General features: G+C 46.1%; 3 long non-coding RNA genes across 7 annotated transcripts; 2 read left to right on the top strand and 1 right to left on the bottom strand.

Moving 5' to 3' along the window:
• The first annotated feature begins 39,163 nt into the window (after window positions 1-39,163).
• LOC127000382 (uncharacterized) lies at window positions 39,164-47,983 on the top strand. Of its 2 annotated transcripts, none has more exons than XR_007753956.1 (4): window positions 39,164-40,288; window positions 46,919-47,047; window positions 47,559-47,610; window positions 47,824-47,983. It is a non-coding gene; the product is annotated as an uncharacterized LOC127000382 (long non-coding RNA). The 2 variants fall into 2 exon arrangements; XR_007753955.1 differs by having other exon boundaries at window positions 39,752-40,262.
• A 17-nt stretch (window positions 47,984-48,000) lies between these two features.
• On the top strand, window positions 48,001-51,150 carry LOC127000381 (uncharacterized). 3 transcript variants are annotated; one of them, XR_007753953.1, is made up of 4 exons: window positions 48,001-48,036; window positions 49,722-49,868; window positions 50,204-50,421; window positions 50,687-51,150. It is a non-coding gene; the product is annotated as an uncharacterized LOC127000381 (long non-coding RNA). The 3 variants fall into 3 exon arrangements; XR_007753954.1 differs by having other exon boundaries at window positions 50,551-51,150; XR_007753952.1 differs by having other exon boundaries at window positions 50,204-51,150.
• LOC127000380 (uncharacterized) lies at window positions 50,931-65,366 on the bottom strand. Of its 2 annotated transcripts, XR_007753950.1 has the most exons (6): window positions 65,220-65,366; window positions 63,028-63,961; window positions 57,319-57,494; window positions 56,557-56,648; window positions 52,979-53,123; window positions 50,931-51,124 (listed from the first exon to the last, which is right to left on the bottom strand). It is a non-coding gene; the product is annotated as an uncharacterized LOC127000380 (long non-coding RNA). The 2 variants fall into 2 exon arrangements; XR_007753951.1 differs by lacking the exon at window positions 63,028-63,961 and having other exon boundaries at window positions 65,220-65,234.
• Window positions 65,367-71,619: the final 6,253 nt, after the last annotated feature.

Here is a 71,619-nt window from a genome sequence, read left to right as displayed (position 1 = left end):
AAAGAAATTATATATAGAGAAAGTAGAAGAGGTGTAGGTGAAGAACTGAGAGGGAGGGAGAGGAGGTAGAGGTGGAGGGTGTGGAGAAAAGAGAGATTGAGGTAGAGACGTGGAGAAGAAAGAGGATGTGGAGAAGAAAGAAGTGGAGGGAGAGGATGAGGAAAAGAAAGAGGTGGAGGGAGAAGGTGTGGAAAAGAGAGATGAAAGAAAAGAAGTATAGGGTGAGAGGAAGAAGATGGGTGCATAGGAGGTGGAGGTGGAGGTGGAGCAAGGGGCCGTGGGTGGAGGTGGAGGGCCTCGCCGCCGCACCGCCGTCATTGGTATGTAGTTCGAGAGGTTAATTGACCAAAAAGAAGCGTGCAGGTGTGCCAATGGAGGAGGCAGGCAAATGAGCGCTGGCTGTGAATTCCAAGTTTTGCAATTATAGACATACGGCGTACACCTGACTCGCCTGCTAACACGTTCCTGAGAGGTGTGTTAACGCCTGCTGGAGATGGTGGTAGGGGGGGGGGGATACTAATGGGGATGGTGGTGTGGCTTTGAAGGTGGTGGTGATGATGGGGCTTTTAGTAGTACTGGTATCCGTGGTGGTGGTGGTTATGGTGATGTGGGTGGTGGGTGGTGGTGGTGGTTTGAATGGTGATGGGGATGGTGGTGATGATGTGGCTATTAGTAGTGGTGGTGATGCTAGTGGTGTAGTGATGATGATGGTAGTGGTAATGGTGATATACATGGTGGTGATCGTGGTAGTGGTGATGTACTTGTTAATAGTGTTTTTGATTGTATTGGCAGAGGTAATGGTGGTGGTGGTGGTGGTATTGTTGTTGTTGGTGGTGATAGTGGTGGTGGTGATGGGCTGGGCTATTTAAAGAAAGTGACCTCATCCTCAAACCTGCACCAAATAAATCCACTCATAATAAATTCAACAGGAGTAACTTTAGCTTCAAACGCTCCCTGCAATTTAATGTCCCTCATTTAAGAACCGTCATTTAAACTACAGCAGATGAATAGAAGAATAATGAGTCTCAAAGCGACTACACACCTGTCCTCGCCACAGGTGTGAGGGTGCCAATGTTGCCTCACGTGTGTGGTGCCTAGGTTAGGGGGTAAGGGACGGAGCTGGAGGGGAAGGGAAAACAGGGAGTGAGGGGTCAGGGAGAGGCAGGGGAGGACATGGTGGGGCGAAGTAAGAGTAGAGGAGAGGTGGAAGGGGAACAAGGAAGAGGCAAAAGTGAGGGGAAAGCGGCAGAGGGTGAAAGCGGAAAGGAAGACATGGGAAAAGGAGGACATGGGAAAAAAATGGGGAGGGATGGAGGCAGGGGGTAAGGAAAACATAACGGGCTGGAAAAGGGCAGAAAAGAGATAAGCAAGAAAAGTGCGTGCAAGGCAGAATAGGCATAACAGAGACGGAAGATTAATAAGAAAAAGGACAAGAGGGCAATAAGAGAGAAGTGGAGGGCAGGACCGCGGCCAAAAAAGGTCAAGAAATCAGGGAAAGGGGGAGAAAATGATATAGAAGACAGAAAAGGGCAGATAATTAATAGAAAGAGTAGCAAAGGACTTCAGTAAAGCACTAGGGAGCAGGGGTAAGGTAGAAGAGAAGGGGTAAGGAGATGAAGGTGATGGTGGGTGAAGAGAGGGTCCTGCAAGCTGGAGAAAGATAAAGCGAAGAAGCAGAAGTGAAAGAGGTAGAGGCAACAAGGGAGGGTAAGCTAAGGGAAGGGGATGAAAGGGGAGGCAACAGGGTCAGGAAGAGAAGGGGCGCTCTGCATTCAGTCAGGAGTCGAAGGTCGCTTGTTAATGCCCAAAGCCTGAGCCGTTGGCCATCCGTGTTAACTTTAGATTAACAGGATAATCCCAGTAATGATAATGACGCCGGGATTATGTGCAGACCCGACGCGACGATCCTGGCGGAGACGCGACGGCGGGGCTGAAGGGACGAAGGACGCGGCGGGAGATCCACTTCGTCAGGAGATTCAGGTGTGTTAATGCTTCGTCTGGAGGAGAATAGGGAGAGGATCGAACACTATAAAGAAGATTATGACGAAGAGGTTGATGGTTTTCTTTGACGGCGTGTAGCTACGAGAGACATGGCAGGAGGTTCACTTCGTCAGGAGATGAGTTAATGTTTTTATAAGGGGGGTGAAGGGCAGAGAGGTCGAGATATAAGGATTCTAATGATAAGCTAAATTTTGATGCTTTGGCTTATGTTTTGTGCTTATGTATTTACAATTTCATAACTAGAGAGAAACGCTCTGAATCATTATCTTTTTTTTTTAATATCGTTACATCTTCATAATCTTGTTTAATCCCATGGCGCATAAGTAAAACTCTCTCTCTCTCTCTCTCTCTCTCTCTCTCTCTCTCTCTCTCTCTCTCTCTCTCTCTCTCTCTCTCTCTCTCTCTCTCTCTCTCTCTCTCTCTCTCTCTCTCTCTCTCTCTCTCTCTCTCTCTCTCTCTCTCTCTCTCTCTCTCTCTCTTCTTCTTCTTCTTCTTCTTCTTTTCCTTCTTCTTTTTCTTCTACTTCTTCTTCTTCTTCTTCACCATTCATCTCATTTATACCCTTCATCCTCCTTCTCATCCATTTCCTTGCTTCGCCCCTCTTCCTCTTTCCTCCCTCTCTCTCATTTCTTTCCTCACGGCACTCTTCCTCTCCTCCTTCTCCCCCACCCCTCCTCCCTCCCTCCAACAAGTGCTGAGTATCGCATTAATGTAATTATTTTTAATAAGCCGAACATTACACGACGCGAGACAATACCTGAAATATTAATGAAGCTAATTGACTAATTCAGGATAATCCCGTGAGCATTAAGTAGTAATAAAATTAATCCTAATTGGGTATGATGTTGCACTTAATATTTCGCTCGTGTAACGTTCGTGCATTTGCCTTAATTACCAATGATTACCGGCCAGTTAATTACCAATGTGTCATAAGTTTGAGTAATTCGCGCCGTCACTCCGCTGCGTTAATTTGTGACAATATTAATTCAGCGCGAAGATTCGAGTCATCAAAACAGACATTATTTCACTCACTCCGGAACGCGACGGCTCAGCAAAATGGACTCAGCCTCGTTAATTTACTTCGCCGCGCTCAGCAGTTCACAGCAAGATTGTAATTCATCTCGCGTGGACTTTTAGCTCTTCTCCCTCCCTCTCCCTCTCTCTCTCTCACACCTTTTCGCTTTCTATTTTTTTCTCTCTAATTCTTTCTCTCCTAAGTTTCCCACCCATGATTAACGGTGTCCTAAATCCTAAGTTAGGTTAGAAAACGAAGCATATTTATTCCCCCTTAAAAGTAGGCATAATTGGACATGCCTAAGTGGTGTTCTGTAGTAGTAGTAGTAATAGTAGTAGTAATAGTAGTAGTAGTAGTAGTAGTAGTAGTAGTAGTAGTAGTAGTAGTAGTATGTTTAAATCCCTTATTTAGACAAGGAAAAACATATCCTTACTATCCTTTAAGAAATTCACAACTAGACAAGGTTCAGTGTTGTTCAAAGTTTAAATCACTATAAAAATAATAACTAGAGTAGGAAAAAAGTTTATTTCCACCCTCAAAAAAATCATGGCTAGAGTAGGTCCGTGGCACGCCAAGTTAAGTTTATATAGCAAAAAATATTAATGTTCCTCCTAGCCTTCAAAGTGCTCCGGCTCGCCAAGGTTCAATACGCTGACTTGATTAGCGAAGGTTCTCTGGACTTGCATTGTTCTGTTTGGGGGGAGGGAAAAAAGTGTTTGCTCTTTTACCTGTTCAAAAATCCTGTGCTTTTGATCGTGTTCCGCGCGGCCGGTCCATACCTGTGCAGGGAAAAAGGTGTATTAACGTGTATTTTGAGAGAGGGTATTGATATTGTTATTGTTATTATTATTATTATTATTATTATTATTATTATTATTATTATTATTATTATTATTATTATTATTATTATTATTATTATTATTATTATTATTATTATTATTATTATTATTATTATTATTATTATTATTATTATTATTATTATTATTATTATTATTATTATTATTATTATTATTATTATTATTATTATTATTATTATTATTATTATTATTATTATTATTATTATTATTATTATTATTATTATTATTATTATTATTATTATTATTATTATTATTATTATTATTATTATTATTATTATTATTATTATTATTATTATTATTATTATTATTATTATTATTATTATTATTATTATTATTATTATTATTATTATTATTATTATTATTGTTATTATTATTATATATTATTATTATTATTATTATTATTATTATTATTATTATTGTTATTATTATTATTATTATTACTGCTGCTTCTACTGTTACTACTACTACTACTACTACTACTGCTGGTTCTGCTACTGATGTTGCTACTACTATCATAAAGGTGACACGGGCAAGTTGGAGGAGACGTGTGTGTGTGTGTGTGTGTGTGTGTGTGTGTGTGTGTGTGTGTGTGTGTGTGTGTGTGTGTGTGTGTGTGTTCGTGTATGCGTATCCTCCTCACACCTGGTCTGCCAATGCGAGAAACCTGACTAGGTGAAAAATAATCATTAATTTGGATCCTGTGGCAGAAGGGAAGCCCGACCAGTTGTCCCTCGCTTTGAATGTGTGTGTGTGTGTGTGTGTGTGTGTGTGTGTGTGTGTGTGTGTGTGTGTGTGTGTGTGTGTGTGTGTGTGTGTGTGTGTGTGTGTGTGTGTGTGTGTGTTCGCGCGCGTGTGTGTGTGGCAATAAGTTGACCCCGAGTAATGAGAATCTAATGAAATCTTAAGTCTTATTAATGTTGCAGAGGTTTAATCTACTTATTCACTTATCGTCGTACCTACCTGAGTGTGTTGACAGGTGGGCCATGGCACTGGTTCATGGTGCGGTATGGTTATGTGGTAGTCAATGGTTTGTATTGGTATAATATTTCAGTAGGTTACGGTGCACCATGGTTCTTTTATGGTAGAAGTTTTAGGTGCATCAAGATTCTATAATGATAATGGTTTGCGTTTCTGTGTGGACTCATTTTACCGTTATATTGATCTGTTCAAGTAATGGATAACAGGGAGTCCGATATTGTGACTTTAAGGGAGACTATGATTGTATGCAGCACGTGTAACATTGACTGGAACTGTTTATCTACGTCGTTAGTGTTGTTCAGTTACTTTGGTTGTTCTGGGCTGGTCACTGATGGTACTAAACACACCCTGAAGAAGTGCTGCCGCTGGTCACTGATGGTACTAAACACACCCTGAAGAAGTGCTGCCGCTGGTCACTGATGGTACTAAACACACCCTGAAGAAGTACTGCCGCTGGTCGCTGATGGTACTAAACACACCCTGAAGAAGTACTGCCGCTGGTCGCTGATGGTACTAAACACACCCTGAAGAAGTACTGCCGCTGGTCACTGATGGTACTAAACACACCCTGAAGAAGTACTGCCGCTGGTCACTGATGGTACTAAACACACCCTGAAGAAGTACTGCCGCTGGTCGCTGATGGTACTAAACACACCCTGAAGAAGTACTGCCGCTGGTCACTGATGGTACTAAACACACCCTGAAGAAGTACTGCCGCTGGTCACTGATGTACTAAACACACCCTGAAGAAGTACTGCCGCTGGTCACTGATGGTACTAAACATCCTGAAGAAGTACTGCCGCTGGTCACTGATGGTACTAAACACACCCTGAAGAAGTACTGCCGCTGGTCACTGATGGTACTAAACACACCCTGAAGAAGTACTGCCGCTGGTCGCTGATGGTACTAAACACACCCTGAAGAAGTACTGCCGCTGGTCGCTGATGGTACTAAACACACCCTGAAGAAGTACTGCCGCTGGTCGCTGATGGTACTAAACACACCCTGAAGAAGTACTGCCGCTGGTCGCTGATGGTACTAAACACACCCTGAAGAAGTACTGCCGCTGGTCGCTGATGGTACTAAACACACCCTGAAGAAGTACTGCCGCTGGTCACTGATGGTACTAAACACACCCTGAAGAAGTACTGCCGCTGGTCACTGATGGTACTAAACACACCCTGAAGAAGTGCTGCCGCTGGTCACTGATGGTACTAAACACACCCTGAAGAAGTACTGCCGCTGGTCACTGATGGTACTAAACACACCCTGAAGAAGTGCTGCCGCTGGTCACTGATGTACTAAACACACCCTGAAGAAGTGCTGCCGCTGGTCACTGATGGTACTAAACACACCCTGAAGAAGTGCTGCCGCGGGTCACTGATGGTACTAAACGCACCCTGAAGAAGTGCGGCTGGTCACTGATGTACTAAACACACCCTGAAGAAGTGCTGCCGCTGGTCACTGATGGTACTAAACACACCCTGAAGAAGTGCTGCCGCTGGTCACTGATGGTACTAAACACACCCTGAAGAAGTGCTGCCGCTGGTCACTGATGGTACTAAACACACCCTGAAGAAGTGCTGCCGCTGGTCACTGATGGTACTAAACACACCCTGAAGAAGTGCTGCCGCTGGTCACTGATGGTACTAAACACACCCTGAAGAAGTGCTGCCGCTGGTCACTGATGGTACTAAACACACCCTGAAGAAGTGCTGCCGCTGGTCACTGATGGTACTAAACACACCCTGAAGAAGTGCTGCCGCTGGTCACTGATGTACTAAACACACCCTGAAGAAGTACTGCCGCTGGTCACTGATGGTACTAAACACACCCTGAAGAAGTACTGCCGCTGGTCACTGATGGTACTAAACACACCCTGAAGAAGTGCTGCCGCTGGTCACTGATGTACTAAACACACCCTGAAGAAGTGCTGCCGCTGGTCACTGATGGTACTAAACACACCCTGAAGAAGTGCTGCCGCTGGTCACTGATGGTACTAAACACACCCTGAAGAAGTGCTGCCGCTGGTCACTGATGGTACTAAACACACCCTGAAGAAGTACTGCCGCTGGTCGCTGATGGTACTAAACACACCCTGAAGAAGTGCTGCTGCTAGGAGAGGACGTGAAAATGAAGCACTGGTGTTCTTCCCGTGCTGTCGTTGATCCCATTCCTGGTACTGTGATTGCTGTCGTGTCTCTGTCGCGCTTCTCATGTGTACCCTTGTGTTGTCTTCAGGCTGTTTTCCGAACCTAATCATACTTCGGCAACCTCGGCGATGCTGCTTGTTATTGGAATCATGCTGCAATGCCGATTACTTTATTAACGGTGTGGAGGTATATATGCTGTTCCTTTTGATGATTACCTTGACAGTGCTGGATGGCCGCTGTTACAAGGCTGCGTTGCTGTTCTAACTCTGCTCTTGGCGCTGTGAAGGGTTGGAGGCTTTTCTCGTCCTATTTACCTTGACAGTGCTGTGAGGGTGCTGTTACAAGGCTGCGTTGCTGTTCTAACTCTGCTCTTGGCGCTGTGAAGGGTCGGAGGCTGTTCTCGTCCTATTTACCTTGATAGTGCTGTGATAGGTGTTGTTAAAGGCTGCATTGCTGTAATAACTCTCCTCTTAGTACTGTAAATTGTCCGACGCTGTTCTCGCGCTGTTCACCTGTAAAACTGCCGCTACATTGCCGCTGCATCGCCCGAGCCGCCGCCGTCTGGACAGGGATGCGCCTCGGCCGTCCGTCACCCGCCGTAGATTTATAGACACAGCCGATAAGGAGTTTGATAAGGCCGCCAAGAAAATTGCATTGCCGATTTATGAACGGTTGGCTGTTTTTAAGCCTCATTGGGGTCACTGCTCGTTCACCCTCCATCGCCGGGGACTTCATTTTTCTCCCTCCCTTTCTTTCTCACTTGCTCCTCCTTCTTCTCCTCCTCGTCCTCCTCGTCTTCACTCTTCACGCATCTTCCGTCCTCCTCCTCTTCCTCCTCTGGTTCTCCTTCTTCGGTTGCCCAACCACCACACATCCTTCTTTTCCTCCTCCTCCTCCACCTCCTCCTCCTCCTCCTCCTTCTCCTTCTCCTTCTCCTCTTCCTCCTCCTTCGCTATGGTCTTCAGCCCGCGTTTCAAAAGTCCGTGTGCTTCATTTTTAAGGTGCTTTTAGCGTGGTAATTCCTTTGACCAAATGATTATCTTGTTCTTAGAAATTTCTCTCTCTCTCTCTCTCTCTCTCTCTCTCTCTCTCTCTCTCTCTCTCTCTCTCTCTCTCTCTCTCTCTCTCTCTCTGTGTGTGTGTGTGTGTGTGTGTGTGTGTGTGTGTGTGTGTGTGTGTTTGTCAGGCTGTCGCTAATGGGAACACCAGAACTCTATCATAATAATTAATGAGGAGAAAGTTTCACACACACACACACACACACACACACACACACACACAGCACCCCTTCCCCCCACATACCCCCCCACGCGCACACACCACGACACATACTACAACACTAACCCTTACGACGAGAGGGATCCCAAACACACGAGATCCATTTATCATTTATCTCCTTTTTCATATTCCTTTGGGTTCATTTAGTTCGCTCCTCAGCATCCGCGTTCGTCTCGAGGGAAAGCTGCCTTGATGAAGAATAATCGATAGTGAAGCATCCTAATTGTACTTAATATCCTCGCATATCAGTAATTATCTCCATGAAACAGTCTTCTCCATCACTGATTTGATGAGGGTTTAAGGAGAGAGGGAGATTAAGAGGGAGGAAGAGGGTGGGATGGAGGCAACGTTGTCAGATTGTCGTACTGAGATTCTTATATTTACCAACTTCCAATCCCAAAACGGTCTCCTGGGCCCCAATTACTAGATTCATTTATATTTATCGTTAGAATAGCTAATTCCTGATGTTTCCTGGCAATAGGGAGGCGTTAAAAACCGGTAAATACGTGGCTCTGAGTACGATAATCTGACAACGGTGGATGGAGGGAGGAGGAGGGAGGAAGGAGGATCAGATTATGGAGGGAGGAAACGAGGTAGAGGAGGAGGACGAGGAGGAGGAGGAGGAGGAGTGTAAGTAAAGGGAGGAGAGGGTTATGTAAAAAGGTAGAGGACGAAGTGAAGAATTAATGAGTTAAAAGGTGCAGCGAAAGATGAGTGAAGGGAATACTGAGGTGAAAGAGATGGCTGACTGATAAAGAGGAGGAAGAAGAGGTAAAAAAATATGTGGGAGAATGTTAAAGAACGGAGAGGAAGATAAGACGGAGAAGCAGAAATAGCAGAAGCAGAAGGAGTGGGAGGAAGTGAAGGAGGGGAGGAAAAGTATAAAAAGACAGAGGAGGAGTAAAAGGAGGTAAAAGGAGTAAAAGGAGGAGGAGGAGTAAATGGGTTAAGGAGTAAATGGAGGAGAAGGAGGAGTAAATGGATTAAAAGGAGTAAAAGGAGGATAAGTATAGAGACAGAGGAGGAGATGGCGGAGGAGGAGTAAAAGGAGGAAGAGGAGTAAAAGGGGGAGGAGTAAAAGGAGTAGAAGGAGGAGGAGGAGGAGTAAAAGGAGGATAAGTATAAAGAGACAGAGGAGGAGATGGCGGAGTAGGAGTAAAGGATTTTCAAGAATGGATTAGAGAGAGAGAGAGAGAGAGAGAGAGAGAGAGAGAGAGAGAGAGAGAGAGAGAGAGAGAGAGAGAGAGAGAGAGAGAGAGAGAGAGAGAGAGAGAGAGAGAGAGAGAGAGAGAGAGAGAGAGAGAGAGAGAGAGAGAGAGAGAGAAACAAGGAATTAAGAGAGAAATGGAGGAATTGTAATTAATGAGGGCGCAACGGAAGCAATTTCGATGACCATTTAGAACAAAACCGAAAGAAAAATTCATTATAATATCTGTAAAAACAACGAAAAATGATAATACTAAGAATTCAAATAAAATAAAATGACATATATAATCCCGCCATTTCTTATAACATCACTGAAGGCAACGCACACAACCAGAAAATAGCACAAAAATAATATAAATAAACAAACCAGACAATGAAGTGAAATAAAACAAAATAAAAAAGCGTTCTCAGGATCCGATCATTTTAAAGAGTATTCGAATGCTTGACATAATTTTTTACGCCGTTGTTTTGTTACCCCGAAGAACCGCCAGACCGGGAGGCTTAACTTAAGACCTAAAGGAACAGTGATCGCCTGGGAAATCACCATTAAAAGGACTCAATTGCAAGGCTTTTTTTTTAATCTCTCTCTCTCTTCTATATTTCCAAGCATTAACGTTAAAATCCTTCACGTTCTCCGAAGTCGTATTCCTGGAACGACTCACCCACCAACGACTGTGATATATTTATTGTATCATAAAAACACACAAAAACAGAGATTCCGGATTGCTCTGACTCTGCATTTGTTTTGGTTTCATCGTACGTCCGTGGAAGAGGTATCGTACTACGGGATTCTTAGCGTAGTGGAAATGAATACGATACTTTTATTTTCAAGGGAAGAATGGGATGTTGAAGTAGTTTTTTGATGTAGAAAGAAACATGGACACAAGAGACGAGGACTTAATGGCATTTATATTAACACAGAAAACGTAATTGAAGACTCTCACGATACGGTTCAAGGCCATTAATACTGTGGGGAACGAACATACAGACAAACAAACACACATACATACATACATACACTTATACATATACATACACATACACTCTTCTCTCTCTCTCTCTCTCTCTCTCTCTCTCTCTCTCTCTCTCTCTCTCTCTCTCTCTCTCTCTCTCTCTCTCTCTCTCTCTCTCTCTCTCTCTCTCATCCACCGGTGAGGGCTCGGGCAGGTGTACACAGTTTACTGGATTACCTTCCGCCGCTCTTTGTCCCCCTCTTTGACACCTGACTCCAATATCGCCGTTCACAGGTGTATTGATTCACTTTAATTAGAGATATGAAGCTTAGTGAGGTGGAGGAGGACGGGGAATGAGCCTAAATGATTCACGTTCTCTATTTCTCTTCAACAGTTTTCTATACACAAATTCTCTTTCTCCTTCTCTCTATCTATTTATCTATCCATCTCCAACTTAATATAATACCTCTGTAAATTAAGAAGTGCTTGGGGGCAGGTGTCATGGAAGGGGATGAGGGAATAAGCGTGAAAGGGATGGAATGGGAGAAGAGGTTTAGCATGAGGTAGGGGAACATGAGAAGGGAAGGGAAGGGAGAGAGGTATAGAATAAGGGACGAACAGGAGGGAAGGGAGGATGTGTGAAAAGGAAGAGAAAATAAACAGAAAAGGGACTGAAGGGAACGAATAAGAATAAGGCGAAGGAAGGGAGTTAAGAGAACTAGAAAGAAGGAGGGAAGAGAAGAGGAGATATAAATCGAGGAGTGATGGGGAGCGGGAAGAAAGAAAAAAAAGAGAATAATGAAGATAGTGAAATTGAGATGCCTAGAGTAAAAAAAAACCATGGGAATAAAAGAGGAAGTGGATAAATTATGATAAAGGAAGGGAGGAGGAAGACTAGATAAAGGGAAGAGGAGCAAAATATGGAGAGAAAACGGAGAAAAGATGGAGAGAATTGGAGGTGTTTAAGAGGGACAGAGTTGGTGGATGAGAGAAAACAAAACCGGATGTAAAGAAGAAGGAAGAGGTCTAAAGGAAGAGGGGGAGGGAGAGGGAAGACGAAGGAGAGGAAGAGAGAGAGAGAGAGAGAGAGAGAGAGAGAGAGAGAGAGAGAGAGAGAGAGAGAGAGAGAGAGAGAGAGAGAGAGAGAGAGAGAGAGAGAGAGAGAGAGAGAGAGAAATGATACGGTTTAAACATGCAAATAATTACTCGTCTGTCTCATGTGTCGTTTTTCTTTTTTCTTTTTTTTTCTCTCTGACTTCTAATTAACTTTCCCTCCTTTTCTCTTCCGTGGATGTATCACTCGAGTGCTCCTCAGATTGGAAGTACAGAGTTTTCTCCTTCCCTTCGTATCTGTACCGTTTCTTGGAGTCTGTCTGTCTGTCTGTCTGTCTGTCATTCTCTCTGTCTGCCTATTTTTATTCCTGTCATTCTGATTGTATAGGCTTGTTTACGTGTCTGAATTGTCTGTTTTTTTATATATCTGTCTGTCTGTCTGCCTATCCTGTCTTCCATTTTGAGTGTATAATATGTCTATCTGTGTCTGATATGTCTGTCTATATGTTTGTCTGTCTGTCTGTCTGTCTTTCATTCTGAATGCATGTGTTTATCTTTGTACATATTCGTCTGTTTCTCTGTGTACGTCATTCTGTCTGTATTTAGTAGGTGTATCTATGCCTGTCTGTCTGTATGTAGGTCAGTCACTTGATTATCCAACACTTACACATAAAAAGTACTATTGGTAAGCTTCTCAAGAGCCTGCTAGCCCATGACAATAAACAATAGAATGTAAATAAAGGGAAAAATTATGCTTGTTCGTTTGGTTTTATATATGAATCTAACGCGAGAATGAAGAGATTTTCAATAAGTGTTATGGTGTAAATACAAAAAGTTAAGTTGGTCTGCTATTGTATATTTCTTATTCAAGTCACAACCACACACGTTCAGATGTAAACAACGAAACTCAACCAACAAGTGTATATTATTTTTTTTTATAAGTGCCCCCTGTCCATCTTGCGTCCTGAGAGAGAGAGAGAGAGAGAGAGAGAGAGAGAGAGAGAGAGAGAGAGAGAGAGAGAGAGAGAGAGAGAGAGAGAGAGAGAGAGAGAGAGAGAGAGAGAGAGAGAGAGAGAGAGAGAGAGAGAGAGAGAGAGAGAGAGAGAGAGAGAGAGAGAAGGACAATGGGCGGGCGTGAGTGTTAGCACAAGGATTTCTTCGTCACATTTTTGCGATACATAATTAATAATTTCACAATGAGCAAAGGAACGCAAAAAACCGGCAAAAGATAATTAAAGCGCCAATGAAAGTGTCTCCCCCTTCCCTCCCTCCTCTCCCCCCTCCCCCTCCTCCCCCTCCTTCCCTTCTCCCCTTCCTCACTTTCTCTCAAGCAGTACACAATATTTTCCCACAACATTTCGCTTCTTCCTTTTACCTTACGTTACCTTGACCGGCCACTCCTTGAAGCCTTACCTCTCCCCTCACCTTCCCTTTACCTTATCCCTTATCCAACACGCTAAGGGGCTCTGTGTTACCTGGTTTAAAGGGCGCTAAGGGGCGGGGGGGAGGTTAAGGGGTGCAGCGAAGTCACTCTTGCTTGGACGAATCGCAGTGAAAACGCTATCGCCTCTGTCCGTTTGGAAGCCTTTAGTATGCATTTTACGATGTAATTAGTTCTATTCATGGAGTGATTGAAGCATTTGGGGTCGTGGACACGCGTGAGGGACCGGCTAATAGGAAAGACTCCACCTCACATCTCTCTCTCTCTCCCTCTCTCTTCTCTTCTTCCTTCACTTCCTCCTCCTGTTCGTTCCTTTTCTTCTGGTTCTTGTTCTTCGTCTTCGTCAGTCTCGTCATCCACCCTTCTCCTCGTTACCTTACATCCGTTTTTCTTCGTTACCTTACATCCGGTTTTTATTCGTTACCTTACATCCGGTTTTTATTCGTTACCTTACATCCGGTTTTTATTCGTTACCTTACATCCGGTTTTTATTCGTTACCTTACATCCGGTTTTTATTCGTTACCTTACATCCGGTTTTTATTCGTTACCTTACATCCGGTTTTTATTCGTTACCTTACATCCGGTTTTTATTCGTTACCTTACATCCGGTTTTTATTCGTTACCTTACATCCGGTTTTTATTCGTTACCTTTCATCCGGTTTTATTCGTTACCTTTCATCCGGTTTTATTCGTTACCTTACATCCGGTTTTTATTCGTTACCTTACATCCGGTTTTATTCGTTTTCCTGTCTCTTTTTTGTTTTCTTAATGTTATTTTTTCTCCTTTCTTTCCTTACTTCTGTCTTTTCTTCCCTTTTTCTTTTATCTTTGCCACCTCACATCTCTCTCTCTTTTTCCTCCTCCTTCTCTTCGTTCCTATTCTTCTGCTTCTCATTTCTCCTCTTCGTCAGTCTCGTCATCTTCTTTTTCCTCGTTACCTTTCATCCGGTTCCTTCGTTTTCCTGTCTTTCTTTTGTTTCCTGACATGTTATTCCTCTCTCTTCTCGTTTCCTTCACTTTCTTCTCTTTTTATCTAGCACCTCTTCTATAATGCCCTCTTGCCTTTTCTTCTTTTTCTTCTTCCCATCTCTCTCTACACTACTTTCTCTTGTCTTCCCTTGTCGTTATTATCATCACCTCTCTCTCCTCATCTTCACCACCTATATCAACACGTACTCACCCCAACACCACCCAACATCACCACCACCCACCCAACATCACCAGTAACATCACATCGCCATCCTCAATCCTCACCACCTCACACACGTACCCACCTCACCACCACCGCCACCACCAAACATCACCAGTAACATAACATCCCCATCCTCAATCCTCACCATCTCACACACGCACCCTACCCCGCACCCACCCACCCACACCACCGCCACTACCACCATCAGCGTAGGAGGAGGAGGAGGAGAAGGAAGGAAAAATGGCGCGTCGGAGGGAGGCGTGCAGGGCTGGAAACAAGGAAATAATTGTTTGAACATTAGCCGCCATGTTTATGTGGACGTAAATATGCAGGCGAGTCGGATTTATTGGTTATTATGATCGGGAGAATTTACATTTAAACGTCGCTTCGGATATACGGCGTTCGTGATGGAAATCCGGATCCGGTTTGCTTGTTTGTAGTCCAGCCTTGAGAGAGAGAGAGAGAGAGAGAGAGAGAGAGAGAGAGAGAGAGAGAGAGAGTAAACAGAGATGACAGTGAGGGTGACAGCAGTGAGAGAATTCCAGGGCGGGAGAACACACACACACACACACACACACACACACACACACACACACACACACACACACACACACACTGCAATCATCATAAAAACAAGAAAACAACATCAACGATTATTTTCACATTAGCTTATATATTTTCCTTTCGTCACTTACTCTGTACTTTGGTGACGTTTCTTTCCCTGCATAAAATCTCCTAAACTACATGGGATTATATTTCCTTTGCTCGCGTTTCTCTACCTTATACATCTCATTCCCTCTATACGTTTATGGGGAGGAGGATCTGAACTCTTATCGAGGCGCTGAATGTGTGTCCAATTATCTTTACAGCTTGCTCTCCCTCGGTAATCCACGCCTTTTACTCTATTGCGAAATATATCATGCATAGAAATCAGGTGTTTAAAACTTTCCCAATATACGTATATGTGCTAAGCAGGGGAGGAGGAGGAGGAGGAGGAGGAAGAGAGGGAGGAGGAGGATGTTGCTAAGTCTCTTTTGATTCAACGTAACTTTAATGTCGTTTGGGATGATAGAGAGAGAGAAAGAGAGATAAAGACGGAGAGAAAAAAAGAACTTCGAGCCTAATTCACTTGTAATTCACCAAATCGCGGCGATGAATTATGTACAAAATCAGCGTTGAATTAACTTAAGCTTCGGGCACTGCGATAAACTTTCTGAGCGAGGCGTAGAGAGAGAGAGAGAGAGAGAGAGAGAGAGAGAGAGAGAGAGAGAGAGAGAGAGAGAGAGAGAGAGAGAGAGAGAGAGAGAGAGACAGAGAGGAGAGAGAGAGAGAGAGAGAGAGAGAGAGAGAGAGAGAGAGAGAGAGAGAGAGAGATAGAGAGAGAGAGAGAGAGAGAGAGAGAGAGAGAGAGAGAGAGAGAGAGAGAGAGAGAGAGAGAGAGAGAGAGAGAGAGAGAGAGAGAGAGAGAGAGAGAGAGAGAGAGAGAGAGAGAGAGAGAGAGAGAGAGAGAGAGAGAGAGAGAATATCCGGGCACGACCAACACCCTGAATTTCGTGTTCCCGCTCCCACACCTGTTCTTGGCGCTGTCAATTATTGTGTGTTTACCTTGCCACCCTTATTTTTTCAGCCGCTTTTTCTGTCATTTTTCTGTCTCTCTTCCTCCTCCTCCTCTTCCTCTTCCTCTTACTTCTCCTCCTCCTCTTCCTCTTCCTCTTACTCCTCCTACTCCTCCTCCTCTTCGTCATCCTCTCCCTACTCCTACTTTTTTTTTCCTGATTTTGCATGTGTTTACTGATTTTTTTTTTCTCTCTCTCTCTCTCTCTCTCTCTCTCTCTCTCTCTCTCTCCTTCCTTCCTTACCTCTTTGTCACTCTCCCCCATTCTTTTGTTATTTCTGTTTCTCAAAGTCAGTGAATCATTTGCTTTCGTTGGATTATTTCTTTTTCATCTTTTGTTTTAAGTATGTAAAGTTTCTTGGGTCAGTGACTTGTTTAGTTTCCTTTTCTTGAGTGTGTGTGTGTGTGTAAGGGGGGGATGGGTGTGTGTGTGGGGGTGGGTTGTGTGTGTGTGTGTGTGTGTGTGTGTGTGTGTGTGTGTGTGTGTGTGTGTGTGTGTGTGTGTGTGTGTACTTTCTTGAGGTTTTGTGTATTTGCGTCTGTCTGTCTGTTTCTCTGTCTGTTTGTCTCTCTCTCTCTCTCTCTCTCTCTCTCTCTCTCTCTCTCTCTCTCTCTCTCTCTCTCTCTCTCTCTCTCTCTCTCTCTCTCTCTCTCTCTCTCTCTCTCTCTCATATACACACAGACACACACATTTGCAAAGGAAATTGGAAAGTGCAATGAAATGAACAAGGGGTTGAAGTGAATTGCCTTGCCGTTGCATATATATTCGTCTCTCCTGTAATTCTTATCGCTCTCGCCAATTGAGTGGCTTCATTTTCTTTATGTTCCCCTGCAAAATGAAAATAGGAACAGGATTTTTGACATAACGTGCGGCTTCTGTAGGGACCAGCGAGAGAGAGAGAGAGAGAGAGAGAGAGAGAGAGAAGAGAAGAGAAGAGAAGAGAATGGGAAAAAAGAGAAGGGAAGAGAAGACAGAAAGACAGACAGACATACAGACAGACAGATTGATATAATAACAGGCGGAGGAATATACAACCACCCTTATACACACACACACACACACACACACACACACACACACACACCTGAGCACAGTAAGGTCCGTGACACGCCTCGCTGCCTCTCAATCACGTATACAAACTTGTTGATGGATGTTGTGGAACCGCACTCAACTTTCTCTCGGCTAAGATTGACGCCGAGAGAGAGAGAGAGAGAGAGAGAGGTATAGAAATCATAGCCCCTTCACTCATAATGGGGTTGAGCACTGCCTCCGCCCTCAGATTGATGCAGAAGGTATTAGCGGTGACGTGGCTGAAGGGAGAACTTTAATATATCGTTAATAATGCTCCTACGTCAATATTAGGCGTGACAGAGTGAGTTCCCTTAGGCGTCGGGAATTGATACTCGCGTCTCTCTCTCTCTCTCTTTATCTGTCTTATTCTCTCTCACATTCACATTTTCCTTAATTACGGGGAATGGAAATATCACCCCGGTATTACTATTGTTATTATTATTGTTATTATTATGTTCATGCTTTCTTTTCACTTGCTTCTCTTTGTCGCAACTCAGCTTCCGCCTCTGGCCTTGCTAAGTTCATGGCCTTTGTCGTAATGGTGTATTTCCGAAGCCGTGACGGAGACTCTTCACTTGTTTTCCTTACCTCTGTTATCATCCGTGTTTTTGCTCGCATTGTTTTACCCACAAGACACGTTCCTCTGTTTACCTTGTCATCGGTCCCTGTTGCCTCCCTTCACTACCCAGCTTCCTTTCTCTTATCCTACTTCATACTCTTCCTTTCTTCCTTCCTTTCCTCCCTTGCTTACTGTTCCTTTCTTCCTTATTTCCGTACCCTGCTTCCTTACTCTTTCCCTGATTCCTACCCTTCCTTCCTTGCTTCCATTCCCTGCTTTATTCTTTTACCCTGCTACTTACCCTTCCTTCCTTCCTTGCTTGCTTCCTTACCTAAATCACTTCTTTGCCACTCTACATACTTTTCCTTTTCACCTTTCCTCGCCTCCCTCTGTTTTACCTTTTTCTCTCTTTGCATCGTAGCTCTTTCTCCTCCCCTCACCTCCTCCGTGACTCCTACTCCTCCTGTTCTTCGTAGCCTGTTTCCTTAGTCTCCATATCCCGCTTTTCTTCCTCCCTGCTCTTAATCTCTTCTTACTCCTCATCCCTTTCTCCTCGCCCTGTCGCCTCTGTAACTCCTACTTCTGTTCTTACTATCTCAATGTGTCTCTAGTCTCCATATTCTTTTCCTTATGTCTTCTTTTCCTCCCTGTTTTTAATCTCTTCTCCTCACTCCTCATCCCTTTCTCCTCACCCCTCCATCCTCACCCCTGTCGCCCCTCCATATCTCTCTCCTTATCCATCTTCTCTTCCTCCCTGTCTTTAATCTTCTCTTCTCACTCCTCATCCCCTTCTCCTCACCCCTGCCGCCGTCCTTGCCCCTGCCGCCCCTTCCCGGTCCGGCAGACACTTGAGGATAATCTCTGTCATTGATCCAAGCATAATGCGAGCTCTTAATTAATCTGGCGCCGTGAGTGTGCGAGCGCGTGGCCGCAGCACCTGGGAGGACTGAGCCGCGTCACCTGAGCTCCATGACCACCAGCGGCCGGCGAGAATAATTAACACCTGAGCCATCGCGAGGACAGGTGAGAATAAATGACTTCGGCGCCTCCAGGTAACGGCTGCGATGTCTTTGTTTTCTCTCTGTTTTCTCTTTGTTTCTTTTCCTTGTGATTCTGTACAAGTGCTTCTGTGCTGTTGTTTTCCATCTCTCTTTTTCTTTGTGGTTTTTGTTTATCTCTCTCCATTTATCTATCTGTCTGTCTGGCTCTCTACCTATCTATCTATCTACCAACCTATCTATCTATCTATCTGCGAATGCTCTTGAAGCCATAACTAAGATGAATGTGATGATGTGATAGGCAAACGGTTGTTATCTATCTATCTGTCTATCTATTTATCTATTTGTCTATCACTATAAATAGTGTCATGCTAAAGCTAATCATCCTTCAGTCCTTCTCTTCGTCTTTCATCAACGTTACTTTCACCACCTTTCCTGCCCATGAAGATTGCCACTCTCCTTCCTTTCTTTCGTCACGGTCTGCCGGCGTTGGTGTTGGCTGTGTAACGCGTTTCCACCTCTGTTATATATATTTCCTCCTCAATTTTCTTTTCCATCCCAAGCCTAGGAAAGCCGCCATACCTTTTCCTGCTCGGCCTCTTCCTCCCACTTTTATTCATTCTTTTATCCAGCTTTCCATCTCGCTTTCTGCCCCGCCCTGTCCCGCCCTACTCCGTTCCCTGTTTCGCTATCGTCCCTCTCTCTCTTTGTGCTCCTCCTCCTCCTCCTCCTCCTCCTCCTCCTCCTAGCAATTCTCTTTTACCTCTTCCCAAGCTGGCCATTCCATTGCTTCCTGCGCCAATCATCCCTCGCCTGCCTCACCGCACTTGTCAAACGCATTGCAATTTGGTCTGGGGGCAATGAATAATTTTTTTTACACCTGTGCAGGGGCCGGCAGGTGCATTAAAGCCGGGCCGTTTGATTTCCCTGGTTGCCATTATCTGCTATGCCTGCCCGTGAGGTTAATGTATGAAGGGAACGTTGCTAAATCTGAAATTGATGGCTGCCAAGTGTTGTGTTATGTGTGTGTGTGTGTGTTGTTGCTCTTGTTGTGTTGCGTTGCGTTTATGAATGTGATGGTGGTAAGTCAGACTGTGTTATGTGTTTGAAGTGTGTGTGTGTGTGTGTGTGTGTGTGTGTGTGCTTGTCTGGTATGCGTGCTTTTTTTTTGTGTGTGTGTTCTTGGTATTCGTTTTATTTTTTTTGTGAGTGAATAATATCTTTCGTGTGTGTGTGTGTGTGTGTGTGTGTGTGTGTGTGTGTGTGTGTGTGTGTGTGTGTGTGTGTGTGTGTCATTCTTTTTGTTGTATGATTTTTTTGTCAGTCTTCGTTTGGTTTGTTATTACTGTTCTCGTCCTTGTTCTTGCTCTTGTTCTTGTTCTAATTGTTATTCTTGCGATATTGGTTGTTGTTTTTATTTGTGTTGTTGTTTTTTGTTTCCTTTATATTCCTACATTAGTTTGGTCAATAAAATACCACCTTTGTGTCTCTCTAACTCTTCCTCTGTGATTATTCTCCTCCTTCTTACTTTCTTTTTCTTATTAATCTTCTTCCAGTTCCCTTTCTTTCCCACGAATGCTTTTCTCTTTTCTCTTTTATCTCCAGTATTCCCTTCTCTTTCTCTTCTCTCTCTCCTCTCTCTTTCTCCTCTTCTCCCTCCTCCTCCTCCTTCCTTTTTCGTCCAGAGTGCCGGGGCTGAAAGGGAAGGTCGATTGTTTCCCACTTTGTTTGCCTAACTCCGCGTTCTATAGCTGATGAGGAACTGGACTCGGGGGGAAACAAGGTAATTTGGATGCTCGAATGAAACTGGAAGCGGTCTGGATTTAGGCTTCACTCTGATGGAGGGGTGTGGCTCAGGCTGGAAGAGAGGGTGTGGCTCGGCGTGTGTGTGTGTCTGTATGTATAGGGAGGATGTGGTTGTATGTGTGTGGCTATGATTGTTGTTGTTATTAGGTGTGTTTCGTGTGTGTGTGTGGATAGTGAGGTGAGGTGAGTACATGGGTTATTGATGGAAGGGTTGATGAACACAGGAGGAGAGTCTGTTCTAGCGTACGTGTGGGGCAAGCAAGGGTTTCGGTTTCTCTCCCTCCCTTCTGGATGAGAGTGTTATAAAATGTATTGACGTGTGTGAAGGCAGTGTACCCGGGTATTAATTAAGAGTGAGCGCGTTGAGGTGAGCGTGTGGCCGAGGCTCAGGTGTGCGACAGCGAGCAGCCTCAGGTAGGACAGGTGTGAAGGGAGATGAATTTCACAGTCGCCTGAGTCTTTTACAACGAGTGAAAGAAATGAATGAAAACTTGACGAAAGGATGAGAAAATGAAACGCTTCCTTCCTCATCTCGTTCACTCACGGATATTATAATTAGAGCGAGGATGAGAGAGAGAGAGAGAGAGAGAGAGAGAGAGAGAGAGAGAGAGAGAGAGAGAGAGAGAGAGAGAGAGAGAGAGAGAGAGAGAGAGAGAGAGAGAGAGAGAGAGAGAGAGAGAGAGAGAGAGAGAGATCTATCATTAAAAAGGCTTAAAATAGAAAACTTTGTATATTGTAGAATGGAAGGGGAGGAGGAGGTGGAAGAGGAGGAGGAGATAAAAGAAGTAGGAGGAAGAATAAAAGGTGGAGGAGGAAAACGATACGTAGATATGCATGCCTGTGTGTGTGTGTGTGTGTTGCGTGAGAGGTAGCTAATGTGGGCCACGGGGGAGTAGAGTCATTGCTCGCTGGTCACCTGGGAAATCCTTGCACTTGTTCGCTACGGGTGCTACTGGGGGGGGGGGAGGGGGAGAGGGGGAGAGGTGAATGAGGAGAGGGAAAGAAGGGAGATTGCTGAGTAGAGAGAGAGAGAGAGAGAGAGAGAGAGAGACATTGCAGCATCCTCCCCTTCCCCCCCTCCTCGCTCCCCCCTTCCCCCCAGGCTTCGAAGTCATTACACTGAAACAGACTCTGGTCGGAGCGCCTCTTATGTACCGGGAAGATCTAGCTACTGGCGATCGTGTAAAACCGGTGACGCTTGATTAAATGCAGAGCGGGGGAAGTGTGCTCTCTCTCTCTCTCTCTCTCTCTCTCTCTCTCTAGGTCGTTTCTCTCTCTTGTTTCAGGTCGTCAGAGGGTCGTCATGGGTCGTCATTTGGTCCTAGCTCGAGGCCTGTCATCGCCCGGCCTCCACCTGTAGTAATCACGGCACGGGTTATTAGTCCAGGTGTTCTGTGAGTACCTGAATATGTCATTAGTCTCCTCTTATGTCTAAAGCCCCCTCGCGCGTCCCTCCCCGCTGCGTCGTTTGGCTCAAATAGACAATAATTACTCGAAGCTCTAATTGCAGAACCTGTGGAATGGTGTATTTTTCTCTCCTTTTGTTCTCAGCTTAATGTCTCTTCTCTCTCGTTCCGTCGCGTAATTTCTGCCCATGAATGATCGATGGCGCTACGGCTTGTTTTATTAGACTTGCTTCGCTGGGCAGCTGCAATTAATTCACAAGATCCCGAAAAAATGCAGCTGTCTGTGTAATTAGGTCGTGATGAAAGGGTGAAGAGAGGAGAAGGAGGGAGGAGTGGGGTAGGATAGACAGGCTTACATAGGTGGGTGGATAAGTAAGGTTAGGTAAGGTAGGATGAGACTATAAAGGGAAGCAGAAGGGAAATGGGTAGGTAGGGGCGTAGTTAGGTAGGGTAGGTAGGTTAATATGTTGGGTAAAAAGGATATGGATATTAAATGAGGCAGGATGGAGATAGATTAGTTAGAATAGGTTGGTATGAGCATAGAAAGGCAGGCAGGAGAGAAGGTTGGTAGAGTGTTAGTCATATAGCTAAGTAGATAGTAGAAAACGATTAATAAAGTAGACAGGCATGATACAGGTTGTGAGAAGGTAAAAAAAGAGAAGTTAATGACTACATAGAAGGCAATAAAGAGATTGGTAGATCGGTGGGTAGGTGTTAAAGGAAGGTAAAATAAGAAAGTGATATAAACAGGTAGGTAAGTAGGTTCGAGTGATAAGGTAAGCAACAGGTATTAGTGGGTAGTTAGATTGGAGCGCAAGTAGGAAGGATGCAGGAATGAGTGACGCAGTAGTAATAGATATATAAGTTGAAAGGTTACTGGGATGAGGTAGTTGGCGATATGAGTGAATAGGCAGTTAGGCAGGTAGGGAGGGAATGAGGGAGGGAGGAAGTATAGGTAAGTAGGTAAATAGGAATAAAAGAAGGCGAAAAAAGACAGGTAAATGGAAATGAATGTGCAATTAGATAAGCAGAAATTATATATAGAGAGGGGCAGATAGATAGGGAGGTAGTTATATGGGTAATTGGGTAAGTAGGAAAGATACGAAAGACTGGGAAGGGTTGGTGCAGGAGGAATAAGGTGATAGATAGATAGTCAGGTAGATAAACACACGGCGAAGGTAAAATTAGGTAGATAGATAGATAAGAAGGAAGAAGGATACAGTTTTAAAAGAGTGGAAAAGCTGGTGCAGGAGGTCGAAGGCGATAGATTGATAGCTCGATAGATAGACACGTGGCAAAGGTAGTTAGGTCGGTAGATAGACAACCAGGTAGATATATAGATAAATAAATAAGAAGGATACAGTTATAAAAGAGTGGAAGAGCTGGTGCAGGAGGTCTTAAAGGACAGATAGACAGTCAGTTAGATAGACACACAGCAAAAGTATAATTAGGTAAGCAGAAAATACATATACGAGGGTAGAAAGAGAGGCGGTAGATATGTAGGCAGTTAGGTAAGAAGGATACAGTTATAAAAGAGTGGAAAAGCTGGAGCAGGAGGTCTAAGGCGATAGATAGATAGTCCGATAGATACACATGGCAGGACTCAGCCGCTACTCCTGCGTCGGATCAATAGACACACGGATTGTCCTTACAGTATAATCTACTCTTCCGTTAATCTAGTAATTGTTCCACTGAAAGCCTAATCCAGGTAAAAGCCCAGAAGCTATAATCCAATGACATTTGGGGCCAGCAAGCAATTACCAGATTAGAAAATAGATGATTGAATAGAAATTTACCGTGAACAACACAAAGACTGGAGGTAAAACTGGAGGAGAAAAAGAACTACAGTGTTGCGGTTTAATGTTGATAGAAGGAAAGATGGAAACACACAAACACACAAAAAACATCCGTTAAGCAAACCTAAATGAACGAAAGAGAAAAAAAAGGATAAAGGTCGAAAAAAAAGTGGAAGGAGACAAAGACTCCCAGAAAAGAGGTAAAAATAAATATAAACTTTTACGTGTTGTTTATGTGAGCGATGTAACACACACACACAAATAAACAAACAATCACAAACACACACCAAGCAATTTCCAGCTGACAAAAAAAGCAAATGAAAGAAAAGAAATAAAAAAGGAAAGCAATCAGATCATTATTATTATTATTATTATTATTATTATTATTATTATTATTATTATTATTATTATTATTATTATTATTATTATTATTATTATTATTATTATTATTATTATTATTATTATTATTATTATTGTTTTCATCATTATCATCATATATATTCCCAACCCTTAATTACACTTGCTTACAGGTGTACAAAAGGCAGACGTGATTACCGCAGGTGTGTGTCTCTCCTGTATTTCTTTCTTAATTCATTTAGTTAAGGTGAAGGGGGCAACGCTACCACCACCTCCGCCCCCCAACCACCACCACCACCACCACCACCACTCTCACTCCCCCTCACGACTTATCTCCTCACATTCTTATCATTCTCAGTTAATTTCCTCCCTCATGATATTGCTTGTCGAATATCTAAAAATGCTTTGTGTAATTTCCGTTTCAGCTCAACCTCTTCATGCTCTTCTCTTTATTATGTGTTTTTCTTTCGTTCTCTCTCTCTCTCTCTCTCCGTCGGTTTTTGTTCCTTCGCTTCTTTCCCTCGCCGGGTCACGGATGGCCAGGTAAGGTAAAGCTCAGGTGTGTTGACTCTCCACATCATTACTCACCTTGTATTTTCACCTCCAGATGTGATTACCGCCCTCCCTTTTTTCCCGTGTATTCTTTCACAATAGTCCTCAAGATTAAACACACACGCACACACACACACACATATATATAGACCCGCGCACACAGGAACACACACACACATACACACACATACACTTACTCACTCACTCACTCACTCGCACAAGTATTCTCTCTTTATTTCACACACACACACACACACACACACACACACACACACACACACACACACACACACACACACACACACACACAGGTACACGCACGCACTTTTTTCTCCTCCATTATTCATTAAAAAGAAGACTTCATTAAGAGAGCGAAATTCAAGGAGGAAGTGATATTTTTTTCTTCTCTCTCTCTCTCTCTCTCTCTCTCTCTCTCTCTCTCTCTCTCTCTCTCTCTCTCTCTCTCTCTCTCTCTCTCTCTCTCTCTCTCTCTCTCTCTCTCTCTCTCTCTCTCTCTCTCTCTCTCTCTCTCTCTCTCTCTCATAATTTTTTCTTCGGGTTTTTTCTCCGTGCTCGTGTCTCAATCTCGCGTGTGGTGACTGTGTGGTGTGGCGAGAAACATGATATGGTTTGGAGGTGTGGCTGTGTGGCATTGTGGCGGTGTGGTGTGGCGTGGTGTGGTGCCTCTCAGGGAACGAATACTCAAGCCTTCTGAACTGACATCGAAGTGAAGTGAGACTGGTGACTATATGGGACGGTGTGGGATGATGTTACTGGTGAGTGGAGCGACAGGTATATGGATGGTGATGTGGAGTTATGTGGATGCAGTGTGGATTGATTTTACAGTATTGATGATGGATAGAATGGGTAAAGTGGATGTTGGTGTACTCTCTCTCTCTCTCTCTCTCTCTCTCTCTCTCTCTCTCTCTCTCTCTCTCTCTCTCTCTCTCTCTCTCTCCGACTCAACAAACCCCCGAAACATGAATTAGAGGCCGGAGTTGTCTTTGTAAATAGTAGTAATGAAGCTCACGACCGCAGACGAGAAGGGTAGAAAATGAAGCTCAAAATAACAAACGAGAAGGGCGCTACGTGTGTGTGTGTGTGTGTGTGTGTGTGTGTGTGTGTGTGTGTGTGTGATTATATGTGTAGGTTTGTTAATTAATGCGCATAAGATTGTGTTTGTACGGTGTGTGTGTGTGTGTGTGTGTGTGTGTGTGTGTGTTAGAGCCTGATAACACCATGAAGCTTGGAACAACATCAAATATCATCAACACCTTCTTCTGAGTTACCCTCCCCCCCCCCTTCTTCTCCTCCCCCCCACCACACTAACAATAATACTAACTTACTTCCAACACAAACACAGCCTCTGATTACCACTTCCCACGGACCACTCACGCCTCTCCCATTATAAATTTGCCTCGTGTTCCATCCCCTCCACCCTCTCCACTTCTTTACCTCTCCACCTCCTCCACCACATCTTTTATATTGTGACTCCTCCTCCTCTTCTTCCCCTCCTCCGCTTCCTTTATTTAATTTTTACCTCCATTTTCTCCACTTCCTCCACCTCTTCTTTGACTCCTCTTCCTACTCCCGTTCCTCCATCTCTCCTCCACCGTAATTTTTTTTCCTGTCTTTCCTTCCCACCGAGTCCACATAACAGCTGTGCACTCACCATCATTTCCTTTCCTACAGGCAAATTACAGGTAATGTGGTGGCGGCGGCGGTGTGAAGTAAATTAGTGCCGCCAAAATGCAGGTCTGAATTATAGTGTTTGTAGTTTTCTCCTTTTTTATGATTTTCTGTTGTTACGAATTGTTACGAATTGTTTATTGACGTAATTTTCTGCTCGTTCTTGTGTGTGGTTGATGGTCAGCAGGTGTGTAGCGTCTTCCGGTGTCTCGTGTCTACACCAGTCTGTCTACATCATCATCATCAGCAGCATTGAGGGGGGGCAGGGGGGTGAGGGCCGGGCGCCACACCTGTGCGGCGCAGCGTCAGATTGTTCAACTCTTTGAAACTTGGCGTCAGGGGTGCCAACCTGCGGACACCTGTGCCACGCCTCCGCCTCCTTGTGCCGCGCCTTGCGGTGCGTGTGTCCCTCGCCTGTCCACCGCCGCCCCTCCACGCCCCCTTGCCCCCCACCGCAGCGTGAGTTATTTCAGTCTGCGGGAAACTTGGTGTGGCCGCTTGTTTACTCTCCGTCCGGCGATCGGTGGAGTGTGAGCGAGCATCGGGCGGTGGTGGTAACGCTGCTTGTTAAAACTTTGCTGCAGGTGTCTCGAGCACAACAGTGGCGGTAATGATGAGCGCGAATACAACTTTTCCGTCTTTACCTTCTTGGAGATTTCCTAACTCTGCGCTTCGTTGTGCCGTGGTCCTGTCAGCCGCGGCATCGGCTGCAGCGGCGGGGATGGCTATCGGCCCCACTGACCCGATGCTGACGCCGCCACGGCCCTCAGCGCCGGTCAGCTGCCGCCCGCCGGGCGAGGCGCGGAGGAGGCAGCGACGGGGAAGACGAACCCCGAGTCAACACACAGTGGCTGGGGGTTCCTGCCTGTTAGATGCCTCGCTTAAAGTTTTAATTAATCCCTCAAGTTCCGGCTATAATGAGTTAGTGTAGTTTTCCCGGAGTTTTAAAAACATGTTTTTGTTGCTCTTGTTGTTTAGAGGAGCGATGGTCGAGACGCGGGGCGGCGGGGTCAAGTGTCCTGCACCCCTACCCCACACCCCTTCCCCACGAGCCTCGCGCCCCGCCGAGGGTTAACAAGGGCGCGGTGGGGCCCCGGGTTGAGGTGCCTCCGTCTGATCCAGCGCGAGGCGGATCACTTGTTTCTGGCGGTGGACGCGGCCCCGCAAGACTTGCAAGGCGCACCTGTTCTCGGCGGGTTTTGTCAGGCAGTGTAGCGTGAAGACTTCCTTGCAGCAGCGCCGCCTGTTGTATTTTGTCGGTCAGTCAGTCAGTCAGGCAGTCTCTGGGGCTGCTGCGAGGACGCCGGCACGGCATAGTGGGCGGCCGCGGTATATTCAGCTCGCCAGCACAACGATCACTGTGTACGAGCGTATATAGCTTGCCTTGTTATTTTAAGGAATATGAACATATATACTTTTCCTCCCATTGTCTGGTCGTATTCCCACATTATTATGATAAGACGCCGAGTCAAATGTCTGAGGCAACACCGGCCTCGTCATAATACTCATTACTTTACGGTCGCTTTACTCTTTTACATATTTTGAAAGCCGCCGCGTATATTCCCGTATCTAAGATTTACGGCGTTCGTGTCGTGGTTACTTTAGAGTTAAGAGTAACTTTACGGCGCATGCGATTTTGACGCACATATTTTGTAACAGGTCTTCCCCTCCACGGCCCCTTCCCGCACCCTCCTCCCCCGTGGCTCCCTCTCACCTTCCCTCCTGCCTTCCCGGGTCCTCCCTTCCTCCTCAAGGCCAATACATGCTCGGCCACACGTCTCATCTGGCCTTGAAGACACAAATTGATGTCCACATTCAACGAACAATAAAAGAAAACAAAAAAAGAAAACGAACTTCGAGAGAGGCAGCAGCAGGTGGACGGACGGATATTCCAGTAGCTGAATTCGTCTTGTATTCAGTGATTAGTATTCCAGGTGAGCTGCAGGTGAGTGTCTTCGTCAGGAATAATTAACCGACGCACCGCCGCTTCCTTGAACATGATCCTATTGTGCTGTCAGGAGGAACAAGGCGATCAACACGCCGCGCGCCTCGGCCAGACAATTGTTTCGACTCGGGCGGGGGTTTCGACAAGCATCTGGAGGAGTAACGACCGCCGATGCGACGCTCACAATACTTGCAGGATTTGGCGCGGCGTGTAGGAGGCCCTTCGTGTCCCCCTCCCCCCCTTCTCCCCCTCCCCTCCTGCCCAACCGTTTGCATGCTTCTTAACAGCTGCTCTTGCTACTACTGGAGGGATCCGTGTCGGTGGGGGAGAGGAGGCTGGGTAAAGGGAACATTGCTGCGATGTGTGTTGTTGCTATTTCATTCTTCTACCCCCACCCCCCCCATTCTCTCTCTCTCTCTCTCTCTCTCTCTCTCTCTCTCTCTCTCTCTCTCTCTCTCTCTCTCTCTCTCTCTCTCTCTCTCTCTCTCTCTCTCTCTCTCTCTCTCTCTCTCTCTCGCTTATCAGGTGCTAGAGATTTAATAGAGAGAGGAGAGAGAGGGAGGTACAGTTACAGGAGTGGGAGGAACAGGGGAGATGGAATGAAAAAAAGAAAAATAATTGTACTGGAGGCAGCTAGATTCTTTATCATTTTTTATGTGTGTTTTTATCGTTCAAGTTGTTGCACCGACATCAATTACTCATCGTTCTCGTGTGCGTGTGTGTGTGTGTGTGTGTGTGATCGCCACCTTCGCGTTATTCACTGCTTCGACGTTTCATGTCGAAACCTGTGCGCGCGCGCGCGCGCGCGCGTGTGTGTGTGTGTGTGTGTGTGTGTGTGTGTGTGTGTGTGTGTGTGACATTTCCAAGCCTCGCTGCCCCGTGGTGTTCCGGCTTCTGCTTCTCCCTCGAGCATTGTGGCGGAAATCAAAGTCAATAAAGGTAATTGCATATAAAGCGACGCCCGCAGTGACGGTCAAAGGAACCAGCGGTGGGATCACGAGGCAGCGGCGACGGCGGCAGGAGGAGGAGGCGGAGGCGGACAGGCGCGGCGTCAGAAGCGGGAAGAGTAGTGGGACTGGAGTGGAGCTGGGGCTGGGGGGAGGAGGATGAAAAGGAGTATGGGGAGGAGGAGGAGGAGGAGGACACTAGCGTCAGGAGGAATCGCTCATTCAACAAACGATCAACGCAATACACCGAGAAGCGGCATAACTTCACAAAAGGCCTTTGCTACCCGCCTCGCAGCCCCTCAAAAGCTTGCGTTTCCACACTGAGTTTGTCGAGGGAGCTGCCGCCGCGGAGCCACAGTGACTGCCCACCGACCCCTGCCCACCCATACCCAACCCCCCGCTAGCCTGCCGCCCGCCTGCTGAGCCTGCCGTGTCACCGTTGCCTATGAAGATGTAAACACACGCCGGGCTTCCCTTCCTCCGCTTTGTGTGGCTCCGCGCTGCTCTGTGTGTCTGCTGCAGCCTCGCTTCACTCGCTCATTTCTCGTTTCTGGAGGTCAAGTCGCGGCTCCTCTGCTTTGAGAACAACTTTTGCCTCTCGTACACCTCCGTGCGGGAAAAATGATAACTGAATTGATCGGCCTTTTTACGTTTTCGCGATTCCCTTGAAGGTAACTTGTGGCAATTTCGTTATAGCAACATTTTCTCTTTCGCGAAGAAGCATGCGACTTTTTTTTTCATACCCGTGTGTGTGTGTGTGTGTGTGTGTGTGTGTGTGTGTGTGTGTCGTCCGTCTTCTTTCTCTCCCTTCACAATCACCACATTTACGTTCTTCGCTGCTTCGTTATTTCAAGTATGTGTATGTGTGTGTGTGTGTGTGTGTGTGTGTGTGTGTGTATGTGTGTGTGTAGACATTTTCTCAGATCGTGGCCGTTGAATCCCGTAGACTCGCAGGCCGCGCTCCGCCCCTCCTGATGTTTACACTAATTAAGAACTTGCTTGACGAGGATCACAAGAGCACTTTCCGGGTTGTATACACAGGGCGATGCCTCGGCCAGGGCAGGACGCTCCCCCTCTGGCCTGCCCTGGGGGAGACTCGCTCTGGGGGACCCGCTGGCTTTATCTGCTTGACCTGCGAGGAGAGAGAGAGAGAGAGAGAGAGAGAGAGAGAGAAGGACAACAAAGACACAAAGACATAAATAGAAAGATAGATAGATAGAATGATAGATAGATAGATAGATAGATAGATAGGTTGTTTTAGACAGATAAATAAAGACTTAAATATGACCCTAGAGACACAGTAGAAAAAAAAATAATCACAGGAACATGATAATCAGAGAGAGAGAGAGAGAGAGAGAGAGAGAGAGAGGGCACGGCGTTGACGTTAATGGCTCCACTTGGCAGGAATAAATAATTGGATCAGGTGAGTGAGCTCTCCCTCCACCTCTCTCTCTCTCTCTCTCTCTCTCTCTCTCTCTCTCTCTCTCTCACCTCCTTCCCTTCCATCTAACTCTCCCTTCCTCCATCGTCTCGCCTTTCCTCTCTCTCCCTTTTTTTCTTTCCCTCTCTCCATTCTTTTTATTTCTTCCTCCTTCCCACTCTCCCTCTTCTCTCCCCCCTTCTCAGGCTTCAAGACTCCCACACACACGGTTATAATCAACTCTCTCTCACACACACACACACACACACACACACACACACACACACACACACACACACGTAAGCAACATATGTAGGCTTGGTCTGCACGTACGCTGGTTCATAAGTCACACACACACACACACACACACACACACGCACACACACACACACACACACACACACACACACACACACAACATTTAAGCATAACCCTCACGTACAAAACAGGTATGTAAACACGGTCCTCACGTTCCTCGTTCCCCCTATACAAAATTTAAACGCACACGGAAACAGTCAACTTTGAATCAGCTCGCTAATTAATACACAAACAGTAATTAAGTCAATAACACATACACAGGTACGTACATTCCCACCTATTCCCACACACCAGGCACGTACACACACACACACACACACACACACACACACACACACACACACACACACACACACGTTTCGCTACGGATAACACAATCTGACACGCCTTTTTATTCCATTTAGTAAGCCTTTCATTCGTCCTCTAACAGCTCATTTGACCGGCCGGCTTGGAGATGCTACAGATGCTCATTTGACTCCCCTTCTTCCCTGCGCCTTCCACGCGGCCGCCGCACAAAACCTCATTAGCAGGCCGTCACTCAGGGGGTAATGATCATCCCTCTATGCGGGGAGTGTTCGTTTTGGTGTTCCCGCCCGAGGAGACGAGACGAGGCGCCGGTAGGACCTCATATTGTAGCCTGGGACATGTTGGAGAAAGGAAGTGTGTGAGAGAAAAAGAGGAAGAATGTTGTAGAGAAAATAATATTGCAAAGGTTCATACAGGTTTCAGATTTCGTGGTAGTAAGATCAGGCAGAGGACCAAGATTTGTATATTCTTTTACCGTTTTACAATATTTCTTCGTATAAATCGGTCATAAAAGATAAAATAACATTGCATAGGTTTACAGAGGTTTCCGATTTCGAGTTAGTGGGATTTGCATGAGGACCAAGATCTGTGTTTTCTGTTGCCAATATATTTTTTCGCTTCATCTGTCGTAAGGGGCGTAAAATGGTCAATGTAATCACCGCATTTTCCAAGGTACTAAACTCGCACCGCTCACCTTGTTTCCTCCGCCTTGTGTCGTGTCGCCTCTCTTCGCGCGGCTCAGAATGGCTTCATCAGCGGCCTTTATGGGAGGAGTGAGTCTTGTTTACCTTATGGCGGCGCCGCAGACTTATGGGAGACTCAATCATGGGTACAAGGCGGCGGGAAGACTCATGGACTGACTCATCCTTAGGTGCTGGCCAGGGAGAGGATAAGGTCCATGTTTTTAAAAGTATCAGACTTCTATTACGACGGTTTTCCAGGGCTACAGAGAACGTTCCCAGATTGTCGTACGCAGCCTTATGTTTTCCGATTTCCGACCCCAAAACTGCCTCCTCGACCCCAATAACTGCCTTCATATATAGTTATCGTTAAAATGGTTAATTATTGGCGTTTTTTTGGCAATAGCTTTGGCTCAGAAACCGGTAGATACGAGGCTCTGAGTACGATAATCTGGCAACGGTGGCTACAGAAAGGATTAACCGGGTTTTAATGGGCGATTTCTCCATTTGTGATGCTGAAGTCGGGTAAAACTATCGCTGGTATCGCAAAACAGTCCCTGGAACACCTACGAGAACTGAGGTGCTGAGACGTTCAAGAAAACAGACTGGAGACTTCTCGTGTTGTGAGGATATGAATCTTTGACTCGAGGCATGGACAGATAGTAGAAGTGAAAGGGGATACCTGTCTCTTTGTATTTCTACTGTAAATACATCTAGGATCCTTTTTATTTAGGTGACAAAGTATGAAGAGGTGCGGGAGATGGTAGAGAGATCCTTGTTCCAAAAACCTGTGCCTCAAACAATGTAAATGGCACCATTATTCTTAACTCTGATGGCATCCTTCCCCTCACCTTCAGATAATGACACCTTTACCCTTACCCTTAATGGCACCCTTACCCTTAAATGGCTCCCTTATCCTTACCTTTAATCATATCTTAGAATCATTACTTTCAGGTGTTAATGAGGCAGAAGGTGAGGCTTTTTTTTATGGAGTTTAATGAGTCTTCCAACAGGTGACGCAGGTATGAAGGTGCGATGGGGGTGATAACGAGATCCTTGTTAATGTGCCTCTATTTACAACTCTTTAATTATATCGTGGGATCATTATTTTTTAGGCGTTGGTGAGGGAGATGAGGTTTAGTGTGGTGTGTACGGTAGTCCTCGAACAGGTGTGCACAGGTATGAACAGATCGTACAAGAGGATGGAAGAATGTTTGCTCCTGCGTCTCTATATAAAGCTCTCATTATATATCAGAGACTTCTATTCAGTACCTCAGCCATCTAAAAAAGCCCCGACTCAGGTATTTTTAGACACAGGGGTAAGGCAAGAGCGGTGATGCAGGTGACTGGGATATGCTTGTTGTAAAGTCTATATTTATAACTCGTGTCTCTATATCAAAAACTCTTTCATCTTACCTTAGAGACACTTCTGCTCATTACCACAGCCATCTAAAGAAACCCTGACAGATATTTTTAGTGTGGTGATGAAGATAACTGAGAGATTGTTGTTACAAAGTCTCAGATTTATAACTTACGTACTAATTATACTTAAGGGCCAGTGCAACGGAGATGAGTACTATGACCACAAGGAGCTATACTGTATGCCTTTAATTTTACCTTTTATTTGTACCCTAGAGTAATAACAACCAATAAGACAGCCATTATAGGAAGCCCCAGGTATATTTTTGATGACTCGTCGGTACCTTTTGGCGAGAGAGTTAATTAAGGGGTGTATAGAGGTGTGTCTTGGTCAGGGACAGGAGGGGGTCGGAGGTCTGTCGCCGCCCTGAGCACAATACATTGACCATAACACCTCGAGGCTCCCCGGGCGGTGCGCTGAGGAGTCCCGCTCGAAATATTGGTATCTTGTGGGCAATAAACATCCCTCTTGACGTAATGCTGTCCAGGGTTAAGGAAGCCACTGGTCACTGCCTCCTTCTAGTCCTTCTTCTCTTCTTGTTCTCTTCCTCTTCATTCTTACTTCTTGTTTTGCTTATTTCTCTTCGTCTTTCCTCTACTCTGCTTTTTTTTTCCTTTTGTCCTCTTCCTCGTCATCCACCCTTCTTGTCTTCCCTGTTCTTAATTCCTCATCTCCCTTCTTTTCGCCATTTTTATCTTTTTGTTCCCTTCTTCGGCATCCTTCCCTTTTGCTTTGTCTATTCCTCCTCGTTTTCCTCCTTTTCTCATTATATTATTTTCTTGTTCTCTTCTTCGGTATCTTCCCTTCTCATTTTCCTCTTCTTCCTCGTACTTCTTCCGGTTCGTCACCTTACCTCAAGCTTATTATTTTTACTCATCTTCCTTCCTCTCCCTTACACCCATATCGTCCTCGTCCTCAATCATGTCTTCCTCATGTCGCCACGTTCTCACCCTCACCTCACTCGCCCGGTCTTCACCCTTCCCTCACTCCACCCTGTTTACCTCCTACACCTCTTCCTCTTCCTCTTCCTGTTCCCACCCTCACGCCGCTCCACCCTGTTTCCACCCTCACCTCATCCCCACCCGTCCTCCTCGCACTCAGCATCCTCCATCACCGTTCCACCACACCCAGCTCTGCCCTGCCCCCCTCGTCCCCCCATTACCCCCCTGCCCACCTCCTGCCCTGTCCCAGTCAACACCAGTTTTCCTGTTTTGTCCACCCAGTTTTTCTGTTCTATGTTTTCGGAGTAAAAGTTCCTCCCTACATTTTTTTTTTAGTTTATTTGTGTCTGTCAGCCAACACCCGCCGACACACACGTTAGCTGGGATGGCAAAAGTGTACACAAACAGACAGACACACACACACACACACACACACACACACACACACACACACACACATAGATATACATGTGTAAATATACGAGGCACAACACGCACACGGCCGTACATTGCCTTGGATACACAAAAGAAGGAGTATCTCGTGCACACAGAGCACCCCCCCCCCCCACACACACGCACACGCACACACATACACACCCTGTTTCCCCCTCACCTCCTCTCCCCCCCTCTACACACCATATACACTGAACGCTTAAAACCGAACCTGCATCGATGGAGGAGAGAGATAAAAAAAAGGCACATTTGACCGCCCGCTTAGGTGCTGCACGACGCATTCCGGGTAACGAGATGGACGTCCATTACTCCCATTAGCCATTATTTACGCGTCTCCCGTCATTATCCCGCAGGTGAGGAAGATGGTTGCAGGTGATCACGGCAGGTAATTCTAGACGGTCCAGGCCACTTTGGGTGATTAGCGCACCTGTATAATGGACTACGAGAGGAACGAGTGAGGGTCTTTGCGCCTAGATTGCGTCTTATGTTTTATGGTGGCTGTTACGGCAGACTGTTAACAGAGATTCATGGTATTCCCCAAGCAAGGGACGACCGAGGAGGATGGGGAAGGTGGAGGGGAGGAAGGAAGGAAGGAAGGAAGGGTGTCATGCAGATGGCTTAGGGAAATGAGGCGCTAATTTTAGATACCTTACTTAGTGATATTACTTTTACTACTACTACTACTACTACTACTACCACCACTACTACTACTACTTTTGTTTTTACTGTAGTTGTATTTTTTATCTTTTTTGGTAATTTGCTTCGTCTTTCTTCAGTGCTTGGTGTTGGTGTTCGTTTAAAAAGTCATGAGCACCATCCATCGTGGGCAGAGACAGCCACTCTAGTCTCCTGAGAGTGAGGGAAGGAGGGACGAAGGAAAAGATGGAGAGAGAGAGGAGAAAAGCTAGGGAGGGATGGTGGAAGGAGAGAGAGAGGAAGGAGGAAGAAAGGAAAAGAAAGGAGGGAGGGTTTTCCTTTTTTTGGCATTACGAAGAGCAGGGGACGAGGATCCACGTCTGTTTAGTGTGTTGATTAAGGCGGTTGTTAAGCATTGTCCAGCAAGGTGGAGGCCGCGAGGACACGATGGCGTTTCTTTGTAAGGAGGCGAGAAAAGCCTTTCCTCTCGCATCGCCTCTGTGTCGTCCTGAAGATAATATTTGGGCGAAAGTCTTCGTTTCCTTCCCCGCGTGTGAGTGTACGTGTGTGGGCGAGCGCGAGGGCGTGTGACAGTGTATAAAGTTACTGCTAGAACGGCTCGGTTGTCTAAATGTCACTAAAAATGTCACTGAACAGCTGAGGTAACGAAGTGCGCGTCATCTGTAAGGGGAAACCACACTGATTCACCGCAAGAAGAGATTCAAAGTAGCTCTTCTTGCTCCTCCTAATTTTAATCCTGACGCCATATTTTCGCGGACTTTATGCTCCCACAACGGCCGTATAAATCGAGTCAGAAAATTGCCACAAAAAATCCTCCTCTCATTATGTCAGATTCGGGGCAGGTAAGAGCGCGTGTGTTTTTGCCCCGAGGCTCCGCGGCCCCGCGAGTCGCTTAGTGAAGGATTCGTCCCGCGGGACCTGTGCACCGCTGTTATCGTGAAGGTCAGTCAAGTATTTTTCTATTTTTCTCCAACACGACGTCCCGGACGCCCTCGGCGCCGCGGGCCTCGTCTCAGCGGGGAATTACGCGTCATTGTTTTTTGCTCCGTCTGACGCCTCTGTTAGTGCTGGGCGTGAAGAGATATGCAAATGTAATGAACGAGCGCCGATGTGCTGCCCCCGCCGGACGACGCCGCCGCCGCCGCTCACCTGCCCTGTCGGCCTCGCGGGCACCTTACGAAGGGCTATTTATTTTTTTTCCTTCGTGTTCATCCGTAATTTATGTAGTTTGCTTTTTTTTTTTCTAGTCTTCTCGCTTTGAATTTATGGCGAGGTCAGGCCGCGGTGGGCGGCGCGACGCTTGTCGCTGAGTCTTGGCGTGTCGCCGCACCTCCGACATGCGGCCGCAGCTCCCCGAGGTACGGGCGGGCGGCCGCGACTTGTCGCTCTCCCTCGGGAGCTGCACACACGCCACGCCGTCAGAAGGCGTCGCCGCGTTGGTCTGCCCATCAGCCACGCCTCCGCCCGCCAGCCACAAGCTGGAATCGATACAAGCGCTTGTGCCTCCTTCCTAACGACCACAATGTGCAATTTGGTCACTTGTCATGGGCGGGAGGCCGCGCGCAGCTTCTGGTGACTAAGCTTGTTAAGCACTCTTGTTATTTTAATGAGATATCTCAGCTGCCACCACGGCTGCGTCTTCTTTCACAACGTTTAATCTTTCTCACCATATTTAGCGAGCTGGCGGGAGTGTTGTGTCCGCCGCGGGTGTCTGTTTTATAGAGGCCCTTCCCTGCCCCTCCCCTCCCCTTCCCTCCGCTTCCCTTCCCCTTCCCCTTCCCTGTCCTTCCCCTCCCCACTCCCTCGCCGCTCCTGCACCACGCGGGCGGCCGCCTCCGCCTCCTGCTCCTCGGCTCATGTGACGCCTCTTGTTGTCTTGTCGTATAAAAACCAGCACGGTATTAATGAAGAAATCTTTGCCCTTTTTCTCCGTTCTTCCTCCTTTTTACCCGTCGGTGTATAAAAGTTTGCACAGCGTTGCCATACCTGCGTCCCGACATATGGTGGAGCCCGAGCCTGCAGTGTTGCCAGCGCTGCCCTCACCTTCAAGAATATCGTGTATGAACTTTTTTTGCGTGATAACAAGCCGCCGCCTGTAAATAGAGATGATGAATGCGTGCGATTTGTTGTTTCTAATTGAGGCTGTAGGTATAATGGTTTACAAGCGTCCCGGCTAACGAGGGGGAGGAGGGCGAAGGGTTGCAGCAGGGGCGGGAGAGTGTTGGCAGCCGTGGCGTCTGGCCATTATGTAAACAACCAAGGCCTTTAATGAACTTAATTGGCGATCACTAGGAAGGTTGGAGTGGCTCACCCGAGACCCCGACACTTCCCCTCCCTCCTCCGCCTCCTGCTGCTCCTCCTCCTCCTCCTCCTCCTCCTACGCTCCCCATTTTCACCTCTAATGAAGTCGCCTCAAGACCCAAGTTGGCGTTCGCAACAGCCAGAATACTAACCTTAACGAAGATCTAACGACGAAATTTATGCCTCTCTAACGACCTGGATATTCAGGGCCTTTGTTAGGAGTTTGTGCAAACATTTTCACTCTTCCTCCCAAAAAACTGGCGCAGCTTCATAATGACACTGGGGAGCGGTGGAGAAGAACCAGAGGCGGAGGGAAAAGTGAATATTCTTCTGTTTACATGTTGCTAATTGTATAAACACGGCTGACGCTAACAAGCAACGGGGGGGCGGGTGTTCCCCATCCTCCTCCTCCCATGCCCCTTTGCCCTTTCCTCCTCCCTCTCCTCCTCCTTCTCTCAACCCCTTCCTCTTCCTCCTCCTCTGTATTCCTTCCTGCTCTTCTGCCTTCTACTCCTCTTGGTTCGTTACTACATCTCCTCCTCCTCTTCCTCCTCCTCCTGCACTTCTCCTCCTTCACTTCCTCACCCTAACACACAAACTCACCCACTCGAGTCACCGTTCAGCCGCTCTCTCAAAATATATAACACGTGGCATTCGTCCGCTTCTGCTGTCGAGTTTCATCTTCTTGCTTATTTTCCCGCAGTGGACGGAGCTTAGTAGACGTGCGGGTTCCCTCCATTCATGTGGCGTTGTGTTGTTATGGTCTCACTTAAGAAGGTGTCAATATTTACCGTGAGTGTGATGGGTTGGGAGAAAGTGATGGCGTGATGGCGGTGCAGGTGAGGGCGCGCAGGTGTGAGGGCCGCGGCGTGAGGTGCGCTGCCGGGGATCATTAGAGCGCGTGTTTTGTTCCTGGTTGTCTTGGTGTTGTTGGTGTCCTTTGTGGCTGTGTCTATTTGGTCAAGGCTTTGCTCGGTGAATGACTTTTTGTGCCATTGTGTGTGCGCCCTCCCTCTAGTTCCTCTCCATTCTCTCTCATTTTTCTGTCTCTCAATCTCTTTATGTATGTTTGACTGTGTGTGTATATGTGTGTTTGTCTGCATGTGTTTCTCTTTTTATTTATTTTGTTTGTCCATTCATTCATTTTCATCTATTGTATTCATATGATTTATTGCCCTCTATCTTTGTGTGCTGTATGTCTTTAATGTGTGTGTTTTTTATTTATTTGTTTACTCATTTATTTATTCATGTATATTCCCTTCTCTACTCATGGTTCTATTGTGTCTTCGCCTGCTTCCTCGTCTTTGTGTCCACGTGTTTACCTGCCGACTCACCTGTGCCCACTAATTTATCATTGCCGCGACTCGAAGGTAATTGGGGGCCGCGGCGGTGACACCTGCCGAGGAGTGTTCGGCGCTGCACATGTGCTGTGTCTGAATAGGGATTAGCATTTTTGTCACACCTACCGTCCCAGGAGAACACTCCCCTCCTATGATGTAGAGCCAATCATAAAAGTGTCAGATACACGTACGCTGTCAAATTTCTAATGCAAGAGTTAACTGGTATCTTCGCTTTTTCATCCCCCTTCACTGGTAATCTCTACAACAGCCTTTAGTCGTATAAATTTCTTCCTTCCTATGACTTAAACTCTTTCAGGAGGCGAGTATCAAGACACACCTCTGACCAAAATGGATTACTCTTCTATATTATTTCTATAGCAGTGTGTTGCGTGCTTTTTTATTTTTGTTTTTCCACCCTTTAGTCTGCTTTCTTTACCGTAAAAAATAAATAAAACTAACGATCGATGGAATAGAGAGTGAGCGAAGCCCATAGAGAGCGCAAGCATATCCCAAAGTGCAAGTGACCCCCGTTTTTGTTTGGTGTTTCATATTGTTACGTCCTCGAGAGTAGGGGAGTGTTCCAAGGGTCACCGCTTCCTCAGTCTCTCGTTGATCTCGTGCTCTTGTTAATCAAAAGACGACCTGTTTGCAAAGGTTCACTACACTCTACTACCCCATCGATGGTCTGTGATAACTGGTGCTCTGAGTATAGCTTCCATACGACTCTTTCAAACGGTATAGTGACCTTCCTCTACCCGATAGCTCATCATATATATGCTCCACTATAACTTACGATGGTCAGCGATATCTCGTGTTCTGAGTGTCGTTCTCAGGCGCCTCTTTCAATCAACGCATCTTAGCATCTATTATTTTTGTCCCCCCGAGTTAGCCAGAGGACAAATATCAAGACGAGCATTAAGATAGTCGATAGTTCCTTTCTCTATTATGACTTATGGCCTCCGATAGCCTGAGTGTAGTTCTAAGACGCCCCTCTCAATCAGTGTATCTGTTTGTGCTTCTATTGTCTCTACTCGTGGGTGTGGGTGTTGGGGGGGAGGGGGCGGCGGGGCAGGAATGCAGGTTGTGGCTTTATCATTTTGTCGTGCCAGACTTCGCCTCGCTCCCTTAACGCTCTCTTGTCTGTCTTCCGATATGCATCACCGACTTTCTTTATGGGCAGACGCGTCAGGCCGCCGCTTCACACTCTTGCCAGTTTCGTGTGACTCAGTCTGCGGCTCGGCACCAGTTTTTGTACTTTTTTCCTTCCTCGGCGGTGTTGTGGTGTGAGGTAGAACAAGTGGCAGTCAGGTGTGTCATCGCAAGGCTCGAATATTGCTACCTTGATTTAGAGACGCTGAAGACTGATTCGAGATAGTATCGTTTTTGTTGCTGTTGTCGCTGTGGTGGTAGTGTTCGTTCTCCTTGATCGGTCTCTGTGCCCTGTGTGGTTCGTGCTGTGGCCGCTGCCCTTCTCTAGCGCTGGTGTCGGTGACGCTGGTGTTGGTGGTGGTGGTAGTGCTGACCGGCAGGGGCAAGACAAGGCTCCTCACACCCTTGTAAGCTGTCAACCGCCTTTATTTTGGTAATGTATATACATACTTTAATTATCCGCCCTAAAGTCACCCATGAGTCAGCGGCGGAGTGTTTGCAGCGCCTCGCTAATTAACTTTACCTGCCGAGGCCAGACTATCAAGTCACTTTTACTTCGCCTCAAGACCTCAGCCCCAGCGCCCCGCCCCGCCCCGCCGCCCCGACCCACCGCCTAGCCCCGCTTAAAGGGCTACTTTTCCTTGCCCTTCTTCTGGACTTTCTGCCACAGTGATATTCCCCGCCTGAGACACATTGTCCGGCCATGTATCCGTCCATTTCACGTTGAAGGAAACAGGACCCGCGAACATACAAACAAGCAGCGTCGCCCCTCTCTGGCAATCAACATTTCTTACTGTATCTTGCATGCAATCACTGCCTTTAACTGCGCCAAGGTGCGGCTCCTCGGGGCAGGAGCCGCGCGCAGCCACCGCCACGTTAGGGCGAGAATTCCGCCTCGCTGGCTCTGATTTACGACCTCAGCGTCTGCCTGGCGACGACCCTCTCTTGTTTTGAACCTGCCAATCAGTGCCTAATTACACTTGCTCTTATCACGGCCAAGATCCAGCCTCCTGAACCATGCCTGGGCATTCGCACAGACAGGTTCATTAAGTTTACTAATTACTAAAGCTCCTAGAGTACTCCAAAAGTTAAATTGGGCCACATCAAGAGACCTGAGGAGGCAGGCATCTGATTCCAATTATGTGCACCAGACGGACGCTGACTATTGTCCCGCCGCGCGTCGAGGGAGGGACCTGGCGCCGCGCTCACGAGGAAAAAGCCTGAAATTGCCGCTGAAAGGCTCGGTCCCTGCACACTGCTATTTATTCTGATGCGTGCCGGTAATTGGCAGCCATAATTCTATCAGCTACCTGCATGCTAATAAAGTAACGTTAATATTGAGAATGCAGAGAATAAACCCGCCGGTCCAGACAGGAGGGCGAGGGGGAGGAGAGAGAGGGAGAGGGAACGGGGGAGCGGGTATTATTTATAGCCAATTACTGTCTTTCATTACAACATAAAACAATCTGACAGCTACTGATTCTGAAGCATTTGGATGAGGAAAAAAAAAGTGATAACGGCTTGCATTATAGAGCTATTTTATGGACGGCGAGATGACGCAGCTTGATCGGCGCGAATCACCTGTTGCTGAGCGTTGCGGACTTGAGGGACTGAGGTCAACGATAGAGGGTAAAGAGGTTGATGGGGCGATAGGAGGCGTAGGAGCTCTTAGGATACGCGTGAAGAGGTCAGAATTAGGAAACTGGGGGAGGGGGGGATTTGAGGGGGTGAGGTTGGGGTCAAGGATAGAGAGCCAGAGGGGTTGACGGGGGCGATGGAAGGCGTAGGAGTTCGTAGGATATCTGTGAAGGTCTTGAGATTGGCTAAAATGAATTGGTCAGATTAATGAAGCTGCGTGTTGTGAGATGAGTCAGTGGGGAGTTATAATGCAAGTATGAGATAAAGAAAGAGAGCCATGAAGGACTGAGGTTAAGGGTTCAGGGTTACGCAGCAGGGGTTTGGCGATGAGGGTTCTTGGGTGGATATAAGGATGTGGGAGCCGTGAGGGAAGTGAGGCAATGGATAGAGTTTAGAGGCATGGATGAAAACAGATTGGGGGGAGGGGGAAAAGAAAAGGAAGGAAAATGAGACAGTGGAAGTGTGAAAAAACAGACAAACAAAGGAGGATTAAAAGAAAAAAAAAAAAGATGAGGGGAAGAGATGAGAAATCTGCGTACAGGAATGAGTGTGGAATAGGATGGAGAGAAAAAGGAAGGTGTATAGAAGAATGTGAGAGAAAAGGGGAGGAAAGGAGAAGAATGGGGATTAAGGTGGCGAGTAAGAGGAGGGAAGGTAACATAGATGAAAGGGGAGGGAAAGATAGGGGATATGAGGAAAGAAAAATGGAAAAGTGAGCAAAAAGGCGAAAGAAGGAATAAGTTAAAAGCATAGGTGAGAGGTTGAAAACGTAGGAAGTGTAGGAAGAATAAAAAGGGTAGAAAGAGGAGGAGGAGAAGAAAGAGGAGGCAGGTAACATCCGCTTCTAACCGCCACGCCCCCCCCCCCCAAAAAAAAAGAAAAGAAACCCTGTACCTTTCACTTCTCATGATGCTTAGGGCGATAAGTTCATCACAGCAGCAAGGTAAAAAAAAGTGAAACACGGTCACGATGCTTTATTACCTGACCTTACCTCCGTGTCTCAGGTGTTCGGCAGGTGAATCGCGAGGTAAATAAGTTGCACGGGAGAACCTCTTGAGCGATGCGGATACTTTTGCCTCCTCATAAGTACTTCAAGTGGATGAAAAGAGCTAAATGGCATGTCACAGTACAGTTATAAGTGGTGCTAATGATAGAGGAAGAAAATAAGAGGGTGAAGAGGAGAGAGAGGAAGACGAGGACGAAGATGAAGAAGAAGAAGAAAAGAAGTGGAAAAAGAAGAGTAGGAAAAGCAGGTGAACAAGAAGGAGAAGTAGAAGGAGAAAAGTAGAAGAAAAAGCAGAAGCAGAAGTAGAAATAGAAAAAGAAGAATCGGAAAAAAAAGAAGAGGAAGAAGAAGAAGAAGAACGAGAAGAAGAAGAAAACAAAGACGCCTTAGACACATACTTTCCCCTGATCATAAGTACCTTGAGTGAGACAAGAAGAAGAAGAAGAAGAGGCACTTAACTGGTGAAAGAAAAGAAGAATCACTCGTTAAGACAATGTTGGCATCGGCTTTTGGGTTGTGCGAGGTTGGCGGGAGAGGAGAAGACGAAGAAGGGAGGGAAGGAGGGCGGGAGGTCGGGCGGGCGGGTATTGCGGGTGTAGAAAGAAGGAAGGAGATCTTGGCGGCGGGGAAGGTGAAGTGAGTGCGCGAGGCGGCTTGATGTGCGCAGGTGATGTAAGAGCTCTGACACACTTCCTCGCCAGTGATTTATAAAGCGAGTTAGTGCAAAAAAACGGAGTCTGACGGGACGGGGTGGCGCTGCAGAGAGAGAGAGGGAGAGGAGAGGAGAGGGAGTACAGACACACTTCAACCACCAACCACCTCATATGCTCTTCATTCTTCTCCTCTTCTCCTCTTCCCTTTCCACCTCACTCACTGACACCCAACCCACCTCCTCTTCCTCCATCTCCTCTATCTCCTCTTCGCTACCCACATCCTCCTCTCCTCCTCTCCTCCTCCCTTTCTTCCTCATTGCCACCCACGTCCTCCTCCTCCTCCTCCCCCCCCATGCCCTCACCACGAGCATTAGCGTCGCCTTCCTGATAGCTTTACGGCCGCTTCCAAGCCTTGTACTCGCATGCACAAGAATTATCCCCCGTATATATGCAAGGGGCAGAGTGTCACCCCGGCATATAAAACCAGGATGGAGGGTCTGTCGGTGACTCTTGAGGGTGACTTGAACCGGGGGGAAGGAAGAGGAGCAGGAGGAGGAGGAGGAGGAGGAGGAGGAGGAGGAGGGATGGGTATAGGAAGAGGAGGAGGGGGAGATAGTGCAGGTGACTCTCGTAGGGGATTTGAACCAATGGGGCGATCAGGAGATGGGGAGAGAGAGGAGGAGGAGGGGAAGGGAGAGATGGGGAAGTGATGGTGGTGAGGTGAATCTGAGAAGGTGAGGAAGGAAAGGAATGTGAATGAGGGGGATGATGATAGCAAGGTGAGAATGGGAAGGTAGATGGGCAGGTAAAGGTAGATGGGGAGGAAGGTGAGGGACCAGGTGGAACAGGTACGCAGGTGGAGAAAGTCTGAAAGGGAGGGGAGGTGGAAGGCATGAAGGAATTGAGGATGAGAAGGTGGAAATGGTGGAATGGACCCAGATGAATGCTATACAGGTGGACACACACACACACACACACACACACACACGCACAGGCACACACACACACACACACACACACACACACACACACACACACACACACACACACACACACACACACACACACACACACACACACACACACACACACACACACACACACACACACACACACACACACACACACACACACACACACACACACACACACACACACACACACACACACACACACACACACACACACACACACACACACACACACACACAGAGTGATCACAATAAACGGGGAGATAAATGATATATAAACGTCCTCAACACGAGAGTTCATATTTGCGTTTAATTACAAGAGATTTTGCTGTATATAAAATGGTTGAACTTTATTATTATTATTATTATTATTATTATTATTATTATTATTATTATTATTATTATTATTATTATTATTATCTTTCGCTCTTCTATAAATCATGTTTAAGATAGGAAGGAAAGTGTTGTACGAGAGATGTTATATAAAGAGGTACAAAATGAAGGAAGATCAAAGGAGGAGGAGGAGGAGGAGGAGGAGGAGGAGGAGGAGGAGGAGGATGTTTAGGAAGAGGCATTGTTTTTCCTCGCCTACATAAGTGATGTTCAGAGGGAGGAAAGGAATGTGTGAGGCAAGCAAACCAGTTAGCAGCACACACACACACACACACACACACACACACACACACACACACACACACACACACACACACACACACACACACACACACCTTGCTCCTCCTCCTCCTCCTCCCTTGGCGTGAGGTAATGGCGAGGTGGAAGTCTTGTGGTTTGGCCTAAGTTCATTTTCCTCCTCCGCCTGTCTCTGTGGCCTTCAATTTGTCATCTATGAATTATAACACTTTTAGGAGGCGTCTTGTTGCTCACCTCTGCTTTGTTTTCCTTCTCTGTCTGTCTCCGTAAGAGTTAACGAGTGAATTATCTGTCTTATTTTTTGTCATTTATTTGTTACCACTCCTCTATAAAGCCTTCTTGTGGTTGTTTCTTGCCTCATTTTCCCGCTAAGTCTGTCTGTAAGTCTTTCATTTATTTGTTCACACTTCTTCAGTACGAGAATGATCAACAGACGGTGTTCAGTTTTATTATATCATTTAGCGTTCATTTTTTGCATATTTCTCACCTGGAAATCTGCGTAACGGGGGGGAGAGAGAGAGAGAGAGAGAGAGAGAGAGAGAGAGAGAGAGAGAGAGAGAGAGAGAGAGAGAGATGATTAAGCTAACGAGCGTTCCAAAATAAGACCACAGCATCTATGTACACCTAGATTAAATAACAAGACACAATACTGATAAACTTAACCTACGCTTCACACAGTCGGGCTGGAAGCGACACCCACGCAGCTGAGGAATCGTGTCATATCCTGTTCAGATTAATTAAAGTGTTTTGTTCTAAGTCAATTTACAGCGGCTAGAGAGAGTGATGAATATAATCCACGCTACCCAAAAACAACTCAGAAGCGACAAATATATTTACTATGACTGGGGGATAATACAATAACTTACCTCGTACAACTTGAGTCATATTTACAAACATTCACCAGCGAGGAAGTGACGAGGAGAGTATCAAGACACCTCTCCACCCCGCAGTTGACCTCTCTTTTAGGCTCTCATTATTTTATTGTTGTTTTGCCTGAGCGGTGTTTAGCGGGCCCCGTTGTTCCTGTTTTTGTTTTTTGCCCTTGAGGTACCGCCCTTGAGTTGCCTCCCTTGCTTGAAAAAAATAAATACATCCACAAAAGACCGTTACGAGCGGCACTCCCTCACCCGCGGAGCCATCCCAAGGTATCTCGTCAATGTGATCCCGGTGTTTGCCGCCCGCCCCGCCCCGCCCCGAGCTCAGCAATACCAGGCAGCGGCGGCGGGTGTTGTCTCGCCACGCACGGAATTCCTGGGTCGGGGTCGAGTTGGCACGCCCGCTTGCCAAGATGTTTGTCAACAAGACGGATCCTCGCCGACATTATGAGCTCGGGAAGCACAGCCGCGGCGCCTTCATTAGCATGCATAACGAACGCCACGCACGCATGCACGCCCGCCCGTCCGCCCGCCCGCCCGCCCGCACCCACCCTCACGCACGGCCGCCTGTACGAACGAACGGAAAGAGAGAGAGAGAGAGAGAGAGAGAGAGAGAGAGAGAGAGAGAGACGTGTAATTATGAAGGAAATGACGTTAAAATATCTTGTGTTTGCGAATTTCTTGCCTTGGATTTTCCTTTTTGTCTCCCTCTCTCTAATTTTCTCGTCTAAGTGAATAAGAGCGACGTTTTAAGCGTAATTATAACACTCACTTGTTCAATGAAGTTTGTTTCCTCTCTCCTTCCCATTGCAAGTGTTATGACATGTTTGCTTCTCTGTGCTTAGATATTGATTGTAATTCTTTAAAGGAAAGGAGGCAGCTCATAGGTAACAAAAACGATACATTTCTTTTAATGCAGGAAAGGAGGCAGTTAGTGGTATGGTGTTTGTTATGTGTTGTGAAGGCTGAATTACACGTAGGACTAAGTAAGGCTGGTTGTTTATGTATATAACTATGCCAATTATACTCTCTCTCTCTCTCTCTCTCTCTCTCTCTCTCTCTCTCTCTCTCTCTCTCTCTCTCTTTTCCCGAATAGATAAAGGGATAGACATAATCAAATACATATAAATGCCTAGATTGAGCTCTAAAATATCAATCTGCTCTCAATAACCTGATTTTTCTCACGCTTATTCCTGATAGTTCTGTTAATTATCATCTCGTCTTTTGTTTATGCGCATAGTTGTTGATATGTTTGTTCTTTTTTTTCAGGTATGGCGAGGTAACGCGGGTACACACGAATCGTCAGGTGTGGTACAGGCAGGTGTGGCGCAGGCAGGTGTGGCACGATGTGTTTTGTTTAATGTTGGCAGTGCTGACTTTCATATCCCGGCGCATTAGGTGAGCTTATGCATTTGATTATTACATATACTCCGTCCCTAATGACCGACTCTGTAGCACTCTAACACACACACACACTCAACGCACTCAAAGGCTTACACAGGTATATACAAAGAGAGGAAAAGTGGGAAGTATTTTTTTTTTCATTTTTTGGTTAACTTTTATTTAACTCGACGTCACTGATATTCCTTTTTATTTTGTATGTGGATTTATCATATGGACATATCCGTGATGATAAAAAGAATGTGGTTTATCATGTATCAGCGCATGGCTCTATTTTTTATTGTAAAGATGAGGATATTAACGTTATTTTTTCATGCTTTGACAATTATTGCTCAACGAGACTTTCCAGATCACGTGATTACTTGACTTCGTATTTTTTTTAGTGTTCAAACAAATGCTTACGAATCTCCGAACTTTCATGGAACATACTCACATGATTACTTAAGCTTCGTTATATATGTTTTTTAGTGCTCAAAAAGTGTTTACGCGATTTTCCCAACTTTTACAGACAACGCAGTGACGTGAGCACCTGTCCTCGTGTTAATTCATGTCCATCGAAGGTAAACACGTGCGTGGCCGTGTTTGGCGCGGCGACATGAACTGGCTAACGAGGCTTGTCTGGCGGGGGGGGAGGGGCGGGGGCACCAGCTCGTATGCTAATGAAAAATAAATAAATAAATAACATAAATTTTGATAATATAAATACAAACATCACTGTATGCAGAAAAAAAAAGATATTTATGTATTATTTTCTATCATCAAATGTTTATTAGGATTTCAGGTGCAGTCTGAAATCGAAGGAAAATGTGGATTGGTGGACTGGTGGTGTGCTGGCGGACCGTGGGCATGCGCGGTGGACTAGCTGGGGGTGGACGGGAGGAAGGGAGGCGCAGATGGGGTCGTCTCCCTCTGCTGGTTGGCGGGGCAGGTGGTGGTAGCGGTGGTGGTGGTGGTGGCGGAGCTCAGCGATGCATCCCCGCACCTCGGTAAGTGACTCCTCCTGTTATGATAGTTTTTTTTTCTTTTACTGTTGATTATACGACTTATGCTTAATGTTGTCGATGCAGATAAGTGTATTTCCCAGCGATTTGTGAATTAGGTTAAATCTCTTTTGGTGGTATTCTCACGGTCATGATATTGGAAGCGTGACTTACCTGGTCGAGCCTTACTTGTTGCTTGGTACGTTCCGCGATGGAGCTTAACTTACAGATGTTTGGAATTAAGTTGGCTTCTGTTATATTTTTTTTTCCTGAGGTGGGGGGGGGAGGGGGGGAGAATAATGGCTTTTATTGAAATAGCGTATATGGGGTGGGGGGGGGGCACTCAGTCATGGCCCATTTCCTTACAATAAGAAACAGACAAGGTAGCGACTATTTGTATTGTGAATGAAAGCAATAGGCAGCCATAATTTTTTCATATAGTAATCTTGAAACTTCAGATTTAGCCTTCACTCTTCGCTTCTCATAAACATACTCATGCACCTTTTTATTGCCATTTAACCGCTCTAGTTATGGGTGCTTAGGTGTTCAGGTCATTCATTCAGCTAATATTGAGGATGGATTTAAATGATTCAGTGGCATCTTCGTATTGCAGTTTATATGAATCGCTAGTAACCTGCCCCAACGAGGTGACGAGCGGATAGATACTTTTATGTTCTCGTCTTTGTACGATAAGTTCGGGTGCTTTTGCGCTATTAACCAGTTTGTGATCCCAAACCTGGGTGTCCGTTTGTTATTTATTTTTTGGTGATTATCGTCCTAAGTAAAATTAAAACGTCAAAAACTAAGTACACCCACTGAGTCCATTGATTGTTGAAAGTACCAATTTACGTAAGTGTACTATACAGTAAAGATTATTAACCCTTTTATATATTCTATACGTCAAGTTCAGAGTGACATATAATTCATTTCCGTTTGCAGGAAATATAAATCCCACAAAGTAATAACTAATAACTATCACGCCAAGGAAAACGGGTCCGAAAGGTTCAAAATCTCGAACCTTATCGAATCCCTTAAAAAAGGTTAATGATCACTGTGAATATTGTTATGGGTGTGGTATATATATTGATGATAGTTTATATTCATTACAAATCTAGTTTTTGGTATTAATGTTAGAATTTAGGTAGTAAGAAGCTGCCGTGGCACACAATACTTCTAATACCAACACCGAAGCAAGAAGCCGAGGTGAACCATTACGGACGACATCACACAAATCCGTTGTTCAGTACATCATAGTGTAGCCTCTAGCCAGCAGCACATGGCAAAATGTCGAACGGCGTTACGTTGTGACAATCTACAAAATTATTATAGTCAATAGAAATAAGAATACTTGCATACACTATTGATAACTATAACTGTCATCCGTCAATAGCAGTTGTTAGCCCATTTTCTCCTTATACTGTGTACGGTAGACATAGAAGGACTGGTGAGACGACCAGTACCTTAAGTACCTCTCTGGCCCATTATCGCCACTATATTGCTTGAAGTATCTCCGACGTACGAAGGGTGATTTGGGCAGTCACGTGAAAGATATTACTCGTTTAGCAAGTTCGTGCGATATTGCAATTAGGTGTACCAGGTTTCTTTACGTGTAGTAAATAGATGGCTTGATGATTTTAGTTGTACCCCATTTTATTTGTGGAGAATTAAACAGGGATACTTATTTTTTTCAGTCGGACCCGGGCGAGTGGACCAACTCAGCCTTCCCCCGAGTCCTGCACAGCGTCGCGGGCCAGCCAGCGTTCAAGACTCGCTGCCTGTCTCGCGCCGCCTCGTCCAGCGGTCCAGCCCTGCATCGCATCACGTGACTCCTCTTTTCGGTATTGTACATTCATTTTGGCGTCTGCGTCTCTGAGATACAGTATCGTGCTAGAAGATGCAGAATGTCTTTCCAAATGCACATTTAAGATTTTTTAGCGATAGAGGCTCATAAAATCAGTTTTTACAAGGCTGGAAGGCTTCTTAGCGTTTTGCTCGACCACTCCGTTGCAGATTTATTGACTAATGTAATCGTGGAAAGTTGGGAACGTCAAAGTTAAGTGATTACTTTCGTTTTTTTCCCGGTTTCATGTTACATTATCTTGTGCTGTGCTTTTAGTTTAAGTTTAAATTCAGTAATAGACCACATGTGCTGACAAGGGGCCGTATGTTTCAGGATGTCGGCAGCGTGACCTCTGCAGACTGGGTCCTCGGCGGCTTCTGGACGTCGTGTCAGCCTCCCACCCTCTTACTTACCCAGCAAGCAATCACTCCACTTAGGATCGGAACACACCGGGGTCAGCAGGACCGGCCGTCCCGCGTTGTGGAGTTTGAGTGATGTCACTCCTCTCAGTCCCGATTTGACTCCGCGTCTGGCTCGTTGTGAACTCGTCGGTAAATAGTTATACTTTGCATGTGACAAATGGCATGTATCAGATTTATCTTATACCTGGTGGTTAAACTCAAATGTTTCGTATAGGAAAAATTGAGCGTGTGAACACGTACCTCTTTCTTACTTCACAGGTTTCATGTTGTCTGCCACTTAAGGACTACAACACAATATTACGAAGGAAGAGCAATACCAAACATGGACCAATATAAATTAATTTATATAGAATAATCAATGCGATCTTAATGTGAAACATTTGTCTTAAACCAGGTCTAGATAAACTATATGATGGTATTCATATAGAACGAGGAGGCAGACGCAGAGTTGAGCGGGACAGGAGAGGAGTGACGTTACTCAAACAGCCCTACAACGTGGGATGGGTAGGTTACTGACCTCAACGAAGTTGATTGCTTCCTGGGTAGAAAACGGGAGGGAGTACAAGACAACGTGCAGTAAGGAGGTAATATATCTTTGAGAAACCACCACTAGGAGAGGACATGCGAAAGTGTTCACAACCGATTTATAACTTTTTATATTGCATGCTCTGCACGTCTGAACAATAAAGTTTATTTTCAACTCTTGCTGTGTACGTCGTACACTCCCCTTGGGGGTGGTGATATTGCTGTTCCCAGTTCAAGTCATTGTATATTCCTCCTCTCCACGCCCCAGACGTCACTTCCTTGTTGCTGGGAACTGGACGCCTCGACTCTGCGAAAATAAAAGATAGGACCTCAGTAATTTAATTGAATGACGGCACTCTAACAATCAATGACATCACCTAAGAAATAAAGTTAAAAAAATGCTACAACCAGTTTTCAAGGGAGAACGGGCCCTTCAAAACAATGTACAGCAGTAGCATTGATGGCTATGATAGTAGGCTATTTATAAAGTAATGCACACTTTCCGTCATAATTTCCCACACAGCTCATTCGCATAGGCATACAAAATATGGTCACAAAAATTTTCTGCATACAAAATTTGGTCACAAAAATTTTCTGCAGTAACTTCATGTAGGTAAGAATCATTGTATTGAGGAATATACAATAAGTTTCGAACCTGTGTGGCTTGGCAGGACAGCGGGTGACGGAGAGCGCTGCAGACGACACACCACCCGTCTCTCCAAGCCACAAATACGAAACTTATTCCTTAATACAATGATTCCTACCTGTATGAAGTTACTGTAGAATTTTTTTTGTGATTATATTTAGTACGCCTATGCGAAAGTGGGCAATACTTTATAGATAGCCTACTATCGCCTTCAATGCTGCTGCTGTACATTGTTTTGAAGGGCCCCTTCTCCCTTGAAATAGTAGTAGTAGTATTGTACTTTGTTAAATTAGTGCCGTCATTTAGTTAAATTATTCGTAAATTACGAATATTTTTTACGAATATTTTTTAATCACTCCTATATATGTTGCGTGTCTTCGATGCAATGCTTGACGTCATGAACAGCCAATCGGGTAATAGGGGAGCGGGGCTTAGCCAGAATGGGGGAGGGGCTTCTCGGTGCAAATTGGCCAGGTTAATTTGGACTTTTTTTTTATAGAAATTCATGAGCCAGTGATGACTAAGGAGCCTGATTGGAAATACAATGCCTTAAAACTTGTGCTGCTCTTGCAACGACTAATTCCTCAAAACAATTGCCTTCTGCCTCTCGCCCACATCAATAAACTGGTCTTCCCTATAAACACACCGTTTCTCCTCTTTCAAACGATAACAGATTTGAACTAGCTAACCTTTTCCTTCCCTGTCAGTCTACAATTGCCAGGTAAGTAAATCCCATCAGCCATTAAAGTTTCCAAATAAACCTACTGCATTTCTTATTCGAAACCCTTTACTTTCAAATCAAGTTTGTAAATTTCCCACAAGATTTAAGGATCAATTGGGATTATAAAAATGTAATTTGCTAATACTTTTGTTCTAAGGCAAAATAAATAAGACCTGCGTTTCCTTATTCTGATCCTGAAATCAACACTTCGTGACTATTTCCTGCATTCATATTAAATAACGTCAAGGGGGATATTAACTCGGCTGTAGGGGAATTGCACGACAAAAAAGCCGATAAGGTAAGGGTTAAGAAAGGGGACCATGAGGGGGAGGCAGACGGGCCGGCGCTGGGGTCTGCCAGACAGTCATACGCCACGTTGGACCCCATACCTGGAACCGTACCCGGATAATTAACCTGGGAAGCTTACCGGAGGGGAAGGGGACAGAGGCCGCGGCGAAGTCTGTACCTATTCCGGGAACTAACTGGTCTGCTGAGGTCATCCCCAGCGGCTACGTCACTGAATTATCTACGAGTTTAATGAAGCACTGATGCACCCCTAAATGAAGCACCGAGCTCAGAATTTAAGGTTTTCTGATTTAAATAAGCACTTGTGTTTCACTATATGAAAACTAAGAAATTCAAGGCTTAACGAAACACCAAATTCGAAATGAAAGCTTTCCTGAATTATTTATGATTGAGGCAAATCCTGAATTACAACTAAAAAAAATCACTAAATCATCAACGACTGTCAGAAGCACTGATGCTGAACTAATAAACAAAAACTTGAGGGCTACTTGACGGGTGGGTGGATGAGATGCTGGAGGATGACGTGCGGCTGAGAGGCTTCCGTTCTCATGACGCAGCTGGTCGAGGTTTGGAGAGTCCAGGACGCCGTGGGGGTGGTGGTGCTGTCCCTGTGTATGAGGCGCCCCTGGTGACCTGCCGAGGAGGAGGAAGCGTTAACACTACTGCATATACTATACTTCCCATAAACTATTCTCAAATGATGACCTAATAGTTCGCATCCATGCATAGCTGTTCTGCATATCCGTCATACATTACGCACACAATGCTTTTTTATGCTTTAACTACCCTGCCTATTCTGCATATTTGTCATACAATGCTTACATAATGCTTTTCTATGCTTTTCCTATGCTGACTAGTCACACAACTCACACGACGCTTCCCTAAAATTTCATAGATACTTCTGCATGTTCCTCACACTTATACAACGCTTTCCTACATTTTAAGAACTATTCTGCATGTCCCTCATTCACCGCAGTTACACAATGCTTTCCTAATACTTTGCCTACACATAGCGCTACTCTCCTATCTTAAGTGAAATGTAAAAATGCATCGGTAGGAAATCATCTGTCAACTGTGTAAATATTGAACCTTGTCGTCTGATGGCAAGGAAAGGTCAGCAAGTCAGTCACGTCACACTGTTCAGCTGCTCGACGGGTGAATGAACTCCGTCCTACCAGTCCCAAGGAAATGGAGCGCCGTCTAGGTACGAGACATCAATTAAAGGTGGTTTGAATTAATTAATTTGAGGAAACCGTGACTATAAGGGCGGCGTGAGGAATGGGAAGAGGATAGGTCCGTGGGAGGTTGAGAAGCAACGCGAAGGAGAAAACCTGGTCTACGGGAAAGCTAAGGTCTATTCTCGGTCATTTCTGTTTCTCACATCAACTATTTCCAGATGCCGAAAAAAAGATTAACCGGATTCTTAGGAGTTCTTTCACGTCCATGGTACAGAAGCTTTGTCGAACTAGCACAAGGGTCATAAAACTACCCATGATAATACCCACAACTCTTATACGAATGCCTATGATTGTGTGGCGCAGTATATAGGATCTTACGGCCCCTCCACACACTGCATGGGCGGGGTGATTCAGACGAGTATAAAACCTTCACGTCCAATTCCCTTCCGGCAACTTGTTTCCCGCACAACCCTTGAATAACCAAACCCACAACGAAAACAAAACACCCATTCATCTTAATTTCGCTCACTTTACATCCATCCACCATTTGTCACTCGTACTGTCTTCCTTGCGTCACCACACCGCACTCGTTTCGGTCCGTAACACTCACTAACAACGAGAGCAGAACAACCTTGCTTACCTCCGTCCCAACACTACACAGCCTCCCCCAAGCCTCGCCCCGCCCCGCGCCGCTTCATCACGCGTCAGACAGACAGACAGCAGCGGCGGCAAACTCTTCAGTCACATCACCATCAATCAGGAGTCAGCCGCGCCAACTAGCATCAGTCAGCACGGCGGCGGCTATCAACAACCCGCTCACTTAGAGGCCACTCACCCGTCAGTCAGCCAGTCACCCAGCCAGCCAGTTACCCAGCCAGCCCGTCACACAGCCAGTCAAGTCACCCAGCCAGCCTGTCAAGTCACCCAGTCAGCCAGTCAGTCACCCAGTCAGCCAGTCAGTCAGCTAGTCAGTCAGTAAGTCACCCAGTCAGCCAGTCAAGTCACCCAGTCAGCCAGTCAAGTCACCCAGTCAGCCAGTCAAGTCACCCAGTCAGCCAGTCAAGTCACCCAGTCAGCCAGTCAAGTCACCCAGTCAGCCAGTCAAGTCACCCAGTCAGCCAGTCAAGTCACCCAGTCAGCCAGTCAAGTCACCCAGTCAGCCAGTCAAGTCACCCAGTCAGCCAGTCAAGTCACCCAGTCAGCCAGTCAAGTCACCCAGTCAGCCAGTCAAGTCACCCAGTCAGCCAGTCAAGTCACCCAGTCAGCCAGTCAAGTCACCCAGTCAGCCAGTCAAGTCACCCAGCCAGTCAAGTCACCCAGCCAGTCAAGTCACCCAGCCAGTCAAGTCACCCAGCCAGTCAGTCACCCAGCCAGTCAGTCACCCAGCCAGTCAAGTCACCCAGCCAGTCAGTCACCCAGCCAGTCAAGTCACCCAGCCAGTCAGTCGCCCAGCAAGTCAGTCGCCCAGCCAGTCAGTCGCCCAGCCAGTCCGTCACCCAGCCAGTCGGTCGCCCAGCCAGTCAGTCGCCCAGCCAGTCAAGTCGCCCAGCCAGTCAGTCGCCCAGCCAGTCCGTCACCCAGCCAGTCCGTCACCCAGCCAGTCGGTCGCCCAGCCAGTCAGTCGCCCAGCCAGTCAAGTCGCCCAGCCAGTCAGTCGCCCAGCTAGTCAGTCGCCCAGCTAGTCACGACGCCCAGATAGTCTGTCGCCCAGCTTGTCAGTCGCCCAGCCAGTCAGTCGCCCAGCCAGTCAGTCGCCCAGCCAGTCAGTCGCCCAGCTAGTCAGTCGCCCAGCTAGTCAGTCGCCCAGCTAGTCAGTCGCCCAGCTAGTCAGTCGCCCAGCCAGTCAGTCGCCCAGCCAGTCAGTCGCCCAGCCAGTCAGTCGCCCAGCCAGTCAGTCGCCCAGCCAGTCAGTCGCCCAGCCAGTCAGTCGCCCAGCCAGTCAAGTCGCCCAGCCAGTCAAGTCGCCCAGCCAGTCAGTCGCCCAGCCAGTCAGTCGCCCAGCCAGTCAGTCGCCCAGCCAGTCAAGTCGCCCAGCCAGTCAAGTCGCCCAGCCAGTCAGTCGCCCAGCCAGTCAAGTCGCCCAGCCAGTCAAGTCGCCCAGCCAGTCAAGTCGCCCAGCCAGTCAGTCGCCCAGCCAGTCAGTCGCCCAGCCAGTCAGTCGCCCAGCCAGTCAGTCGCCCAGCTAGTCAGTCGCCCAGCTAGTCAGTCGCCCAGCTAGTCAGTCGCCCAGCTAGTCAGTCGCCCAGCTAGTCAGTCGCCCAGCCAGTCAAGTCGCCCAGCCAGTCAAGTCGCCCAGCCAGTCAGTCGCCCAGCCAGTCAAGACCCCCAGCCAGTCAGTCCCCCAGCTAGTCAGTCGCCCAGCTAGGCAGGCACCCAGCCAGTCAGTCGCCCAGCCAGTCAGTCGCCCAGCCAGTCAGTCGCCCAGCTAGTCAGTCGCCCAGCTAGTCAGTCGCCCAGCCAGTCAAGTCGCCCAGCCAGTCAGTCGCCCAGCCAGTCAGTCGCCCAGCTAGTCAGTCGCCCAGCTAGTCAGTCGCCCAGCTAGTCAGTCGCCCAGCCAGTCAGTCACCCAGCCAGTCAGTCACCCAGCCAGTCCGTCACCCAGCCAGTCAAGTCGCCCAGCCAGTCAAGTCGCCCAGCCAGTCAAGTCGCCCAGCCAGTCAAGTCGCCCAGCCAGTCAGTCGCCCAGCCAGTCAAGTCGCCCAGCCAGTCAGTCGCCCAGCCAGTCAGTCGCCCAGCCAGTCAGTCACCCAGCCAGTCCGTCACCCAGCCAGTCCGTCACCCAGCCAGTCCGTCACCCAGCCAGTCAAGTCATCCAGTTACCCAGCCAGTCCGTCACCCAGCCAGTCATCAAGTCCTCCAATCATCCATTCAGTCCCCCAGCTACTCACCCAACCAGCAAGCCAGCCAGTCAGCCCTCCAGTCAAGTCAGTCAAGTTCCTCGTCGCTGCCGCTGCCACTGTTGCTTGTTAGCGTCGTGTACCTGTAACAAGCAACATTCGTTACCACGTGGCGGGGCGGGGCCAGGCGAGCACTCCGCGGCGCCTCACTAATTACTCAAAGTTTAGGGCGTCATAATATTTTTTGATGAGTTACTGACCAGAGGCGGTGAGAGAGAGAGAGAGAGAGAGAGAGAGAGAGAGAGAGAGAGAGAGAGAGAGAGAGAGAGAGAGGATGGGGAGGAGGGAAAGGTGGGGAGGAGAAGAAATCAGACGAGTGCAGTGGAGTGAGAGAGGAAGGGGGATATATGCATCAGCTGAGAGGGAGAGAGCAGGACGTGGGGAGGGAATAAAGACGTAGAAAATAAGTGGAAATAGAATGTGATGGAGCAGGAATATGCAGCATTATCAGGGAAGATACGGGCGGGGGGAGGGGGGGGTGGAAGGGAGGCATACCATAATGGAGAAAGGCACGAGGAAGAACTGGTGTAGTGGAAGTGAGGAGAGAGGAAAGAAGAGTAGGAGAGGGGAGAGGGAGGAAAGAAGAGTAGGGGAGGGGAGAGTGGGGGGGGGGAGGGAGGGAGGTGACGCGGCATAGGAGAAAAGGCAATGATGGACAACTCAAGAAAATAAAAAGTTCAACAAAAGTAACGATACACCATACTAATACACCAGAAATAGTAATAATAGCTAATAAAACCGTTACTTCCATACCTAAGATGAACGAGACAGCACCAGCAGGCCACAGCGACAGCAGGAGGAAGGAACCCTAGTCAGCCGGAGAGCCGCAGCATCCCCAAGCCCCGTCAAACACTCACTAAGCGTTCGTTCATTGGGCGGTGGCGGCGGCGGGGCGGGGAAGACCTCAACTTGAAGTGCTTCGGTGAGACCTAAACCGAAACATCTATCGAAGCACCACAGTTTATATGGCTCTGTCTCTCCTACACATTTATAAGTTATCACGTGCTTTGTTTGTGTTTAGAGAAATGCTATTACTCTGGTTTATCACGCTAGACATAATACATACAGGGATAATATAACGTAAAATACTGTAAAAAGATAAATTGCTTCGAAACAAACTGAAACTGGTACCAAACAACCATCAGTAGTTCGCTCGACGTAGAGGTAGGAGTAAGAAACAGGTATATGAATGCGTTTTCAATAATATAGAAAGCAAATACATACTTCAGAAACTTACGAAAAGATAATAATTTGCTCGGTACATCTATAAAAACGTATAAGAAAAAGATATTGTTCATTTTTTTTTTTTTTTGCTAATAGACAGTTATATGCTGAAACAATGTAAAACGCCTCATTAACTACGACTCATCTTTCCGCGTGTCACAGGGAATCCTTGAGAAAGACGAATAATATGCACAGAGCCGACGTGGCTTTTTTTTATGCCAACAACCTTGAGCTCTCCGCCGTGCGTGATTAATAGCGATTTCATGCTGTTATTCTATTTGTTTCCTGGTGAGTGCAGCCATGGAGTGCACGGCCAATAATGTTATCATCACCAACTGCGTAAAACCACCACAGTAATGATCCCTAATATCGTTAATACCACTACCGTAAGAACAGCTACACTATCTCTTCAAATACACCATGTCTTCACCATTGTAATATCACCATCACCACCAACTACACCACCACACCACAACATTTACAATTCATCCCCGTTATAATGACACTATTCTCATCACCACATATCTCCGACCACTCAACAATCATATCACCACTCGAAAACACCACCATCACTGCGATAATTCTTTCACCTCCACCACTTTCATCACCACAGCTATACACCATCACCTTTGCCGGTATATCATTAACCAATAAACAATCACATCATCACCATCCACACAATCATCACCATCACCACAAGCTCATCACCACCACCACCGCCCCGCCGTCATTACCATCCCATCATCACCAGCTGGATAATATGAAGGTTACACAAAAAAAAAGTTACGATTTTTATCTCCAAACGTGAATTTTTTTGCCGAAGAATCAAGGGTATAACTGTTAATTATTTATGATTAATTAAACTTTGGCCAACTAAAAAGCCGGAACGAATGGTCTGTCAAATTACACTTTAATATACGAAGCAACAACATAATTAAAAAAAAAAGTATTCTAGAGGGTATTTCTCTCACTAATTAATATTCTACTGTACGTCAATTTCTTACATCAAGTGATATCAACAGAAAAGAATACATCAGATAATTAAACCTTAGATATGAACATTGTCATTACCATCACTATTACTGTTATCATTATCATTACCATTTTATTCATTATTAAAACATTCTATTGGCACCGACCGAGACGACAGAAAGGAGGAAGTGGAGGAGGAGGAAGGATGATGACGACGAGGGGGAAAGGAATGGTGCTGAAGGTGGTGGTGAAGGTGGTAGCAAGGTGGTAGTGGAGGGTGGTAGGGGGATAGAAGACGGAGTGGTGGTAATGGTGGTAGTGGTGATGGCGGTGGTGGTGATGGCGGTGGTGAGGCTGGTTAACGCACTAGCGACACCTGGCGCCTCACCTGCTTACCTTCCTAATTAATTGGTGTTCGTGAAGGCGATGCCAAACACCACCATATCATCAACGCCTCCTAGCAATTAATACTCCTTTCCTATTATTTGTTAACCTCTTCCTCCTCCTCCTCCTCTTCACCAGCCTTCGAGGGGGGCCACGCACCCACGCACTCCCCGGGAAAGGCTACACGCCCTCCTCGCCCTCCCACTCTCAGTCTCCCTCGGGGCCAAGACGGAGGGCAACACCGACGCAGGAGACGGAAAAAAAGAAAACAGCTTAATTGCCGTCCATGTCGTCGTGGTAATTACCGAGAAATCATAATGCGAGGTAAAAATCATAAACCAACATCGCCCGGACCAGCTGCCGTAATGAGGAGAGTCGGACGAGAGAACCCGAGTGAGGGGGGCGGCTAAGGGTCTTGTGGGGGGGCGGGGAGGGGGCAGAAAGGTGGGAGAAGACGCGGAGTAGAGCCCTGTCGAACTCTGCCAAGCCCAACCCTTTACCCTGCCGTCCCTGGATGTGAAAACTCAAAACAGGGGACCACTGGAGGAACAGAGGCGATAGGGGAAGTGGAGGAGGTGGAGAGGGGGTAGAGTGGGGACGATAGGGGAGCGACAGGGGAGAGAAACGCCCAGCCAATATCCTTATCCTACCCTGTCTTCTCTTTACTTCTACCTGTCTACCTTCTCCTGATTTCTACCCCTGCCATGCTTCCCTGTTTCTCCTCCCCACCCTGCCCTGCCTTCCTTGCCTACCTTCTCTCCATTCCTACCCTGCCGTGCCTCCCTGTCTCTACCTTCTCTCTCTTCCTCCTCTGCCCTGCCTTGCTTCCATGCTTCTCCTCCCTACCCTGCCTTGCCTTCCCGCCTCTCCTTGCCTACCTTCTCTCCATTCCTACCCTGCTCTGCCTCCCTGTCTCTCCTTTACATTCCTTCTCTTCCTCCTCTGTCCTGCCTTGTTTTCCTACCTCTCCTTGCCTTCCTCCTCCCTCCCCCCTCCCCCTTCCTTCCCCCCAGCTCAGCTCACTGGGAGGTTAATCAAAGACCACCGTTAATAAAGAGTAAATATGTCCCTTAATTAACTCGATTTACCGAGACAAGCGGCGTTAAATTCTGTACAAACATTACAACAGAAACGCTTTTACCTGTCCGTGGGCCCGTATCTCCGATCTGTGCTTCTGTGGGCGATGCTGGGAGAGGCCTGGGCGAGGGGAGGGAGAGGGGGAGAGGATGGAGAAGGAAGCTGCGGGAGGTAAAGATGAAGTAGGCCAAAAGAAGAGGAAGAAGAAGGTAAGAGGAAAGAAAGGGGTAGAGCGGGAATGAAGAGGGCCAAAAAATAAAAGATAAAAAAGGATGCTTGAGGAGGTGGAAAAGAAACAAAGATGAGGGTGACTGCAAGAATTAGGAGGATGTAAGACAGCAGAAAGGGGGTAAGGAATGAGGATAGAGTGGGAGAACTGAAAGGGGTAAGGTAACGGTAGTATAAGTGATTGTAAGAAGGAGGAGGAGGTAACGGGGAAGAAAGGGGTAATGAATAAGGAGAGGAAGAGTGAGGTGAGAGAAAAGATGAGGGTAAGTTGGGGAAGAAGGAACGGGAAGGAAGGAAGGAAGGAAGGGAGAGAGAAGGGAAGGGAAAAGAAGGAAGGAAAAGAAGGGAGACGAAGGAAAATGCAGGAGGAGGATAAAGATGAGGGAGATTGCAAGGAAAGGAAAGGTGAAGTGAAAGGAAAGAAGAGGGTAAGATATAAGGTAAGGGAGGAAGGAAGAGGAAGGAAGGAAGGCAGGGAGAGAGGAGGGAAGGGAAGGGAAGGGAAAAGAAGGAAGGAAAAGAAGGGAGACGAAGGAAGATACAGAAGGAGGATAAAGATGAGGGATATTGCAAGGAAAGGGAAGGGAAAAGAAGGAAGGAAAAGAAGGAAGACGAAAGAAAATGCAGGAGGAGGATAAAGATGAGGGAGATTGCAAGGAAAGGGAAGGGAAAATAAGGAAGGAAAAGAAGGAAGACGAAAGAAAATGCAGGAGGAGGATAAAGATGAGGGAGATTGCAAGGAAAGGAAAGGTGAACTAAAAGGAAAGAAGAGGATAAGGTGTATTGTTTTAGGTGATGGAGAACGAAGAAAGTGAGGGAGGAGAGGAACTGAGTGAGGCTGCATGAAGAGGAGGGAGGTAAGGGAAGCTGCAGGGGGCGATTAAGTAAACACACACACACACACACACACACACACACACACACACACACACACACACCCTGCATGCATATCCCAAGGCCGGACTCAAACTAGGAACGAACACTCACCAATCACACAATCAGACACACATCATCACAGCACGCCCACCACCACCACCACCACCACGAACCCTTACAACTACCTCCCTCCACCATTATCTCCACCCTTTACTCCACCTTTCTGGGACTCGGCAAGGCTGAAGCACAAGAACCAACACCCTGGACGCCCAAATTCCCTTAAACACGACTGGATTCCAAGCAACGACGGCATGGACTGTTTCTGAGGGTCTGTCGATGCGCACAAACCCTCCGTCGGCCCCAGGGATCATCTAGACAGGAATGCGGGCTGGACAAACAAGTCGTGGCCAGCCTGTTCGTGATTTACAGCCGACATTTCCCAGCCGCTTTCGCTCGAGAGTTCCCGCTTCTCAGTCTGCTAATGAAGTGGTCATGAGCTGCAGTTTATCTTACCAGTGTGTGTGTGTGTGTGTGTGTGTGTGTGTGTGTGTGTGTGTGTGTGTTATAGGAGACGAAGGAGCTCAAGGGCAAAAACATATGTAAACAAAAAAAACCGCTAAGCACCACTCTTATAAACGAGAGTAGAGAGGTCAAAAGAGAAGTTAATGTGTGTGTGTGTGTGTGTGTGTGTGTGTGTGTGTGTGTGTGTGTGTGTGTGTGTGTGTGTGTGTGTGTGTGTGTGTGTGTGTGTGTGTGTGCAGGTTCCCCTCGCCTCCAGGTGTTTGATATTGTTCAGGTAAGCAATTACTTGACGAGTTCCCGCACGCAGAACCTTAATGCACAGGTCACTTTCCTCCCTCCCTCGCACACCTCCAGCACAGGCGCGATAAATTCTACAAGTTTCTCCCGCGTGCTACTTTACAACTTCTCCGGGTGACTCTTACGTTAAAACCCCTGGAGGAGGCCGAGGCATTAAACATTTAAACATTTACTTAGGTTACTTTGCAGCATGAGTGGTGGGGCGGCTCAGTCTGATTAAATTGACCAGCCATTATACAAGCCTGGCACGCCTGCTTGCGACACAATGCTAAGCTGATCCTCTTCTCACATGCGATATTATTAATTTTTTTTAGTTTTATGATAGAGGACGCGTATAAAATCTAAGGTTGAAAATATACCAATGACTTCTGAGGGGGGTAAGGGGGGGGGGTGAGAGAGAGAGAGAGAGAGAGAGAGAGAGAGAGAGAGAGAGAATCACACTTTATACAAGGACATATGAGACAGCTAAGTGAAAACAACAGCAACGACAAAAGTACAGATAGTAATAACAATATATAAAAAAAAACACATTTATCATATCAACATGACCTCCACGCAAGGAAGGTCACGCGGGAAGCAACGTCAGGTAAGGTCACCTCAGGTCAGGTCAGGTCCGGGGTCATCTTACGGATAAAATGTTTCTGACAGGGAAGCGAAAACTGAATCTTGGGCCGAAAATGAAACTCTTGCGTCTATTAGGTAAAGAAATTGTTCTGTCACTTCTCTCTCTCTCTCTCTCTCTCTCTCTCTCTCTCTCTCTCTCTCTGTTGACCGTTCCACTAGCCACCTGTTTATTTGTCGCATTCCTATGTTTGTATTCTGATTCCCATATATATGAAGCGTCCCAATCTCACCTGTCCTCTCTTACTTGTCCTCTCTTACCTGTCTCATGTGGGCGTATAGGAGTGGACGTATTATCAGCCTTGTTCTTGACTCCACTGCACTTGTATTTCTCTTCCTAGTCCTTCTCTTCTTCCTCCTCCTCCTCCTTTTCTCTTCGTCTCGTGTAACTGTAGTGAGGTATATCTGGTTACTTCTATCCATGCACCTCTGTTCCTTGTTCTCCTATATCTCCTCTTCCTCTCTTTACAGTTAATCGTCGTCTTCTTGTGTTACTCTAGCGTAGTTTTCCTTGTGTTCTCCATTTTCCTAAACCTCCTCATCCTTCTCATGTGTGGTGTTCTGCTCTTTATTTTCTCTGTTTCCTTCTTTTCTACTTCCCATTATACATCTTTTCATTATGAGTTAGTGTGTATCGTAACCTCTCTTCACCTCTCCGTCTCTTCGTTAACGTTTCTCTCTTCCCGATTTATTTTTTCTTGCATTTTTCCAACTCCTTTTTCTCAGTCTTGCTCTCCTTCTCCCTTTCTCTCCTTTCTTCTCTTCATGCTGTGATAGGCTTGCACTCCACTCCCTCTCACTCACTTCCTCTTCTCCTCCTCTTCCTAATCCTCGTCCTCTTTCACCTCCTCTTCCCCCTACATCACCTTTGCTTGTTTCCTCGGTCTGGTGTGTGTGTTTACCTGTCCGGCTTCTCCCCTACCTGTCTACCTGTCTATTAAGCCCTCCGTGCCTGTCTGCTACTCTCGTGTTTACCTCTGTCCCCTTATTCAATACCCAAACCTCGGCGCTGTTGGTTTTGTCGACCGTGTCCTCTTTTTGGTTCCTCTCCCTCCTCCTCCGATTCGTATTGTTCATTATTTCTTTATTTTTCGGTGTTTTCAGAACGCGTTACGTGATGTGTTGTCGTTGTTCTGTCGTAAGTGTTTGGCGCCGTATCTTAGCAACGCCGTGAAAGTGAGAAGATTGAGAGATCCTGCAGAAAAAAATGGGATGGAATTTTTAGGTGATTTTTGCAGCCTTCGACTCTTATTGACTGTCAGGTTACCGAAAACACTAAGACGGGAAAAAATAAAGAGAGAGAGAGAGAGAGAGAGAGAGAGAGAGAGAGAGAGAGAGAGAGAGAGAGAGAGAGAGAGAGAGAGAGAGAGAGAGAGAGAGAGAGAGAGAGAGAGAGAGAGAGAGAGAGAGAGAGAGAGAGAGAGAGAGAGAGAGAGAGAGAGAGAGAGAGACACACACACAAAAAAAAAAAACCAGAGCAAACAAAACAAAAATCACACAAATCACCTTAACAAACACCGACGTGACCTAACCAGTCCCATTACCTTAAAAGTCATTACCACACTCGACATCTTATCAAAGCCAACAGAACCAAGCCCTTCCTTTCCCTCTAACTATGCGACCGAGAGTTATAACATTCCTCTTGGCCCCTGTGGGTGCATCTCCGTTAGAAGCAATGACCGGAGAAGAAAATGAAGCAAAATATATAAGAACAGCTGTATCTTTAGGTAATATATATGAATACAGATATGGGTGTCACAGTACGTGGTGGTTGTGGTAGTGGTGGTGGTGGTGGTGGTGATTCTGGTGATGACAGTCTTACGTGTTGTGGAATTTCGCTTTAATTTATTGTTTTGAAATGTTACGATGTGTTAAGTTATGAATGTGTGCGTGTGTGTGTGTGTGTGTGTGTGTGTGTGTGTGTGCTAGTCGGTGTTGTGTAGGTTAGTGTTTAATTAAGACCAGACCAGAGCAGGCCCTGATACAGATTCGTAGAAGAGTTCACAGAGAGCGTCCCTTTGAAGTATTTCTGTGCCTCGCCTACCACAGTCTTGACCCAGGGAACGCTCATCCAACATGCACAATTATTCCCCTTTTATGCATAGTAAAGAAACCACTGGAATAACATGCCTTGAAGAAAAGCTATCCCACCCAACCAAACCTAACCACCCTAATCTACCCTAACCTAACCAACCTAACCTAACCAACCAAACCTAACCTAACCAACCTAACCTAACCTAAACAACCTAACCCAACCAACCTAACCTAACCTAACTAACTAACCTAACCAACCTAACCAAACCTAACCAACCTATTCTAACCTAACTAACCTAACCTAACCTAACCTAACCAACCTAGCCTAACAAACCTAACCTTCCCTAACCTAACCCGATCTTACCTAATCTTACCTAAAATCCACCTTTCATATACAGGTGTAGTCTCATTCTTCTCACCTGTGGATGTGACCAGGTGTATCTTGCTCCGCCGCAGCAGTAAAACGCAAGGAATAAAACGACTATCCTCGTGTTCCCATCAAGGCCAGGTGGAGGTGTGGCCAAGGCAGGTGAGGGAGACGAAGCCAGATGCGCAGGTGAGTTGAGACCGAGTAAGGAAAGGCAGGGAGGTGAGGGGAGTAAGGAAAAGTGAGACTGTGAGGCAAGGATGTAATGCTATGTTATGGGAAAAGGAAGAAGGGCAGGTGAGGCAGTGAGGTGATGGGAGAGGAAGAAGTGATGCTGAGGCGCAGAAGTGATGTGAAAAGAGAGGAAGGTGGGACAGATGAAGTGAGAGGAAGGGTGTGAGGTGAGTGGGTAATGTAGCGGACAAAGGAAGAAGGGAAGCTGAGGATGTGAGGTGAGGGGAAAGTGAATAAGGGAAGAGGAGGTTGGGAGAAGATGTGATATGAAGAAAAGAGAATGAAGGGAGGGTTGAGCTATGAGGTGGTGAGTATTGTGGTGAGAAAAGGAAAACGGGAGGGTGGATGTGAAGTGTGGATGGTTGCTGAACACTGAGGATAAAGAAATGTTAACGTTGTAAGGTGAGATGATAGTATAATGGAAAGGGGATGAAATGAGGGTTGGGTTTTGAAGTGAAGGAAATAATGTAATGAGAAAAGAAAGGAGGGAGAATAAAGCTGTGGAGGGAAGGAATGACGTGGAGGAAGGATAAAGAAGTGGAGGTTGGCCTTGAGGTGAAGAGGTGATATGAAGTGTATGAAAATCAATGAAAGTGGATGACATGGATATGAAATAAGGAAAAAAGGTGGTGATTAGAAGAGGCAATAAGACGTGAGTAATATACATGAAAAAAGTAAAACGAGGCAAAAAATAAGGAAAAATAAGGAAAACGGGTGAACAATATACATGAAAAAAAACAAAAAGAGGCAAAAAATAAGCAGTAATCAAAAGAAAGATAAAAGAAACTCCCTAATATTACTGAAACATGAATAACTAGGCCTCTCAATCCCTCTCGCTCTCACCCACTCTCCCCCTCTTCTCCCTCTCTCTCCATCTCTCCCTCCGTACCTATAAGCACTCAGCGATATCTTTGTGCGGGCAGAAGACGTGTATCCCGAGTCCTCTGTTCCTGCGAGACTTGATTACGAGCGGCTCAAGTAATTGGTTATTATTTGCCCTTCTGATGGTGGGCGCCGCGCCGGGCCACTCCGAGGGCCTCAAGTATTGCTCTTCGTTTTGCCGGCGTTATTGCCACGGACAGAGGTGATTAGTCTTTGGCTCCTGGCTGCTTAGTATCTCCCCGCGTCTGTTTGGGTCTCTCTCTGTGTCTATTTGTGAGTCTCTATATCTGTCTCTTTGCCTCTTCCTCTCTTGTCTTTTTCCCTGCGTCCGTTTTGGTCTGTGTCTTTCTGCGAGTCTCCGTATCTGTTTCTTTGCCTTTTCCTCTCTGTCTTTTTCCCTGCGTCCGTTTTGGTCTCTGTGTCTTTCTGTGGATCTATTTTCTCGTGTTTCTGCTTCTGAATCTGTGTTTCTTTCCCTCTTCCTCTCTTTCTTTCTTCCTGCGTTTGTTTCGGTCTCTGCGTGTTCTTCTGTGGGTCTGTGCTCTCTTGTTTCTGTCTCTGTATCTGCTTTTAATCTTTTTTTGCTTCTTCTCTTTCTGGTAGTCTGTGTTTTCTCTTGTTTCCGCCTCTGTATATTTCTCTTTTCCTGCATCTTCTCTTTTTGTGAGCGTGTGTTCTCCTGGTTCTGCCTCTGTATCTGTGGTTCTTTACTCCTTCTTCTCTCTTCCTCGCGCTGCAACACGGAGAGGAGAGAGTTCAGATAAGGACATGGAGGAAGGGAGGGGTAAAAATGGAGGCAATACATCACGAGGCGCGTTGTCTTAGTGCGCATCTCCGATTTCATATTCTTTTGTTATTGGTGAACGCGGGAAGGGGCGGTCAAGGAGTTCAGGCTGTTATATGTGTACTTGTAGATGTTTATTTACTACTACTACTACTACTACTACTACTACTACTACTACTACTACTACTACTACTACTACTACTACTACTACTACTACTGCTGCTGCTACTACTTCTATAATTTCAAGAACAACACTAACAAGTAACAACAGCCGCCGCCTAAAATCTTGTTCGTTGTCCTTTGCGCGCACAGAGCAAAATAATGAGATAAATAAGAATCTAAAAATGAATGTTGTTTTGCAAAATGTTGAAGCCGCTCCATATTTTTCCTTTCAACATATTTCTCATTACGTCATTTTTGGGCCGCCTTTTTTCCCCTCCCTCTTTTCATCCACCGAGGAGGGAAAAATGCACGTTCGCCCTTATTTACTATGAGGGGAAAATATTTTAATTCCTGCTGGACACGACGCACCGCCGCCACCCACCTGCTAATTAATTACCCACTTCCTGCGATACCTGAATGGCGATAAATGTCGGTGTACAATCACGTAAAGATTCCCTTGTAAAAAAGAATAAAGCTTTGCAAAAATGGCCCCGCTTGAGGAATCTATAAAAGACCCAATCACACGGCGATCTATAAATTTCTTGCAAAAATGAATTGCCTAAAACGGAGGATAATTAATGGGTCCCTTTTTCGAAATTTTGGTATATTCATAAAAATCTCCCTGTAAAAATATTGGCTAAAAGGACACCGGTTGAAGAATCTATAACGGAGGGACCCAGTCTTGTAAACTATCATATCAACTACCCATAAATCAGCACAATCACTAGAAAATTGTCTTCTAAAAAATACTACGACGAAGAGAAGGAAGAGACGCAGGTTAGAGGTAAGGGAGGAGTCATGAGGACGCAGGAGGAGGTGAACGTTGCTGCTCAGAGGAAGGAGGAAGAGAAGAAGGTGGAAGAGGAGGAGGAGCCACATGAAGGAGAATAAAAAGTAAGGGATAATAGGAAAATAAAGGAGAAGGAAGGAAAAAGGAGGAGGAAAGGGAGATAGGAGAAAATGAGACGATAAGAATCTTTGTTACACATACATGAAAATTACTGGTAAGAAAGAAGTGCTTAAACGGACCCCCAAGAATAGGTTATGAAAAATGACTCCAAGCACACACGTCTATACTTTTATGTAAGATCAAATGAACAAAAATAATTCCTGATAAAATAGAAAAAAACTTGACACATGGAGGCTCCTTTGTAAAACACTTGAACAAAACGGAGAAATCTGTCAAGGAACCTAAAATATAGGTACACAATCGCAGGTAAATATCCAAGTAGAAAAATAGACTGACGAAAATTTTCCTCTTACGAAATCTTGACACACACGATTTCCCTTTACCAAACCGGAGGCCTCACTGAAGGAGACGGTCCAAATAAAACGAAATATCTATAACTCTTTGTACAATCACATGAAAATTTCCCCGAATAAAAAATAACGAGTGAAACGGAGAAATCAGTGAAAGAGGGACCAATTACCCGAGCCTCGACCCCTCCCTCTGTACCTCGCCTCGGTCTGGGCAGAATTCCAAAATTGCATCACCTTCAAACTTCCCCCTCAATCATTAGCGGGTCCAAACGAGCGTGTTAAATGAGGCCCGGACGGTAAGTGGCCTAACAAGGTGACTGAACAATTATTTTCATTTTAACGACGTCATTAGCGCGCCCGGTGACAAGTGGGCCACGCACTCGTTAAGATCCGGCCACTGATTGGGGGAGGGCGCCTTCATGCCCCCCCTCCCCCCTTTACCTCCCTGACTACCGCCCTTACTCGTGTCCTCCCCTCCCTCCCCTGCCTCCTTCTTCGCCCTTATACCTACAACTCCACATCCAATACTACCTCCTCCTCCTCCTCCTCCTCCTGCACCTGCTTTTCTTCGTCCTCATTCCCTTCCTTGCCCTGCCGTCAACTTCCTCTTCCTCCTCCTCCTCTCTCACGTCCTCACAGTTTCTCCCTTACTTCCTTACCTCCAGCTCTACTTCATTTACCTTCTTCCACTTCCTCTTCTCATTCCTTCTCCTCCTCCTCTTCCTCCTCTTTTCTGACTCTAGCTCTACCTCCTCCTCTTCGTCCTCACAGTTCCTTTCTTCCCTCTGACCCTTCCTCCTTACCTCCCTCCTCCTGTGGCTCCTCCTTCTCCTTCTCCTCTTCCTCCTCCTTCCTGACCATTTTCTCCTATCTCCCTCTCCTCCTCCTTTTTCCTTCCTTCTTATCCATTACTTTCCTACTCTCCCTTACTTTCTATTCTCCTTCATGTGGGTCCTCCTCCTCTTCCACCTTCTTTTCTTCTTCCTCCTCCTCCTCCTCCTCCTCTTCCTCCTCCTGAGTAGCAACGTCCACCTCCTCTTGCGTCTTCATGACTCCTCCCTTACCTCTAACTTGCTCATCTCCTCCTCCTCCTCCTCCTCTTCTCACCCCTCTTCCTCCTCCTCCTCCTCCTTCCTCACCTTGCCATCAACGTCCAGCTCCTCCCTCGTCTCCTCACGGCTCCTCCCTTCTTCAATAAAGGCAGATTTATCTTTTATGTAAAGATATAATGAGAAATAAACATGGGATATATAGGAGCGTGGCCGGACCTGCTGAAGGGTGGCGGGCTGCAGCTGCTTACACTAACTTATGCAAATTGTGTTCAAATACGTCCCAGCCACTCGTGTTCATCTGCCAAAAAGTGACAAATCCACAACCATGACGATTTTCCTTTTTTTTTTTTTAGTCTTTTTGTTCTTACTACGCTTGTCTTTATTTATTTTTTGTTTTATTTTATTTTATTTACTTGTTTGCTTGTCTACTTCTCTCTCCTCCTCCTTTCCCTTCTACAACCTCGACTATCTTGTTTTCTTTTTTACATTGTTATTCTTGTTTTCTTATTTTTCTTGTTCTCTCTATTTTTTTTGTTCCTACTCCGCTTCCTGTTTTTATTTATTTATTTTTTTTTTTTATTTTATTTACTTGTTTGCTTGTCTACTTCTCTCTCCTCCTCTCCCTTTTACAACCTCGACTATTTTGTTTTCTTTTTTACATTGTTATTCTTGTTTTCTTATTTTTCTTTTTTTCTCTCTATTTTCCTCTCCATAGTGACTGATCCACAACCTCGACTATTATTTTCCTTTTTTTTATACTTTTCTGCTTCCTTCCTGTTCTTATCGCACCTCCTATTGTTATTTATTCACCTTTTTATTTATATTTGTTCCTCCCTCTCCTCCCTTTATTACTTTTATCTTCTCCAATAAACGACGAATCCATCTTACTATTGATTTTGTTTTCTTTTATATTCTCTTCTCTCTTCATCTCCAAAAAATGATTAATCCAAAACTAAGACTATTATTTTCCTTTTTTTTTTCTTTCGTTGTTTTTTATTTCACCTTTTTTTTCTGTTGATTTACTATATCTTTCTTTTTTTCTTATTTTTGATTTCCTCTCTTCTCCCTCCTCCTCCCCTCTTTCTTCTTTCTTCTCCTCCAGAAATACGACAAATCTACAAACCCTATGATTTTTTTTTCGTCTTTTTCTCGTTCTTGTTCTTACCGTTCTTCATCTCTTCTTTCCTTTTTTTCTTTTTCTTCTCTTTTCTCTTTCCTCTTCTGGTGACTAATCCGCAACCTTGGCTGTTCTTTTCTTTTTTTTTGCCTTGTTCTTATTTTACCTCCTGTTATTTTTCTTTTCCTCTTTTTTTTTTCTTTTTGCTTTTTCTCTCCCATTCTCTCTATTCCTCTCCATAAAATGACTAATCCACAAACATGGGTATTATATTTTTCCCCGCTTTTTCTAATTGCACTTCCTGTCTCTCTCTCTCTCTCTCTCTCTCTCTCTCTCTGAGCTATTTTTTTTTTAGTTTGAAAAAAATAATCCGAGTAAAGAAATTACGCCCCTCGTTATAGTTCTCTGCCTCGTTTTCACTTTGTGCGGACTCCTCATTATAGCTGGAAAGTCTTTTTTTTTCATGTATGTATATAAATATATTTTTTGCATTTATTTTACCTCTGTGTGTGTGTTACTGAGAGTGCGTGTGTGTATGTACGTGTGTGTGTGCATGTGCTGTAGTGTACCTCTGTATGTGTGTGTGTGTGTGTGTGTGTGTGTGTGTGTGTGTGTGTGTGTGTGTGTGTGTGTGTGTGTTTGTGTGTGTGTGTAATGCAAGCTACAAACAGGAGAACCAACCAAAGTGAGCGACATCCACAACCGACTAACGAAACTGAGCAAACCATTAACGCAACGAAAAAAACGAGCCAACTAGACCTTCCAATCAACCACACAACCATCTCTGCCGGGGAAGGTGATTGGGTTGCACCGGTTGGCTGGGTTAGGTGGCTTCCTGACGCCTTGTTATCACCTCTTCATATGTATTGGATTTTGACCTCTCCCGCCGCCGCCGCAGTGAGCCCATTAGCCGTAACAACCTCCTCACATCTCATCCGGGTCTGTCACTTCTCGTGTTCGT

Source organism: Eriocheir sinensis, chromosome 18 (assembly GCF_024679095.1).
Source record: "Eriocheir sinensis breed Jianghai 21 chromosome 18, ASM2467909v1, whole genome shotgun sequence".
In the NCBI taxonomy this organism is placed as follows: Eukaryota; Metazoa; Arthropoda; class Malacostraca; order Decapoda; family Varunidae; genus Eriocheir; species Eriocheir sinensis.
This window is presented reverse-complemented; position numbering and strand designations above follow the sequence as displayed.